This window comes from Dipteris shenzhenensis, chromosome 7 (assembly GCF_047967505.1).
Source record: "Dipteris shenzhenensis isolate YYH24624 ecotype China chromosome 7, Dip_SZ_1.0, whole genome shotgun sequence".
Lineage (NCBI taxonomy): Eukaryota > Viridiplantae > Streptophyta > Polypodiopsida > Gleicheniales > Dipteridaceae > Dipteris > Dipteris shenzhenensis.
The window spans coordinates 3,894,031-3,966,119 of NC_141602.1; the positions used below are offsets into that span (position 1 = coordinate 3,894,031).

At 41.3% G+C, this 72,089-nt stretch overlaps 2 protein-coding genes and 2 pseudogenes across 2 annotated transcripts; 3 read left to right on the forward strand and 1 right to left on the reverse strand.

The window, feature by feature from the left end:
- Positions 1 to 5,052: 5,052 nt before the first annotated feature.
- LOC147899833 (uncharacterized) lies at positions 5,053 to 5,976 on the forward strand (annotated as a pseudogene).
- Positions 5,977 to 6,286: 310 nt separating this feature from the next.
- LOC147899834 (uncharacterized) lies at positions 6,287 to 6,925 on the forward strand (annotated as a pseudogene).
- A 10,603-nt stretch (positions 6,926 to 17,528) lies between these two features.
- On the reverse strand, positions 17,529 to 47,172 carry LOC147899835 (uncharacterized). Its single transcript, XM_087377115.1, has 4 exons — positions 46,640 to 47,172; positions 46,349 to 46,545; positions 45,839 to 46,222; positions 17,529 to 19,303 (listed from the first exon to the last, which is right to left on the reverse strand). Exons 1-4 carry the CDS (start codon positions 47,170 to 47,172, stop codon positions 17,529 to 17,531), a joined length of 2,889 nt encoding a protein of 962 aa, XP_087233241.1.
- Positions 47,173 to 60,042: 12,870 nt separating this feature from the next.
- On the forward strand, positions 60,043 to 63,138 carry LOC147899836 (putative fucosyltransferase 8). The gene is made up of 2 exons (XM_087376544.1): positions 60,043 to 60,627; positions 60,808 to 63,138. The coding sequence occupies exons 1-2, from the start codon at positions 60,381 to 60,383 to the stop codon at positions 62,268 to 62,270; spliced, it is 1,710 nt and encodes a 569-aa protein (XP_087232670.1). The 5' UTR covers positions 60,043 to 60,380; the 3' UTR covers positions 62,271 to 63,138.
- The last annotated feature ends 8,951 nt before the right edge of the window (positions 63,139 to 72,089 follow it).

Below are 72,089 nucleotides of genomic sequence, written 5' to 3' on the forward strand. Positions count from 1 at the left end.
GAGTGTGTGTTGACTTGATTGTAGCCACTAAATCCATCAAGAAAAGAGTAGAGTTATTGACCAGCCACATTGTTAAGCATACTGTCAATGAACAAAAGTGAAAAATGGTCTTTCTTGGTTGTTGCATTTAACTTTTGATAATCCACACATATACTAATTTCATGATATTTCCTCAAGACTATGACAATTGGTGACACCGATTCACTATTGTCGATGGGATAGATGAATCCTGCATCCAATAGCTCGTTGATCTCTTGTTTGACCTTTAGGGAATACTTTGGATTAAGACAATAGGTTCTTTAATAGAAAAGTTTGGCATTGTCCTCCATAAATCCGATGTTGACACAACTTAGGAGGATTACCAGTCATATCCTTATACCACCAAGCAATAACATCCTTAAATTATTTGAATGGAGACATATATTAATCTAATATTGTAGATGTCAATAGAACACCAATGTTAATCATTTGTAGAGATTCTTTAGTACACAAATTCACTTCCTGAATAGGTGGATATTTGGAATAGTCGACTTCTAAGGGGTCATGATTGAGTTTCCCTTTTGCATATGCAAGACACTCAAGAAGTTTGACTGACTTCATTATATATTCTTAGTGGAATTTTGAATAGGTAGTGCGTTGATTTATCACTAGCTTGGTTTTAGGCTCTTTACTCATCTTTGGCTTGGTTGTTTCTCTAACTTGAACTCTACTTTAACCATGAGAGCTAACTTAGTGGGACTTACTTCCATATACCCGTGTTTAGTTGATACAAATGTAGGAGACATATCTTCCAAAAAATATTGGAACCAATCAGCTAGGCTACTCTCACTATCTGAATCACAATCAACCTCATATCCTAAACTTTTAGTTTCAAGCTTTTTGTGACGGAAGATGCTAAGCAAGATACAATGAGAAAGATTGTTTGTGCTAGGCATATCTCTTTGTGCACAAGTGGAAAATAAATTTGTCATGATCATTGTTTGTATCATCCTAAAAATGGAAAGAACCTTCGTAAGCACAAGACACACTGTTCTAAAAAAGAAAGGGGTTTTTTTAAAAAACTTTCTCTTCAAACTAAAAAAAGAGAAAAAACAAAGGAAAGGAGTACTACAACAATCTCTTTGTACATGAAAACATGTGATCAAACTTGATTTAACATGTCATAGAATGATCTTCTAGGAATTCCTCTGAAGCATCAAAGAATACTTCCTCCCGACTGTCTTCTTGACTCTATGGTTGGATTTGAGCATTTAAGTCTCCAAGACTTAAGATCACTCTTTTGAATGCTATAGGACCATTCATTAATTCAAAAGGTACCACATTATTCTCATTTAAAAGATTCCTAGTTGATATTCTCACCACTAGTTGGAAATCCTGTGAAACAATGAATTGGGAACATAGGAATGGTTTGCCTTGTCACTGCTGCACAATTGAAATATGCTTATGATGGTTTCAAGTGATTCACATGGATGTTATGGGTCCTTTGACTCAGTAAATCTTTGAAGATGAAGGGTGTGTATAGTACCTCTAAGTGTATCCCATTTTTCCACAATTATAACACCTTTTCGGTACCCATTCTTGTCTCTTTGATGTTTGTTCCACCTTTCTAAAAGGAGAAGAGGAACTTGGTGGTGTCTGTGTGGTTTTTGGAGCATATGTCATTATTTCAACCAAGGTATCACTATTGTAGCCTTGTGAAAGATTCTCACTAGAAGAAGGACAGAATGAGTTTACACTTTGACTCATGGTTGTACCACAAGTTCTTCTGAAGTGAGTCTTCTCAGTGTCCATTGTATGTGGTAGTCCTCTACTCCTAGCAAGTTTGCTTGAGTAGGGATGATTGGCAAATGAGATGTGATCTCATGATGTCATGGGATAATTGTCGAATCCTTTAATCGATGGTACACTAAATTGCTATATCCAAGGTAACTGGTTGTTGCTACAATACATGATGGCACATAGACACACTCCTTACCCTTTCGAGGAACCAATTGATAAAAAATTATTGGGAAGCCTTGTTGTCAAGTCTTCATGCCAAGGATCTATCTTGAAAGACATAATCATAGTGTTTAATCTTCCTGCATCTTCATATGAACAAGCCTTTCTAGAACATTATTCGAGCTTTGGGTTGAAAGTGAATCAAGGTTGTCACTGGTAGAGGCTAACAAAATGTTAGAAAAGTGGCATAGGCCAACTACATCTCATAGTGGAATTGTGGATGAGATTGCTATATGTAGAAGTATACATGAAAATGGCTTTTCTTTCTCAAGTGCTTCATGAAGACCTTGAAGGGCTTCATGAGGCAAAATGTAAGGTTCAAATACCGGTAGCATGGCTAAGGGTTTGTTGATACAAAAGTCACTTGTATATATTTTTGAATTTCTTCTCCAAGCTGATGGCTCTCTCTCACAACTATGGAGAAATAAAGAAGATGGAAGAATGACATCTATTGTGTCTCAAGGGGAAGAGCAGAGCAAAGCAATGGTTAGTGAGATGCTTAATAATCTTAACTACTATTGTTGACTTAATAGTGATGTTATAAAAACATGGGTGACAAGATATGTTGATGCAAAGGCAAGAAGATATTGTGAAAGAGCCCACTTTTGTACACATCATGGACCTCGTGCACCAGACACTTAGCATCTAAGAGCACTTCCAAGAATATGCATGTCGATTGGCTATATGAGGAAATGGAGAGAGCAAAGAGAGATGAGGGGATGCATATCACAAGTGAATTTTGGGAGTATGCATGAGGATACCAACCAAAAAAAGCATTTTCACACACAATGTCAGATTCATGATAAGAGACACATGCAAGATTGTGGTGTCATTACTAGCTTCAGGGGAGTGAATGGAGACATGGATAATTATTCTAGCATAATCCAATCTATTATTAAGCTTGACTCTTAGCTCTTCTTTGTGTGTGTTTTGGATGTCAAGTGGTTTAAGGACATGGTGGAAAGAGGCATTAATGCAACAGTGAGGGACCATGCTAGTGGCTTTGTAATTAATCACTCCAAGAAGGGCACACTAGTACTATTGCAACAATGTAACTAAAATCCTTATTCTGCATAAGATTTTAGTTATATTCCTTGACTTTCAAATGGCCACATTCTTGGGTAAAGTTCTTAACTTCGCAGATTCAAGATCAGGTAGAAAACCTAAAGGCCAGCAAGCAAAAGGCATGCAGGACAGGGGCGTGCCTATGCTTCTTGGCACAAAGGGGTAAAGAGCTACCCAACCAACTACCACTAGCAACCACAAATACGCTAGGAGAGCTCTTTGATGAGTCACCGATGCCCCATCCCACACAACATCCCAACAAATGGAAGCCACTGTGCAATAGCAACAGCTGCCACAGCCTCAGCCATCACGTCTGCAGTGGCCTTCTGAACCAAGTAAAGAGAAAGGTAAGAATCCAGCCATGGAAGAGGAAGTCAAAGCAAGTGGTTTATCCAAATACTTCCAAGTCAGTCAAAAGACAGTATGCTGAGCCCTTGCCTTGAAAAGCACTTGTCTCATTCTCCACTCCCACTCTCCCTACTATGGTGTCTGCTTTGCTCTATACTATAGGTGGAGTCATGACAAGGGAACTGTGTATGTGATTGTGGATGTGACAACATGACAGTGGCTGTGAGGTGGTATGTGACAAGTGGTTGTGAGGTGTGATGTGATAGTGCTTGGAAGAGGTTGCATGAGTGTGTATGGGAGGGAGTATGTCTCCTTGATGGTGTTGGGAGGGGAGATTCCTACCATCTTACCAGATTCATAGGCATAGAAGGAAGTGGAGTGAGATGGGCACTCGTGACCATATCAAAAAATCTGGGAGGGGCATGGGCATACATATATTCTATAAGCTTAGCTAGGCCAGGGTGGCACCCAAAATGAGCTAGCATCTCCATCATCCAAGTGCCGTATGCAAATGGATCAGATGAAGAACTTGGATCTATGGTTATCTACAAAAGGAATAGCATTTGTGTGCATCATGCATCATGAAGTCATATTTTATAACGCTAACTAGACTTGAGTACATCCTAATTATCACACATCTCTTTTTTGACTACATCACATATTAGTACAAAGTGGAATCACAAGATGCGTATATACATTCATGCAAAAACACGTGTATACACTTGTGATCTAATTGATGAGGACATTCCAACTATCTTCTCATGTTCTAGGGACCATGGACCAATGAGTTCCAAAATACTAAATAGAAACCATTGAAAAATGAAAAAGAGTATGCTGAGAGTTATCTTTTGTGGATCCTTTGTTGGAGTGTTATGTGTGTGGCATTTACTATGAGGATGTTAAAAATTCAACAAGCAAAAACACATGTATACACTCATGCAGAACCACGTGTATGGTTAACCTCGTGAAAAAATGTGTGTATAATTGCATGAAGTCTCTATGCAAATAATTCAAACACAGATATACACATGCTTGTACACGTGATTTTGCAAAAATAAATGTTTTGTGAAAATGGCCACCTGACCGACCAACTATCCATAAAAGAGACCTCAATTATTGTTTTTCTTACCAGTGTTCAAAAAAGTAGATTGCACAAACTTCAAGCAAGGATAGAGATAGTTACATAAACAAAAGGAAGGGGAGAGAAAGGACAAAGTGACTCACCTCTTGATAAGTGAGTCTCCTTTTTTACTTTTGTGTGTATGCTTTTTCCACTCATGTGTATGGTCCTTCCAATTGTGTGTACTCTTGTAGTTGTGGTCCCTTGTATGTTGGAAGTGAAAACGATAGAAGAAGATGCTTGGTGGCAAGGAGGATGAAAGTGATAGCATTTTGGGGGTATGAGGAATAGACAGATGCTTTTCTTTTAGGTATGAGATAGACTATCGTGTGTATAAACATGTGTATTAGTGTGCGTAAGTTCACAGTTGTTATGCAAATACACGCATTTTAACACAATGTAGATGTGATCATACAAATGTTATAACATAGTGTAGATGCACATATACACACGATACAAAGATGTTTTATACTTTAATTAAAAACTATTTATGTGTATGTGTTTGCTCTTATGTACACAGGATGTCATCAACCTTCTTGAGTAGCTTTGATGAAGATGAGTCAATGCATCACCGCAGCCACGATATGTGGTTGGGACAAAGGATCAAGTGTATGTGTAATTGATGTCAAGGATGCATTGTATGAGCGCGTCGAATTATGTTGAATCACATCTCCATGTATGAAGACTGGAATCAAACAGGTTTAGAGGTGAGTAAAAGTAAATTTTATCTAAATGACTCATAATGTCCAAATTACTGGAGTTATAATATATACTCTAAATGAAGTAGGATGTAGTACCACATCCTAACATAGTGCCCGATGCTCAGTGTGAGCATGCAAAGCATCAACGAGATGATGTGGGAGCTTCGGGATCTATTGTCAAAGATGAGTAGGAAGGGGATGACAATAGCCCTTCACCGCATGAAGTCGTGAAAGAGGAAGTGTTTGAAGATATGGTGTAGCATCTTTTTAGGGATGATGATCCCAAAAGGATGGACGGCGATAATATGGAACAAGATCATCTTTACAATGCTTCATCGATGGCAGTATTTGAAGCGTGCACATTCTTTATTTTACGTACTTCACTTGAACTAGTCAATCTACAAATAGTTTATGGATGGAGCAATGCAAGTCTTAACACATTACTGAAGTAAGCATTCTAACTTTCAAATTAGATTTAGTGGTTTTTAAACTCGCAATGAATAAATCTCAACATGTTTTGACCATTGATGATATTGGATGCAGGCTATTATCACACATGCTTCAAAGAGGAATAGACTACCAACCTCAAGAGACATAGTGAGGCACTATGTGGCATCTCTTAAAGGATTGGATTATGATTGCATATGTGCATGCGTCAATGATTGCATTCTCTTTTGTGGGATGCGTAAGGCAGATCGACATTGTCCCACTTATGGTGAGACAAGGTATAGAACAAATGTCTAGTTTTGATGTACCTCGTAAAGTCTTGTGACACTTTCCTATAATTCCTTGCATCAAATACATGTTCAAGTGCAAATCCATAGCAGAGCTCATGTGATGGCATTGCTCATATCAATCAGATGATGGCATGTGGAGAATTCCTGCAGACACTCTTGCTTGAAGCATATTGAGGATGAGTGGCCCAGCTTTAAGACAGAGCCTAGGAACTTGAGACTTGGGACTAGGTATGGATGGAGTAAATACATTTGGTTTCAAAAGAACCGTATACAACGTGTGGCTATTTGTGTTGGTGAATTACAACCTTCCGCCATCAATGGCGATCAAGAAGGGACATCTTATGTTATCCCTTCTAATTCTAGGGAAACATAAAGTAAAGCACATGGATGTTTATCTCAAACCGTTGATGGATGAGTTGGAGGAACTATGGAAAGATGTTGCGGTCATTGACATTAGTAGGCCTCTCTCATCTCGACACTTCGACTTGAAAGCGATGTTGATGTGGATAATGCATAACTTTCTAGGATACATCGATTGTTCTGGTAATAATTTTAATTACCTCTCTACTCCAATACTTTTTGTTATATTAATTATAACTATTGACTTTATTATTCTTATTGTATTTATATTTTACAGGTTTGAAAACATCTAGTAAACATGCATGTCTTGTTTGTGGTCCTTCGTTAGTACATGAAAATGCTGATAGGCTGTGTCAGACCATATTCGATAATCATCATCAATTTCTCCCATCAGATCATCCTAAATATGTTGCTAGTAAGAATAATATTTCTCCACAAACACTTCGTGCAAAAGATTGGAAGCGCATTTGGGAGTCTACAATTGTTCTTCCTCTAGATGGCATGAATATGTACAGTAATATTTTTCAAACTTTTTCTGTGTAGTCTCTTGGATTAAAGATCACATAGAGCAATCTTGTTCCACATCTCTTGTGTAGGTACTCCATTTTTTTCGACTACCATATTGGACCCAACCATCTTCTTGATCCCATGCTCATCTTCAAGAATGTAACATCTAGTATTTAGGAACACGTTATTGGTAAACAAGATAATGCCATTGTACAAGAGGACTTGCGGGTCACACGATGGATGCATCAAGCTTGGCCACAAGAGGAGGGTGGGTGTGTTCATCTTCCGCATGCACCATAAATTATATCAAAGTAGGAGGAGAAGTGAAGCATGCCATCACTACTTTGTGTACTCCCATTGGATGCATGAGATCATTGAAGGGAGCATTTACAACCACTAAGAAAAGAGGTGTTGGGCAACTATACAGATTGAAGTCCCACAATTGGTACAAGATGCACCAAGTAAGTGTTTTTCAAGTCTTGTATATTCAAATTAAATTTTGGAAGGCCTCAAACCATATAAACATGTGCTCTTATGTGCATAGTTCATACTACCTACTAGCATCGACCATTGTGCAAAAAAGAGTTTGAAAAAATGTATTTATAAGATGGGTGAGCTTGTGAGGTACATATTTCCCATGCACTACATCCTTCATTATACCTTGCACTTTCATTTGATAGTCTTTCAAAATGAATGTGAGGTATAATGCACTATTCATTTGTTTTTCAAATATGTTATCTCCAAACCAATAGATCCTACCACGTTGGATGGTGCATGCATTATCGCAGTGGAGGTGATTTGTTTGGTGGAGGAAACCTTTCCATGAACCATTCTCATGAGACAACTACATCTCATTGTGCATTTAGTGGACAAGATTACTTTAGGTGGCACTGTGCATGCATGTTGGATATTCTTCCTATAGAGCTTGATGAAGACCCTTAAAGACTTTTTAAGGCAAACTGTAAGGCCTAGAGGAAGCATGGCTGAGGGTTGGTTGATACAAAAGTCTCTTATATATATTTCAGAATTTCTTGTCCAAGTGGACAGCTCTTTGTCATGACTATGGAGCAATGAAGAGGACTTGAGTATTGAGATATCAAGCTCCACTCTTGATGTATATCTTGGGTGACTATCATTTATGTCACTGTCTTGTGTTCGGTATACTTGTGGCATAGTTAGATAGCCATGTATGTTTGGATTGTGTTCACATATGAACCATGTATTCTAAGGTTACACGTATAGTGTATACCCATCTTTCATTGTATTGTTGTTGTGTGCTAAAGTGAAGATAGGATTTAGCCTCCAACCTTGTGTCCTCTCTCTTTTGTGAGCTATGAAGAAAGCTACAAACGAATCTTCTACCTCTCTTCCTACTTCTTTACATGGTATTAGAGCTTGGTTCATGGTGAGGAGCACAGGTAGCAAGCAGAGACAAGTGGAGATCGTAAAACCCTGGTAAGAGGATTAGCATCTCCTTTCTTTTGAGCTTTTGGGAGCATACTGGTGCAGGTACACAGTCGTGAGTGCAAAGTGCAAAATCTCAGATTGAGGCAGCCTTTGTTGTGGACACGAGAGCATTACGTGGAAAAATTCAACTCTGTTATGAAAATTTCCATTCCAAGACTATTTCGGTCTTTGTTTTGGCATCGTGAAGTTTTAGCAGGCACTTAGGAAAAGTGGCTGTTTTTGACTATGTATGTCCATTTTTCGCCGTTGAGTGAAGTTGCGACAAAAAGTTTGATGTGTGCCCCATTGCAAAGATTCTAAAAAATGCAAGCCAATTTTAGGTTACTGTGTTTATACATTTTCGTCACTTGGTATGACTCATGGTTGCCTACCACTGCTCTTGCGAGGCAAAATTTTTGGTGCTGCAAAATTGTTGCTATTTGCCCTTGTGAGGCAGAACTCTATTCTTTTCTCTTACAGTCACAGTTTTGACTTTGCAAAATGTCGAAGAATCTGTCAACTATTGTTAGTGAGAAACTTGAGAAGGACAACTTCCAAGCATGGAAGTTCAAGATGACAAACTTCCTTATGGGAAAGGGAGTATGGCCATTTATTAAGGGTGATGAGTAGGAACCAGTTTTGGGTGTTGCTCCTATTGTTACATATTTGAAGAGCTTTAAAGAGTGGCATGAAAAGGCCAAGAAGGTCATGTATTGGTTGTCAATCAGTGTTTCAGACTCAATGATTGTGCATATGCAGGATGCAGAAATGCCAAAGGAGACATGGAATACATTGGTGAAGATGTACAGCACCAACACCACTGCGTGGAAGATGCAACTCAAACAAGAGTTGCATAACGTGCAAAGGAATAAACAAAGCATAAACGAGTATTCCATGAAGGTTAAAGGCCTTGTAGATTCTCTTGGCTCAATTGGAGCACCTATTGATGATGAAGATTTAGTGTCTGTGACCCTGAATGGTCTTGGGAGAGAATATGCACAATTTCAGACATCCATTGGAGTCTATGAGACCTTTTTTAATTTTAGGAACTTGTTGCTCTCTTGATGAGTGAAGAGAAAAGGAATGGTGGTTCAACTATAGGAAGCTCTCAAGAGTTTGCATTCTACTCAAATTAGGATAAAGGCTGAGGTAGAGGAAGAGCCCATTTTGGTGGCCATTCAAGAAGTGAGAACCAATAGCAACAACAGGAAAACTTTAGAGGCAAGGGGGGCCAAAGAGGATGAGGTTCATGGCAAAGGAGTGTGGGGGTTAAAGGTCACTGTGCCTTCACCCCAGTTATGTACAATACTCAAACACATATATAAATGAATGAAAAAGAAGATTAGGGTGGTTTTGCACCCACCAAACTTGTGTGTCTCTCTGTCTCTCTCTCTCCTTCCATTCTTGCTTCCGTTGAGAGCACTCTCAACTGGTATCAGAGCCCGGGTGATGTAGCTGAGCGTGCGTGAATGCTTGTAGCTCAGCAGCTCTGTGGGAGGAAGGAGAAGCTTTGTGGGAAGCTTTGTGGGCGACTTTACTTGCATGCGAGTGTGCAGAGACCTTGGAGGAACATTTGGAAAAGTCACTTTGGCTTTGCGAAGTGGTTTTGAGAAAATGTTAAGAGCTTTCAAAGAAAAAGTCATTTTTTGAGCTTTTCCCTGTTCCGTTCGATGATAGAGACTCCGTATTGACTTGTAGAGGCAACTATTGCTTGCTTTTGGTGTCCACATTACTTCAAGAGCCTGGAAACACCTTTATTCTTGAATCCGGGATCATTTCATTGGATTTCTGACTCACTGTGTCAGTTTCTGCGTTTTTTGCCCGGGTGTTGGAACTCAAGTTTGGAGCGACCATTTGCAGATCTGTCAGTTCCGGTGGACTTAGGAGGTCCTAAAACTTCTATGTTGCTCATCATTCGCACTCCGGTGGAGTTTACAGATAGCTCTGTTTCCAAAAACGTTTTTCAGTCCGTGTGTTGAACCCAATGATTGAGACCACAGTTTCCAAAACCATCTGTCCCATTGCGTTCCAGACGCCCAAAAACCCCTACCTATCAGTTCTTGCGCGATTCGGTGAAGGATTTTCAGAGTTATAAATCTCTGTGTATTCGATTTCGTCTCTCTGTTATGCATTTTTCATACTAAGGTTTTGAAACCTTAGATTTATGCCACATGGTAGTGGATAAGTGTTGACTCCCATTTCTCACTCATCGGTTGGGATTTTGGAGTTTTGGCAGAAGAGAGATATTTGCAGATTTTCTTGCTGAGTCCGATTATGCAATGGCGCCCATGTTTTGAAGCATCTCAGGTTCTATTTTCAGTAGCGCTCATTACCGTGGGACTATGATTTCTTGAGCATACCTTATGCAGATCGCTCTGGTTGCAATTTGAGCAGTGCGCGCACACTCGTGGTATGCATTGGGTTGCAATGGATGATTTATAGGCCATTTGGATGCATTGTGGTCCTTATTGGATGCGCTGATAGGCTCAAATTGCCTTGTGGGATGCTATTTTTTATGGACGCTTTGCACATGGATGCTATTTTATGCTAAGGGACAGCTTTGAAACATTGCAGGTGATGCACTGATAGTGCTATGCTCTCTTGGATGAGACATTATTGGTGCATATGCCAGTGGACAGTGTTTATGCTTGAGTCATTTGGCACTTATTGGCATTTTCTTTTGGGCCAGATTTGCTCATATGGATGCATAGTATATGCACATGAGTCAGATGGATCTTCTGATGCTTTGAGCTTTGAGTTTTGGTGATATTCCACACTATTGTGGCATACACATTTGGGTGCACCTGGTATTTGGTGTGATTCTCTCTTGCAAGCACTAGCATTTGGCATTTTGTTTCATTTGTATCATGGCATCCTCTTCCATGTTTGAAAAGGAGTTTTTTAGCATTAAAAAGTTTGATGGGACAAACTTTTCTTTGTGGAAAGAACAAATAAGAGATGTGCTTATTCAAAAGAAGTAGATTAAACCCTTGGCAGGTATTGAAGCTAAGCCTGCAGATATGTCTGAGGATGATTGGAATGAGTTGGATGCATTAGCAAAGTCTACTATTAGACTTCATCTTGCAGAGTCAGTTTATTTCACAGTAGTAAATGAGCAGACTACGGAAGATTTGTGGAAGAAACTGTGTGCCACTTATGAAAAGGAAACTGCCTCTAATAAAGTTTACCTCATGAAGAGGTTGTTTGAGCTGCAGATGAAGGAAGGGGTCTCCATTGCTTCTCATTTGAATGAATTCAATATTATTTTCAGCACATGATAGTGACAATGATGTTCTCTTCATGTCTACTTTATCTACAGAGTTGCTTACCACTTCAGATGATGCATATTCCTAGGATTGGATTTTGGATTCTGGTGCTTCATTCCATGTTACTCCCCATAGGGAATGGTTCTCCACTTATGATAGTGGAAAGACAGGTTATGTGCATCTTGGAAATGACTATGCATGTGACATAGTGGGAGCAGGTGACATAAAGTTTTCTTTTGCAAATGGGTCTGCATTTGTTTTGAAACATGTGAGACATGTGCCTAAGTTGACTAAGAGTCTTATTTCAGTGGGTCAGCTAGATGATGCTGGTTTTCACACCACTTTTGGCTTTCAAAGTTGGAAAATTCAAAAGGGCTCTATGCTTTTGGCTAGGGGTGCCAAGTGTGGGACTTTGTATCCCTTACATGTATCAGGGGTATTTGATCATGTTGTTGCAATAACCGAGCAACCAAGCACTTCTTTGTGGCATTGCAGGTTGGGGCACATGAGCCAGAATGGAATGAAACTCTTATGCCATTTGGGTTATGTACCGCATTTGAGTTTCTCTGATTTTGAATTTTGTGAGCACTGTATCTATGGGAAGCAGATTAAATCAGCCCATAAAAGAAGGGGAAAGAAAGAGTTTGAAATGCTTGATTTAGTGCATTCAGACGTATGTGGTCCCATGCCTACACGGTCATTAGGCGGGGCCGAATACTATGTGACATTCATTGATGATGCAACTAGGAAAGTGTGGGCTTATGCTATAGCTCGGAAGAGTGATGTGTTCCAGGTATTTCAGAAATGGCTGGCCTTGGTTGAGAATCAGTCAGGTAGAATGCTTAAATGCCTACGGACTGACAATGGTGGAGAGTATCTCTCTCATGACTTTCAGCATTTCTGTGATACTCGTGGGATTAAGAGGGAGCTTACATCCCCTCGTACTCCAGAGCAAAATCCAGTTGCAGAAAAGATGAACCGTACCATTCAAGAAAGGTTGCAATGCATGCTTTCCAATGCAAGTCTTTCTGGTGGTTTTTGGGCTGAGGCAATGAAGACTGCAGTGCATGTGATCAATAGATCACCTAGTAAGAGTTTGGATGGTGGTATTCCTGAGGAGGCATGGAGTGGCAAGAAGCCCTCTTACTCTCATTTGCGTATATTTGGGTGTGAGGCATATGCACATGTGCCAAAAGAGCTTCGAAAGAAGCTAGATCCTAAGTCTAGGAAATGCATCTTTCTAGGTTATGGTGAAAGTGGAGAGATGGGCTATCGTCTCTGGGATCCAGAAGCAAAGATCATACGCAGCCATGATGTGGTCTTCAAGATGCATAAGGCACCCATGAGGGATGTGGAAATGAGGAGAATCACTTTCCAGGATGTGAATCCACCTGCATATGTTGATAGACAGCAAGCTGTCCATGCACCAAATGTGCAAGAAATGGTACAACCAAGTACTCCCACAGGTATACAATCAAGGGTAGATGATGGATCATCTATTGGTGGAAATGATGAGCCAAATGTGGCTGATATGCAAGTGGGACAGCAAGCTGAAATGCCCTTGAGAAGATCATCTAGAGTGTCTAGACCGCCTGATAGGTTTGTTCCAGGGGTAGACTATGTGATGCTTACTGATTGCGAGGAGCCTTCTTGCTACAGAGAGGCTATGATGCGTGAGGATAAATGCAAGTGGGAGTATGCTATGCAATCAGAGATGAGTTCACTTATGAAGAATAAGACTTGGGACTTGGTTTCTTTGCCACATGGAAAGAAAGCATTGCCATGTAAATGGGTCTACAAAATGAAGGTCACAGGTGATGATGTGCCTAGGTACAAGGCCCGTTTGGTTGCTAAAGGGTTCAAGCAAGAGAAGGGTGTGGACTTTGATGAGATATTCTCTCCAGTTGTGAAGATGACCACACTTAGATGCATGCTTGGACTAGTGGCATCAGAGGATATGGAGCTTATGCAAATGAATGTCAAGACAGCTTTCTTGCATGGGGATTTGCATGAGGAAAATTTACATGGTGCAGCCGGAAGGCTTTGAAGAAAAGGGCAAAGAGCATTTAGTTTGCAAGCTAAAGAAGAGTGTCTATGGTCTTAAGCAAGCACCTAGAGAATGGTATCAGAAGTTTGATGCTTTCATTCAGTCCCAAGGTTTTAGAAGGAGTGAAATTGATCACTGCCTCTACACTAAAAGGGCTAAGGATAATAGCCTGATAATCCTGGCACTATATGTGGATGATATGCTATTGGCTAGCAAGAATACTTATGAGCTAGATGCATTAAAGTCCAAGTTGCATGAGGCCTTTGATATGAAGGATTTGGGACTTGCAGGTCATATTCTTGGTATGCGCATCACGGAGTAGGAAACTCCTTTGGCTTTCACAAAAAGAGTATGTTACAAAAGTATTGCAGCGTTTCAATACGGAGGGGGGGAAGGCAGTGAGTACTCCATTGCCTCCATATGTGAAACTGAGTCATACAGATAGTCCCAAATCAGATGAGGAGAGGGCCATGATGGCCAAGGTTCCTTATGCATCAACAGTTGGGAGTCTTATGTATGCTATGATAGCTACTAGACCAGACATTGCATTTGCAGTGGGAGTTGTTAGCCGGTATATGGCTAATCCAGGAAAGAGGCATTGGGAGGCAGTTAAGTGCATCATGAGGTACATGAAGGGTACCAAGGAGATGTGCATTTGCTTTGGTAAAGGAGACATGCGTGTACTTGGGTACACAGATTCAGACTATGCAGGGCATGTGGATAGTAGGAGATCCACTTCTGGTTATGTGTTCACCTTTGCAGGTGGTGCAGTGTCGTGGATGTCTCGCGCACAGAAGTGCGTTGCTTTGTCTACCACAGAGGCTGAGTATGTTGCAGCCATAGAGGGTTGCAAGGAGGCTATATGGCTTGATCGGCTAGTGGGAGATTTGGGGATTCATATAGGTGTACCGACATTGCATAGTGATTCCATGAGTGCTATTCAGCTAGCACGGAATCCGGTCTTTCATGCAAAGACCAAACACATTGAGGTTAGGTACCATTATAACCCTGCAGATATGCTGACGAAGAGTCTACCTAGTCAGCGAGTATTGTCGTGTATTGATGGGCATTGGATAGTATGCTCACTAGTTGTTCTCTCTTAAAGGCACATTGTCCTTTAAGTGGGAGGTTGTGGGGGTTAAAGGTCACTGTGCCTTCACCCCAGTTATGTACAATACTCAAACACATATATAAATGAATGAAAAAGAAGATTAGGGTGGTTCTGCACCCACCAAACTTGTGTGGCTCTCTATCTCTCTCTCTCCTTCTTCCATTCTTGCTTCCGTTGAGAGCACTCTCAAGGAGTCAACAAGTAGATAGCAACACAAAGTGCTATTATTATGGGAAGCCTAGACATAAAGAGAAGACCTGTTATAAAAATCAAAATGACATAAAAAATGGAAAGTTACAGCAAAGCAATTATGCATCATCAATTGGGCATGGTGATGACAGAAATGAGCACATTTTTGTGATGCATCACATGGTTAACTCCATGACAGAAAATGCTACAGATTGTAAAAATGTATGGTTTGTTGATTCAGGTGCTTCTAACCACATGACCAGTCATGGTGAGTGGTTCAATGATGTTAAAATACTAGAAAAGCTAGGTTATGTTGAAACAAGTGATGATACTGCTCATCCAATTGCACAGGTTGGTAAGGTGCCATTGGCTATGCAGAATGGAAGAACAAAGTACTTGTCAGATGTACTTCATGTTCTAAACATCACCAAGAACTTGGTCTCAGTTGGTCAAATGGTAGAGCAGGGTTTGTAGGTCAGATTTAACCTTAATGGGTGCTTTATTGAGGATTTGAAAACTTAGTGCTGCTTGGTTGCAAAAGGCAAAAGAAATGGCAGAATGTTTACCTTGGATGCTGATATCCCAGAGGTGCAAGCTACTATGTTTGCACATGGAAGAGGTGTCATTGCAGATATTGAAATATGGCACAAACGCATTAGACACATGAATATACAAAGGCTGAAATCTATGCAAACACAAAGTATTGTTGCAGGTTTGCCAAAATTCAGAGTGGATGGAATACAAAAGGTATGTGAAGCATGCCAAATGGGCAAGCAGGCCAGACATACATTTCCACGCAATGCTGAAGTAAGCAATAGGGCTTTGGAAGTGATCCACTTAGATGTGTGGACAACCAAAGTTGCTTTTCTTGGTGGGTGCCATTATTATGTGAGCTTCATTGATGATTACACAAGGAAGGTATGGGTCTATTTTATGAAGCATAAAAGTGCATATCCAAATACACACACACATGTATACACACTGGCACATACATGCATATGCACACATGTTTACAAACACACATAGTCACATGTGTACACTCACATAGACACAGATATGTGTACACATGCATATATGTAAACAAGCACAAGGCACACACATGTGCCCACACATACATAGGTAAGGGGTCCATACACATACACACCCACACACATGTACATGCACACACGAGTGTGCAAACACACATAGTCAGACTTGCTAATAGACATGCGCACACACATACACATATGTCTACACATGCACGTAGGTACACATAGGCATAGGGTCCATACACACACCCCACACATACATATGCAAGGGGTTCATACACAAATGCACCCACACACATGTACATGCACACATGAGTGTGTGAACACACATAATCAAACTTGCAAATAGATGTGCGCACACATGCATGGATGTACATAAATACACATTAATTCGCACGCATACATAGGCAAAGGGTGCACACATAGAGACATGCATATGCAAACAAATAGTCGCACATATACACACTTGCACATACAGACACATGCACAGACACATGCAAACAAACATTCTCAGATATACGCACTCATACATACACATATACATGTATACATGAAAATGGGTACACATAGGCACATCGTGCACACACATACACTTACATGCGTGGAGATCAAACAAAGACCCAAGTGATGCATACCTGTCGTGGGCGGGTCATGCTACTCATATTATATAATGAGCAGGATTGCAATTCACCAGACAAATGGAATTATCGGTGACAACTGAAGCTCCACCTCGCCCAGAAATAGTAGTTGCATTCACAATCTTCTTGGGCTGTGTGGCTGAGCCTGTTGGAGAAAGCCTGTGTGTGATGATAATCTGTCCTTGCTGCAGCTGCCGTCTTTGGACATCACCAAAGATCATCCAATTTAGGGCCTCAAATGCATGAGAGCCTCGATTGATGCTACGAGTGGCAAGCGCTTCAAATATGACGTCCAAACCCCAACATTCCTCAATCAATGCATGGGTCGAGTACGTGGCACACATGTTCACCAATGCAGACCCCGCATAGTCAGCCAATAACTCGTCCTTCGCCTCCCTTATGCACCTTAGTAGAATTGGCAATGCCCCATTTGTGATCACAGTATGCCTTGTCTCATCTGAGTTCACCTTCGTGTAAATCATCCGCACTGCTAGCTTCATTCTATGGCTCTCAAACGCCTCCGTCTTTGATAGAAAAATCATCCTCGCAAGCCCATGTGCCTCTCTTCTCTTTGCCTTGTCTGACGGATCAAACATCGGATACAGTCCCCACCGCTTAGACTTGTAGTCGGTGTCATCATTCCCCTTAACCTGTTTCTTCATATATTGCATGGCTCGGGTTAGCTCTGTGTCTTCCGTCTTTTCCACATCGTGCTCTGGAAGATGCACTTGCGTTTCTTCTCCTAGCTCTCTCAAACGTGGTGGTAGAGTTTGTGGGTCTATCCGTGTGTTGTAGATGCTAAAGTCATTGAGCTTCTCTTTAATAAGCAGGTTATCCAGTTCGTCAGGAACATAATGCAAGCGCATGCAGTTGTTCAAAACCATGCTCCTCAGATTAGTTAATTCTCCCAGCTCTACGGGAAGAGCCTCCATGCTGTTGCCTTTCAAGCTCAAGAACTCTAGCTTCCTCAGCTTCCCAAGCTCTTTAGGAAGCGTTTCGAAAAACAGAAGGTCGCATCGTAGCTGCTCCAGATTGCACAGATCTCTCTGAGCTCCTTGCAATCACTAAGAGTAAGGTCCTTGAGTAACACATCTGCCAATCTCAGCTGGCAATTCTCTGATACCGAGCTGATACCAGCACTGTGCAAATTCAGCTCCACCAGTTCTCCAAGATCGCCGATGCTCGGAGGGAGGCAGCTGAGCTCAACACAACCAGCCAGATCCAGCTTCTGTAACTTTCTCAAGCGTCCGATTTCTCCCGGTAGATACGTGAGCGCCAGGCACCAGCTTAGATCAAGCTTCTCAAGCATTGCAAGATGGCATATGGTGGGGGGCAGTTCCACCAGATAATTAAGATTGGACGATATCGCCAATACTCTCAACGATTGGAGACGTTGCAGAAACGGCAGTGCTTCCTCTGGGAATTTGGAGAACTCACTTTTCACTAAAACCATCTTCTCAGCCGCATAGGATTCCTGCCGCTGCGTTTCTTGGACACCTAAGATGAGGTCATAACAGCCAAGCAGAAACCATGGAATGAGTTTGCGCAAATACAGCACGAAAGGACGTTGATTTGATTCCGTTACCGCAGTGAGCCAATCGGAAGGCAAAGTGTCCTGGTTATTCCCCACAAACAAGCGCTGCCGCTTTGATAACGGAAGCTCGTCTATAATTTGACCGGCCAGACGCCTCGTTATGTCGTACATATAGCACCAGTAGCCCGACACGTTTATCAAACATCTGCCCTGCAGCTTCTTTAAGAACCAATATGCCGGATCCTCGTCCACGCTCGGAGTTGTCCACAAGTCAAGAATTTGAGAAATCTCAATCTCCCCCTGTTCCGGAAATGCTGCGAAATCCAAAAACCTGCCCTTCAAATCATCATCTGGATCATCTGGCAAGGACTCGTACGAAACCCTCAAACTCTCTATTGCACACTCGTACTTATCTACGTGCAGCTTCTTTGCATTCTTCAATCTGTGCGTGACCACCTTCCAATCTGCTAATTCTCTCTTCCCAGATCTTTCAGCTCCGATAGTTTCCAGCAAAATCGGGAGCTTTCCACAGGCGTTGATAGTTTCTTTAACAATGGGAACAAGCTCCCCGCTGAGGCGTTTTGGGATTTCCGGGGAGTTGAAGGCATGTATACAAAACAGTTTGAGGCTGTCAGAATCGTTTAGCAGGTCTAGTTCCACCGTCTGCGCCTTCAACAGTTGTAGCTCTTGGGGAATTCGACTGGTGATCAAGCACTTACTTCCGGGGGGGATGACCTCTGTTAATGGATCGCCGAGAATTTTATCGACCACTGTTTTGGACCACACATCGTCAAGTACCAACGGGAAACGGGGCAATTTTTGCAAATTCTGCTGAACCTTCATCCTCAAAATTTCTTCATCGTCCGACTCGGGAGGAGTTTCATGGCAAAATTCAAACACCAGCGCCTTTTGTCTGTCTATGATCTTTGGGTTTTTCTTGACATTGAGCCAATACACGTGCCCACCAAAATGCTCCTGGACATCCCTATCATTGAATGGAGTTTTCGCTAGAGTAGTCTTTCCGATCCCTCCCATGCCATAAACACCAAAAACTGCATCACCTGTGATGCCCAATGTTTTCTGCTCCGGGGACAGCAACTGCGACTTTAAGTTGTGGAAATATTCACTTTGTCCAAACACGTTGGCCACAACAACTTGCTTCTTTGGGTTCAAACTTCCAGATTCTTCTGCTGGAAACCTGCCATACGCTGAAAACGAAAACCGATGCCAGAGTCAAATCACAAAACGAAGCACACCATGCTAGTTTCAGTCACGATTCATAAAGAGAATCGAAGTAAAACTCAGAGATAAACCAGCTTTTCAACGTCAAGTGGACTGATCAGGCATACCTCAAAACTTAGGTTACCGTTAGTTTATTGTGTCTTGATGCCCCTCCTAAGAATCCACTCGAACTGGGTTATAAATATTTTCGTCGCGCTGATTAATCCTTTGTTAGCACTGCCTCGAAGGTAGGTTTGATTCAATTTTTGTCCCTTTTTTGTGGATAAACAAACAGAAAAACCACCTTTTACGAGCGAGCTTGCCGGAGTGAGGCTCTTGCATGAGAAGCCACGACAACTACGAATGCAGAGTTGTATATAGGGTTTGGCAAATTGCTTCTCTTTTAAGAACTACTAGTGTGGAACCTCTGGGCGCCACGGAATAATATAAAGTTGGAAACCAACCATAAAAGAATCGATCGAAATATACCCAACTTTTCCATTTGCTATGGTGGGGTGAAGTTTAGAGTCATCACTTAGACGTAAACATTTGGCCGTGTAAGTTTCTTGAAACATCTCGTGAGATGTCAATAGATGGTGAAATTATGAGTGGTTTATTAGCTTTCATCATCGTCAATAGGAGAATTCATCAACACAACAATTACTCTATTCTACGGTACAATTTTTTTTTGACACTCAAATGAAATTATGTCATGAACTAGGCAGCAATTACTTCGTCCCTAGATTTTCAAAAAACATTTTGACTTGTATATTCTTAAATACAATATGTACCAAACGTGCTAATTTTCAAGATCTTTTGTTCGTTTTCTCTAAGGTGTACTCATAATTTCAAAAGGGATCTGCAAACTTTGATTTCTGAAAATGTGTCCACGTGTGAACGATTTGTATTGCAAGAATTGATCTTTTAAATCATGAGGAAATATACAACCACATCTGTGGGCTTATGGGCACAAATGTCGGTATGACCCATAATGCTAGGCTTTGCTATAAATATATATCAGGGAAGACGACCAATAGAACAACCCACTGCATCACACTTACATGGTGAAATTGCAAGCTTGGAATATAGAAAGAAAATTCACAATACATGTTCAAATGGATATATCCCATGGGTCACAGCTTGAAATTACTTCCGTGATCTAATTAGGTCTTTGATTGCTCTAAATCATCATATATTAGGTCATATCATGTTGTATAAACTACAAACTCAGGCAACTTAAGAAATATGTTATTGATCTCGATTCTCACATTTTCGATCTGACAAGGCTATTTTTTCTCTTGCACCACTACGTTAATGTATAAAATGTTTGGTTTTGTTTCAACTGCAAATGTGTATTCCAAACAATGGGCCACAGATTTGGAGAGTTTGGAAAATTTCTCACGTATCAAGATTTTTGCTACATTTATTGGGTTTTCTGTGCTATCGAGTTATTGCATAAACAATCATTGATATGGGTGAAGAAAGATTGATTTTTATGAGGACACACAAAATACCTCACACTGATTGAAATTTGTCTAGCGTTGGGATGGTGAAACTTGCATCTATGAGATCAAGCCAAACTTATGGTCCCTCTAGTGATACCCAAGACATGTTTGAATTCATCAACACATTAGCTTACGTGATTGCAACAATCCTATTTGCATGCTTAATCCTCATGCTTCAAGGGTTCAATCATTTTGTTTCCTTTATCTTGTCCTAATCATAGCGTGAATTTAATCACACCCTTAGTAGTCATGGATGTTAACAATAATTTTGGTAGCATGAAAGTCATGATGAGCCTTTGTGAGTGGAGCATCTATAACGATTCTATATTAGATTAGGCTATCTAATGTTTTATCGAAAATACTAAGTACTCAAACAACTTCAGCTTACTCATGGGCAAGCTAATTGTAAGATTGAAAGCTAAAGGAGCAGCAAAATTGATCACAATGAATCCGTTTCATGAGGTGATTCAGCCATACATTGATCTCTATATAGCATACAATTCATACATAAATTACGTCTTATATATTTCTATGCAGATGGAGTGCCCAATATGATTTAATCCACTGGCATGATTGACAAGCAGAATTTGATACATGGAATAATGATTTAAGCTTAAAGCAAATTAGTGAAAATGAGCGCTTGCCTTAAAGATTCGGAGACACAGGATGTTGCAATTGAATGGTTACGAGCTTCACAACTTCACAGGCATGTGAGGCTCAAAGGCGGCGCATCTCCACAAAATTATGGCATATATCTGAGTTCCTTATCAAGAGCGTAGCACATGGAGCAAGTGTGTTCTAAACCTAGAGGTCTTTTCTCTACTCCTATGGATCTACCAATTCCAACGCATTACTTGAATACTTTATAATCTTTGTAAAGTTTTCACGTTTGAGTTCCTGACATTTGAGTTTGGACATGAAAGTTTGAACATTTGGACCTTTGAATTCTTGGTTTTTCAAATTCAATGCATCCAATGATCGATAATCCTTTTGAGGATCTAGCATACCAAAACTCTCCCATCGTCCTCCCTTGAGTAACCAAAACCCGTGCTTAATAGAGATAAGATATGGGTAGTTTTGTTCCAAACAGTATAGCTTTGATTGGGTAGAACATTGATCCTTCAGCAGTGTCTTGCAAGCTTTGCAGACTTTGCTTTGTGTAAAAGGTTAGATACATTTCGTTCACATGCATGACACCTTTGCAAAGACTCAAAAATTCACCCAAGCACAACATGGATGGAGACAATGATTAGTACTACACTACAAAGGTATTGTACTATGGAGGAGAACCGCTTAGCTCTGATTGAGACAACTCACCATGCAAGTGGAACTACACTCCGAGACATTCGAAAAGATATGAAGAGTCGTGAGATTTCTATAGGGGTTTGTTTCTCGTGATCGAATTTTTAGTTCTTTTGTGATCATACTCTATGCAAAAGCTCCACTTTTCGTGTAGGTATATTTCAAAATGCTCTTGCCAAATCTACGACTGATATTCATTTTCATTGGACATATGTTAATCAAGATATAGACAATCCACATTGAAATTTTCATTTCAAGTGTCTATTGGAAAATTTGCCATTTGAAGCTATACAACTCTTTTTAGTCCAACCTAGACCCTGCCATCACACCTCACCTTCCTCCCATTCATCACCTACACAAAGTGGCAGGCGTGCTTGCTGAATCTGATGATTGGTCAACCTAATCGTTCCTTGGTCATGCTCATCTTACTTGGTAGAATCCTTTGCAACTTGCTCAATATGTTTGCAACACATCTGAATTGCCTACATTTTGCATTAACTTGTGTGAGTCATAGTAACTTGTTCGGGACCTACGTGTGACCTGAACATTAGCGTGCTGCAATCGTGAGCATAACTATGCGAGCTGCCTTCGAGCCATTGTCTAACAATGGTCATCTGTCTTATGGCCTATGTGTCTATCCCACAAGGGCTACCTGCGTGACCAACAGATCAAGGGCATGTGATGGTGATATTCGTGTCTAAGTGCAGCTTGCTAACTACTCATAGCAACTGATACATTGGCTCCAAGTAGGATCTCTAGCACAATTGTCACCTCTTCTCGCTCCACCCTTCTTCAAACCTAGACTCCACTACCTTCTTCCAGCCTCCCTCTATCAGTGGTAGTCATTCCTCTCTTCAGGTGTTCTTGTAGTTTTTCTTTGTGGTATGGCAGCCCCTTCCCTAGATTTGGAGGCCCAAATGGACCCCCCCCTCTTCCACAGCCTACCATGTTATGTTGACAGAGCAGTAAGTGTCCCTGGTGAAATGAGCTACCATAAACTTTGACGGTACTTTTGTGTATGGGCGAGTCATAGGATATTCTCCCTCATGGATGGATATTAGGGACTGGCTTCAAGATAGTTTGGTCCTCGAGGACAATCACATCAAGGAGGTGGCCCTCATGGGCCGGGGAATATTTTGGCTCAAGCTCTCTTTGGCGAGGGCTACGAGTGACATGCTTAGATGCTTTCTAGTCACACTTGATGGGAAGATCATCATCCTCATTCCTTAGTATAAAGGATTTAGTGTGGTGGATGTTGATGCTTGTTTTAGTATACCGTGCCACCCAGTCACTCTTTAGTTCCCTAGCCTCATTGTAGAGCTTTGACCCATCATCAAAGACCTGGGTGCCCACTTTGGCTGGGTAATGCAGGACACATTTGTTGATGTAGTGGCTATTGCAAGAGTTCCCAGGGTCCAACTAGTAGTATTAGATCGAACCACCCTTCCATCTAAGCTAGAGATAGTGACAGATGCAAGCATCGTCACCTAGAGCCTAGAGGTCACAGGTCTTCCTAATCAATGCTTGTGATGTCATGACTTTAGACATCAGGGCAAGTTGTGCCCTCACTTTACTAGGTTCTCCTACCACAAGTGGGATATGGCTCTTGTAGAGGCAGTATGGATTGGACATGCTGTCCAAATATGGGATGACAGGCTGTAAGCCTATTTCAGTTCCTTTGGAGCAAAATGTGAAGCTGAGCACAGATGCAGGTGAGCTTCTGGAAGACCCTACTATGTACAGACACATAGTAGGAAGTTTGATTTATATGACTATTACTAGGCCAGATTTGAACTATGCTGTTGGTTTGGTAAGTCAATTTATGCAGGCTCCAAGGAAACTGCATTTGGATGCGGCTAGACGCATACCGAGGTATGTGAAGTCCACATTGCAGTATGGACTATTTTATGAGACTGGGGTTCAGATACAGTTGCGTGGATACACTGATGCTGATTGGGCTGGTAATATTTCTATAGACAAAATACAAGTGGATATATGTTCTCTTTTGGGAGTGTTGCAATCACTTGGAGTAGCAAGAAACAACCTACAGTTGCCTTGTCGAGCACAGAGGCTAAGTATAGGGGTGCACCAATGGCTGCATGTGAGGTAGCTTGGTTGCATAAGCTACTTTATGATATGCATCAGTCTACAGATGGGCTAGTTGTCATTTATTGTGACAACGTGAGCAGTATATACTTGGCAAATAACCCAGTCTATCATGCTAGAACATACCACATTGAGGTGCATTGTCACTATGTGCAGGAGAAGGTTCTAGTAGATTTTATTGATCTAGTTATTTCAGCATACAAGATTAGGTAGCTAACATATTCATGAAGGCATTGGGTATAGAGAAGCTGCGCAAGTTCAAAGACCTGCTTGGTGTTTAGGAATTGGGATTGAGCTCAAGGGGGAGTGTTGAGATATCGAGTGCCACTTGTGATATGCTAGGGTGACCGTTGTGCATTTATGTCACCGACTTGTTAGCTGTAGATGCAGTTAGTACACCGCCCATGAATAATAGCTGGATGACAGCTATCTTTATGTACTCTAGTTAGTGGCTCTGTTAGTATGCCACCTTAGCTAGCTGAGTTTGGTTTAAGACCAACATATAGGGTTCACCTATTCTTTTGTACTTAGAGTGCTTTTGGCTTTCATAGCTAAGAAGAGGAAAACTATTTTCAGCCTCCACCTTTGTGTGTATTCCACCATTGTGTATGTGAGAAAGCTACAGGTGAGACTCCTTCCTTCTCTCCCACTCTCTTCACATGATATGGTGGTGGATTATTAATGTATGTTTATGTCAATCATGGATGATTTTTTCGCATTAGTTTCATTAATAAGCGACAGTTTTATATGGCTTGTGAAAGTTTATATGCTTTTATAAAAATAAGAGCTTAGTATATTCGCCAGAATTTGAAACTAAAATTAAAAAAAGAGCTAGGTTTAGCCTTTAAGATTATAAAATTATAAATAAAGCCCATGAAAATTCGCCAAAGTTTTATATAATAGATAAATATATTTGGAAACTTTCGCCAACATATTATATATACAATTTAAACATTTGGGTAGATCTATAGAATTAAGCACCAAAAGAAGACTTGTGCATCAAGTATAATCTAGTGTTAACATTTAATGTTTGCTAGAATGATAATAATGTAGAGGTTTTATCTATTTGAACATGAAGCCGTTTGATATTGCATAAAATGTAAATGCAATCCGTAATCTAAAATACATGATTAATGAGCTCCCATGGTATATGTGATTTTAAACTTGCATTTGAGTCTTTAGATACTTTCCCTATATATATACACTTATATAGTGATTATTTTCCTTTAGTTGCTTTCTTCTTAATTTCCTATGGTTGTTTACCATGTAACTTTTTAATTTATCGTTGTACCTTCTTACTCATTTGGACTCAGTGCAAATGAAAGGTGCTATCTATCTCCACATGCACCTTCAGTTACACACAACACCCACTAAACCACACCCCCTAACCGTTATACACTGCCATCTTGGAGTCATTATGCACCGTTATGCACTGCCACCTTCTAGCTCTTATCCTTACATCCTCGCACTTGCACCTCACCTTTGTAACCCCTTTTTTTTGGTGCACTGAGCACTCCATCCTACTCTTTGCCTCCTTGTTTGAAATTCCTGCATCTCTATTAAGCTCCCGACTCCTTTGGTTATGCTTCACTACATCCCAACTTCATCAACCGACTTGCTCTCCTCCTCCTCCTTCTTACCATCTCAAGTGCCTTCCCTACGATGCCTCCTTCAAACAGGCTCTCTCCTTCTACAAACAACCCATCCCTTCATTCAAGCCTCTATTTGTGTCCACTTGTAGCTCAGCTATCAGCGTGCCAACTTCCTGTGGGCTTTATTTTCTATGTTGCAGCCTTATCTCCTCTGCAATTCTACTACTTACTCCACATTCAAGGTCGTTACTCAACTCACAAGGTCTCGTTCTTCCCTCTCTTGCGACTGCTAGCACTATGGCTCTCATAGGCAGCTAGGCTATCCACTAGTACCTTGGTGCTGCTGTCCCTTTTCTATGTGTTGATATAGTAGCTACAGCTTTCCGTTGGAGCTTTTTGTCGTAACAACTCCTCTTTTACTTTTAGCTTCTCTTCTGTCTCTTTTTGCTCACTAATTCCTCGCTAACTGTGGTGTCCTGTTACTTCCATTTTCACATTGAGCAACCCTTCCATTATTTGCAGGCTGCTATGCATAGAGCATGTTCAGAAGAAGAGCGAGCTGCTTCTGAACCTTGTATTTGAATACATGGACACAGATTTGAAGAAGTACATGGATCTTCATGGATAGAGTAGTAACGGCACCCGGAATCCATTGCCAGTGAAACTGATTCGGGTCCATTCAATTGTATTACAGAAGCTCATAAATTCGAACTACGTAACGATTTATACTTGACAATTCTGAAAAACAAGTAGTTGCAAAGCTGTGGAATTATATATATAATATGAGACCATGGTGGCTTGCCATGAGCTACCCACTAGATCTTAAAGGAGACCATCTATGGGATCAAATTCTAGAGGTGGGGAGGAGGGCATTCCTTTTTCTAAGGTGTATTAATTGATTTGATTATTTTAATTTGTTTATTTTTAGAGGAATGGGTTAAAGCAGATGGCGCTGCCACTTAGGTGGTCATAATGTAGGCCGTTGTGAGATATTAGGTTGTGCCAGAGTGTAGTATGCTTGGCCTTTGCTCTCATAGATTGCCTTCGTCTCGTCTCCCATGCTTGACACCTTGTTCTTGGATCCTTGAGTTGGGACAAACAGCTATCGTGACGCTTCGCCTTGCTATCATGACGCTTCACCATTTTGTGTAAGTTGGAGGTGGTTTTATGAGTCTCATTACTCGTAGTGTTCTATGTCATTGTGATTCGTGAATACTTGTGATTCGATTAAAATATGGGTGTGATCACGATTCACGTTAGTAGTTACGTTGTGTGCCGGAAGTTCGCAGATGCTAGAAGTTCGCTCATCTGCTTAGTGCTCATCTCTTTGTTGCTGTTTCTCTTGAGCCAATTGATGACTGCTCTACATATTTCTTCAGTGGGCTGTGATTTATAGCATCTGGCTTCTCATCTCTCTCTCTCTCTCTCAGTTGTTGTGGAGATGTTTGCATTGCCAACCATGAGGATGGCCTTTCCTACCTGGATGTTATCGAAACTGCTATTATTCGAGGGTGTTATGCTTCCCCTCTGCAATTATTTCCTGCAGTAAGCACTGAGGGATTTCTCAAACTGCCTTCGTTGGGTGCACTGCTCCCTGCGTCACTGTGTGTCGAGACCGAAACTTAATCATTGTTGGCATCTCCTTTTGTGGATTACGTTATATGTCAATAATACGACATCGAGGTTTCCAAATTCCCTATGGCATTAGCTTGATCGCGCATCACCTTTCATTGACACCACCTTTGATTGAGAGCACAATCGGCACTGCGCAGAGCTTTTCTTTTTGATATAATAATATATCCACACAATCGACTCCCTCCATCGACCATCCACTGCTGATCACCACCCCGTTGATCGATGCAGCCCGAATCTTGCTCTCAGCAGAAGGGCTGGTACCTTTCTTCTCTCTCTCTCGTGATCCAGTAGTGATGATCTTTTCTGCATCTTTCGATTGGCAGCATCACAATTTCTCGTATGTGAGTGTCCCACTCAGGCATCTCTCCCTCTAATTTTAGACGTGTAGTTTTCTCGTTCGATTCGTATTTTTTTTTGAGCTAGTTCTTTGATTCTTTGAGTTGTTAATTCATTGTATAATCCAAGTGTTGGGGCTGCTATGTTTCTATGTGGTAGTGTATGTAAAGTTGCTTGGTAGTCTCCAAAGTACTGATCAGTGCATTGAAGATGTATTCAGATACATAAATCTGAATTTGTGGCTGCCAATAGGTCGAGCTTTGAGGGAGATTAGGGGCTGTTGACGTGTTGAAATCAGCTACTGTTGGTTGTTGGTTGTGCCAAGCAAAATCTGGTGAGAACTCAGATCATTGCCTCTTTCTTGGTTCATTCTACAAGCTCACGGATGCCCTTAGCGATTGAAGTTTTTTCTCTACCCTCCAATGATGACGTTCTCTATTAATTTGCATATTTGTAGAGACACATTGACAAAATTCTCTCTTAATCTACGTTGTAGCTTGGTGATGTTCTCTCTTCATCTGCATAGTTGTAGGCTGCTTGTAGAAATACAAACTCATTATGCATAAAAGAAATACAAACTCTTTTGTACATACTACGGAACATTGTCAGACATATGAAGGGGGTAATACACAATAACATTCATGTCATTCCTTGGAAAGAATGGGCATTATCCTTCCTTAAGAAATAGGTGTGTGAGCCATGGCAAAGCTTAACGATCAAGCAGGAAGCTTGCCAGATGTGATTCTTAAAATCTGGAGTAGAAGGCAATGAATGTGACTGTGAACATGGAATGATGGGTCGGATTTTTGACATTCATTTTTCTTCAAAAGATATGTTGGTTTCTTTTGGCAAGATTGTAGTCCATACGTCTTGCACCTATTGTGATGGGGTAAGGTGGACCACAATTGAGTCAGAAGAATCTAAGAGAGGAAAAATGTGAAAGATGTTGGAAATCTCTTGAACAATATAAATGAAAACACTTTTATTATCAAGCAACCTTCTACATAAAATGACATGCAAACTTCTACAACTGATGACTGCAAAAGACTAGGACTTGTCATGCAACTTGATTGGGTTTCTAGTGAACTACAAGGATTCAAGAACTAGTCACACAAACTGAAATTGAGTGTAGGGGTGGAAATGCTACTATCAAGCCAAAAGAGAATTATAATGGTGCAAGCTAGAAGGCATAATCATCATCGAGATAACCATCTTCTTCCAAGTTGATCACATGAGAACTACCTTCACGTAACAACCCGGCTACCTCGTTCATACCATTTTCTTTGAGTAGGCAAGCCTTAGAACTCATCCCATGCTTACCATTATATCATGCTTCTCCTCATGACCTTCTTTCCCATAGTATTTGCAATTGACCATTGGCTTCTCCCATTGCTCTTTTTCTCCTTAGTTGTGCTACAAAAGCTTGCTCACTATAGCCAACTGATTGCATCTCTGCTCATCTTTCTTCACTCAAGAGAATAGAAACCACCTCTTGAAATGTTAACACATCTGAATTTAAACAAATAATAGTAACTAATTCATCATACCTCGGGAGGGAGACTAATAAGTGTAGTAATGCTTTAGCATCATCATCATCGATTCGAACTGAGAGATCCTACAACTGCTTCATGATAGATTGCATTTTATTGAGGTGAGCTGCTCTAGTAAATCACCATCTCCCATCTGCAAGCCAAATAATTCTTGTTTGAGCATGATCTTTGAGTTCTTGACTCTAGATCCAAAAAGTGTTTCTAACAAGGTCCGGTTTTGATGTGCTGTCTTTGCAACATCCACATGGTGGAAGTACTCTAGTCCAAGAGCTCTCCCCATTAGTTTGAGAGCTTTCTCATTTTTGGTGTCCCATGCTTGCATCTTTTCGAGACCCTGGTTATTAGTTGGCTTCTTTATAGAGCCAGATACAACTCCCCATAGGCCTCTCTCCATGAACAATAATCTTATAAACAATTGCTAGGATGGAAAGTTATGGTCGTTGAGCCTCATGTGACTGATGTATCAAGGAGCCCTCTAGCTGCCTTTGACAATGAATCCATTGTTTATATTCACAAAGTAGCAACTACCCACACAAGCTTGCGAGGATGTCTAGAGCAAAATTTTTCCTTCTACGTTAGCTCCTAGGTCTCCTGAAAGCACTAGGAACCTTGACAATTCAAACCATTGTGACCTCCTTCATATTCTTCTTTGTATGTTGACAAGGTACTAGTGGGTAGGATAATTGGTAGGAAAGTTGGCCTCACACCCACAAGGCGATAGGTGAGAGATTGGATCCAAGTGAGCCTAGCACTAGAAAGTGATCACATTTAGGAGGTCACCCTCTTAGCTTGACGATTTCTCCTCTCTCAACCAAGACCTCAGAGGCTCTCAGAAAGGTGGCTACAATACGTGTAGGATCCCATAGGATCGAATAGATGCATCTTGTAAGAGGTGTGAGAGCACAATGAAAGCAATATGGTAGATCTCTATTATGATTGTGAGAGAGAGGACTCTCTCTTATAGAAAGGGGGAGAAGGTAATACCTTCCCTACATAGTGGTAAGTAGCCCCTACATCAGTGGGAATCAATCCCTACATCAGTGGGATTGCCTTTGTCTTACAATCATCACTTAGGTCACACACTAGACACACCATAGCACTTGATGTGCCTTTACAACACACACAAACACACATGTGACTCCCCTAGATGCACACATGCACCATAGAGCAAGCCCTTGATTATACTTACCCCAACAAACCCCCCCTTAAGGAATTGCCTCTTTCAGTGTTAAGGATACATCTAGTCTCATAGTTTCTCATGCCATCTCATGGTGGTCAAGGATTAATCTATCGCTAGGATCTCATGCTAGCAAGGTTTCCCAAGGGTGTGAGGTTTATAGAAATGGGATAGTCAAAACACATATCACATGGTCTACATCATATGGTGACCAGAGGTGATTTACATATTCTTTTTGGAGTACTACTCCAAGCAGAGAACCTCAAAATTTTGACCAAGTGATGATAAACTGGAGACTCATCAAATGAAAGTAGATTGGCGATTTCTAACTTTGTAGTTTCTTCCTTTTTGGCTTTACAATACTTCTCATGGTGATTGTTTTTGCCATAACGTTTGCATGGATTGATCTTGAAGCAATCTTTTGAGAGGTGATTTGTCTTCCGACAATGTTTGCAAGGTGATAACTTGCCCCTTTGAATTTTTATGGCATAGGCTGTGTCATTGCCTCTCCAAAGTTCCATGTGCCTTTCTTCTTCTTGAAGAGCAGAAATAAGACCTTCAAGATTAGGATTAGGATGATTTTTCAAAGTCGTAACAACATGATCATAATCTTCAGGCATACTTTTGAGCAATACTACCACTACATCATCTATAGTGATTGGAGAGTTGATAGAAGCAAGTTGAGTCATGAGACTCCGCATGTAATTGACATGGGCAGCCAAGGGAGTGCCACTAACCATCTTCAATTCAAAGAAAGCAATCTTAAGTGACAATTTTGAGATGTGAGAGCTAGCACCAAAAATAATGTCAAGCTTCTGCTAAGCTTCAAAAGGAGACTCTAAATCAGAGATGTGATGAATATAGACATCTCCTAAGCCAAGAGCAATGATGCCATAGGCTTTCTCCTCTCTAGCAGGATCTCTTGCCGGGCATGTCGGAGCTGAGGATTCTCCAGCATTAGAGACTGTTGAAGAAGAAGTTGAAGCCGGTTTGACAAGCCCCCAGAGGTTTTCCCTCATCAATGCAAACTTAATCTTCATCTGCCATGTGTGAAAGCCTTTACTATTGAACTTATCCATATTCAAGATGGTAGCCATAAGAGGTCTAACCCAAAATGGGAAGTGTCTACTCTCTTACAAGGCTAGAAAGAGTTGAAGAGCTTCAAAATACAAGCATTTAGAGTAGCAAAGGCTTGCAACCAAATTCCATACTACAAAACATAATGGAAATGATGCTTTCACTTGCATGCTTCATAGAGGTGGCTAAATGAAAGCATTTCAAGCAAATCCAGGTGTAGCAACTTAAAGCAAAGTTGTAGGCATAGTTGTACTGAAGCTATTCAACACTTTAAAACATCAAAAATGCTAGAGTAGCATCTAATGTAGCATCAAACTCACAACATTGTCAAAACTATCCAAATCAGAGATCAGAACTTGGAGGGTGCAATTCTCATAGCTCATAGCTTTATTCAAGGGGATTTTTATGTAGGAAGAAGGGCCTTATACCAAAGAAGGGCTACCAGCAAGGAGGGGCACAATGTTGTGTCAGGTCACCATAGCCAAGCTTGAGAAAACCTACTGGTTTTTCGTCTGTTGCGCCTCCATTCCTTGTCCAAATGAGCTCAAATTTTAGCAACAGCTTGCCCTTAATGTCGTCCAGCACGAGCTCAGAGGAATTTGCAGATAGGTAGGTACAGAGATGGAATTGCATGAAAGTTCATCGAGGAGTGTGAGTGTTGGCATTGCGCATACAGATGAAATTTCCCTAAATGCTTGTAGCTGGAAGTTTGCCTATATGTAAGGAGTTTGCAGCTCAAAGGGTTTGGGCAATGGTTGTTTGTAGCCAGAGAACAGAGCTCTCAAAGATTTGGGGAAAAAGGAGGAAAATGAAGAAGATGAAGAAACTTGTAGTTTATGCTAGAGATAGCATCTAATGCTAGGCTAGGCTAGATCTAGAACCTAGAGCTTTGATACCAATTGTAGGATCCTATAGGATAGAATAGATGCATCTTGCAAGAGGTGTGAGAGCACAATGAAAGCAATATGGTAGATCTCTATTATGATTGTGAGAGAGAGGACTCTCTCTTATAGAAAGGGGGAGAAGGTAATACCTTCCCTACATAGTGGCAATCAGCCCCTACATCACTGGGAATTGATCCCTACATTAGTGGGATTGCCTTTGTCTTACATCATCACTTAGGTCACACACTAGACACATCATAGCACTTGAGGTGCCTTTACAACACACACAAACACACATGTGACTCCCCTAGATGCACACATGCACCATAGAGCAAGCCCTTGATTATACTTACCCCATTAATTGGAGAGCTTTCTCATTTTTGGTGTCCCATGCTTGCATCTTTTCGAGACCCAGGTTATTAGTTGGCTTCTTTATAGAGCCAGATACAACTCCCCATAGGCCTCTCTCCATGAACAATAATCGTATAAACAATTGCTAGGATGGAAAGTTACGGTCGTTGAGCTTCATGTGACTGATGTATCAGGGAGCCCTCTGGTTGCCTTTGACAATGAATCCATTGTTTATATTCACGAAGTAGCAACTACCCACACAAGCTTTCAAGGATGTCTAGAGCAAAATTTTTCCTCCTACGTTAGCTCCTAGGTCTCCTGAAAGCACTAGGAACCTTGACAATTCAAACCGTTGTGACCTCCTTCATATTGTTCTTTGTATGTTGACTCCTTGAGCTCTCAAATGTATGAGCTTTCTACCTCTTGGCTAGACCATTTCTCCTCTCTCAACCAAGACCTCAGAGGCTCTTAGAAAGGTCGCTACGATACCCCTTGTTGGAAATCTCGTGGAACAACATAGATGAAAACACTTTTATTATCAAGCAACCTTCTACATTAAATGATGTGCAAGGTTCTACAACTGAGGAGTGCAAAAGACTAGGACATGTCATTCAACCTGATTGGGTTTGTAGTGACTTATAAGGACTTAAGAACCAGTAGCATGGACTGGTGACTAAAGCAAGAAGAAACTGAGATGAGGGCTAACATAGCCCAACTTTGCTCACGGGATATTACTACAAGACATGCAGCGACCACTAGATAGAAAATCTCCTCTCACACTATGAAGTGACCACAGAGCTGTATAGCTAGGGGAGAAATTGCCATATATGTAAACTGGCTAACCACCATGATGAGTTGAAGGAGAGGCACCTTGCCAGTAGCAAGCACCTATCATGTGAGGTCTCTAGCACCACCAAATAATGGAGAACCATCGTTACGACTCATAAGGCATCAAGAGGCAAGTGATCATTCAGATCTCCCTCTTTGTACCAATACAAAGCATAAAGCCACGGAAGTAGAAGCTGGCAACCACCTTCTAGAACCATTTCTACAAGATTCATGTCTAAGTTTGCATGCAATAATGCCATGTGTCAATTCAGTGCCACTTGGGATCAACTATAACCCTACAAAGTTTATCACATCAAGATGCACTAATGCTAATAACAAGAGAATTAATGTTTGGTGTGCTTGTAGCAGAGTTTGCAATTATAAGTTCTCAATTTCTCCAATATCTTACAAAATGTGTAATGTTGTTTCCTTTGAGTGATGCATGGATTGCGTTATAATTGAATTATATAATGTACACAAATGCATGAATAATATGTTATGCCTCATTGAATGATTCATGGATGCAGATGAGTAAATTTCAATATTTGTGTGCTTGTTTGAATGATGCATAGATGAAAATTATTTTGTACATAGTTATTCATGATAGAGAAACCAATTGAGGCATAAAGCAATGTCTATATAGCATACACTCAAAGTCATTTGGTTTACATTTTACATGTCATATAATAGTGTCCATCTAGATATAAATTACAAAGCCCTAAAATCCTATATATCACATGCTACAGAGTAATGGACATTTTGATACTTTTACTAAACCCCACTTATTATCATTCTCAGGGATTACCAGTGATATTGTGGTGACTTCCAATGATGATTGGCCTAGTACTGGTGGTATTAAGACTATTTCCAATGGTACTTAGACTTTTTATTGGTCATAAGTGGTCTATTGCTAGTGGGAGTACCCTTGCTTACTAGCGTTAGGTAAGGCCATTACCGGTGGTAGTCCATTGATTTCTAGGTAATTTGTAACTAGAAGGTTTTCATCATTACTAAGCATGGCGTTTCATGAAAAAGGCATTTCACATACGTAAATCACGCAAAAAGTCACGTAACTACATAAACATGCAATCCTTGGCAAGCACATTTCATTCAACAAGATTGTAGTCCATGGATCTTGTACCTAGCAAGCACGGGTAAGGTGTACCACAGTCAAGTCATGAGAATTAAAGAGAGGGAGAGGTTGAGAAAGTGAGAGTTTATGACTACTCCAATGTCTTGCATGTTGGAGTAAGGGTTTACCAGAACAAATACATTCATGAATGTTGCATGATGGGTGAGGTTTTCAACATTTTCCCCCCTTAAGAAGATGGATTGGATTCTTTTTGGAAAGTTTGTAAGTTTGTATAACTCCTGTACCTAGTGTACTGGGGTGAGGTGGACCACAATTGAGTTTTAAGAATCCACAAGAGGAATTATGCAAAGAGAGAGTGCTCATTGTCTTGGAAAAGCCATCAACTACTCCAATATCTTGCAAAAAAATTATATTAATTTTTTTTGTTTGGTTTGATAATGAATGGTCTATGCAATAGATTTAATTGCATAGCTATGGATTTGATATCTGTGGTGAACACTATGAGTAAGGTTTAGTAATATCTTAAGATGTTGGATCGTAACTCCTTGTGTGTGTGTGCACTTGTGCGTGCATGTACATGCATGTATCGCCATCTACCTTCTACCTTCATCTTGTGCAATTTTGTTCACATGAACCGCATACACAATTGATTTTAAATTTTTTGGTTTAATCAAGTGCTATATTTCAACAAGTCCATCTTTTTTTTTTTGGAGGTAGAAAATATTTTTGTATTATACGTTCACATGAATCCATCATTTTCATGTTTAATATTGTGCAAATGATTATTTTTCATGGTATTAATGCAATTTTGTATTGCTTAGCTGAATGTCATGTTTGAATGCTTAATGTTTGTTTGTATGATGCATGGATACAATTGTAGTCTAATCGGATTCTATAATGTATAAAAAAGCATGAATACTATGTCATGCCCCATTGAATGATGTGTTATGCCTCATTGAATGATGTGTTACTACCCCCATTTAATAATGCATTATGCCTCATGAAATGATTCATCGACGAAAATGGGAAAATTTGAATGGTGTTGTGTTTCTTTGAATGATACATAGATGCAAATGCTTGTTTACATAGTTATCATCATAGAGAAACCAATTGATTCATAAGGCACTGTATTTATAACGTATGCTTAAAGCACTTTGCTTACATTTTACATGTCATACAATAGTGTCCATCTAGACATAAATCCCCAAGTCCTAAGACCATAGAGTAATGGACATCTGGATACTAACCCCAACACCCAAAGCCATATGCAACCTCTTAGCACCTTAAGGATTACCAACGGTAGTGTGGTGGCTATCAATAGTAATTGGCCTACTATCAATGGTAGAATGCTTAGTGGTAATGGTAAACAACAATTCATTTGTAGTAATTAGCCTATTACTAGCACTATATCCACAACTATGAATAGTAGTCAGACCATTATCGATGGTAGCCCATCATTTCTATGTAATTGTAGCCAAAGGTGCACATGCATGATTGCACCCATCATTATGTGAGAATGTCACTCACGTTCATAATTCATGTAGAAATGGCACATAATTACATAAGTATTAAATCCCTATCCAAATCTCATAAGTCCCTACTTGGAAAACTCTTAGAGATAGAGATAGGGTTATGACAAAGGAACCAACTGACCAAAGGAACGCAGGAAGTGAGATGACAATAAGGGCACGAATGAAGGATTGAATATGCAAAGCAAGAGGTGATCTTTTCATGCAAGTCAACATAATATTTGCCGAACCAAACTTGAGATAGTTGTTGCTACATTGTACCCAACTCTAGTCAATGAGGTCACGAATGTAAGAGATTCATTGCCTACTATAGGAGTGTGTCAAAGTACTTTCGTGTGAAGGTTGATGGTGCCTACCCTTTTGTTGATGGTGCCTACCCTTTTGATGGATAGGTGCAAAAAAATGTAAATTATGGTGGGTAGTATCCACCATGCCTTATCAGAGGGATTGTATGTAGGAGAGTAGATGTTACGATGTGAGGGTCTTCTTGTTGCCTAGAAGACAAGTGTGCATAGAGTTTGGCTGAAGAGTTGGTTATATCTTTCATTGCCTTAATGGGATAGGTAATAAAAAAGTATTTCTCTCATTCCCTTGAGTACCTTATCCTTCCAGATTTTCCCTTTATTTCATCTATTTCTAAGTAACACATTTACCATTGCACTTGATATTTTTCTCCTTCATTGCAAGGGAATGAAGCATGCCTAGGACCATCATGATTTAGACATAGCAATTTCGAAATCCTACTAGGAAACAAAGTGGTTTGCACTAGAGAAGCTAGTGATGGGAATTGTGTGAATCAACTCACAGTGAATGTCAAAGATAATAGGCACAATAACTCAATGCTAAAAAGGATAGCAATATCAAAGAAGTAAGTGGATGGTGGAAGGTGGATAAGAAGAGAGAAAACATAGGGAATTGACTAGATCGAGTAGTTCACTAGATACGACCCAAAGATGGACTTCTTAAAGGGCTTCACCCAAAATGAAAGGGAAAAATATCAATCCAAGAACAAATGGACTATTGGTTCAATTGGATCAACATGATAGCATTCATCAAGGAAATCAATCTAGAATCATGGGAAGAATAATCTTGATCCAAATTAACAAAGAATTTCCCAATGAATTCCTCCAAGAACTCTTTCTAGAGTACAAGGATTTCTTTGTAGGGGAATACACAAACTTGAAGGGGAGACCATCAAATTTGATTTAACACCAAATTTCCCTAATTTTGCATGTAAAGCCAATTTGTCAGCAAAGGGATCGAATGCACCCCAAATAATCAAGTACATTTGTAATGTCCTTCGAATATGCGATGCTACATGTGGAGCCTGATCCTTTTTTTAGAGGTTGTTTTTAGTTGTGCTTTGGACCCATGCATGTTTATACCCACTCTATCAAGGGGGGATGTAGGGGGGTAACTGCCCCCCTACTACTTATTGTTGGGGGGTTCCAAGGGGGCTGGCAAGAGCTATTTAGGGCCCCCTTGGTAGGTTTCAAGGGCAAACCACCCCCAAGCTAAAGATACATGGAAATTGGTACATGAGTTGTGGGCCACTCGGTAGATGCACACCTAAGAATCCCTATGTATCACCTATGTTCAAGGGGTATTTATAAACCCCTCAACCAAAACTTTCCCCCCAATAAAAACACCCCACTTTACTTATAAAAACTAAATGATTTTTTTCTGCTTGTATCTTGTTTCTTCTCGCTGCTGGTTGGATAAGAAAAATGTAAGAACTGCCTACTTCTCCATGGATATAGCCCAGATTGGGTGAACAATGTATATTAGTGTCTCTCTTTCTCTTCTGTTGTGTGTGCTTTTTGTATTGTGTATTTTACACATTTTGCTTTTGGCATTGCTGCTTCATTATCATGTTCCTCCTAGCAGATCCAAGTCTAAAGGGAACCTAGAGTTCTGGCATTGTGGGAAGAAAGGCCACTTGAAGAAAAACTATTGGTTGTGTGAAAGAAAAAAGAAGGACATGGACAAGAAGGGAATATGCCTATAGCAAATGTAGCAAGTACTGTGCTGCAAGGTGCCTTAATTATTTCATTGGATAATATTACTAATGTGTGGGGAGTAGACTTAGGGGCTTATTTCATGCTGGAACTCATAGGAAATATTTTCAATACTATTTCAAAGGTGATTTTAGAGAAGTTAATTTAGAAGGGAAGGTGTTGATAAAATTGCAGAATGGAAACCATGGTTGTTGAAGGAGGTAAGGCATGTTCTTGATTTAAGAAGAAACTTGATTTTAGCATGATAATTGGAACATGAACATTGCATAATCACATTTACAAGAAATTTTTGGGAAGGTCACTAAAGGATCAATGGTAATAGCAAAAGGAACCAAGGTAGGTATGTTATATTTATGTACCATAATGGCTACTTATCTATTGCTTTAGCTCCTACAAGAGCAGATACAACTTTGTGGCATCATAGGCCTGGATACATTAGTGAGAAGGAGATGCAGATTCTTCACTCAAGAAATTTGTTGCCAAATTTAAAGCAGTTGATTTGGATTTTTGTGAGATTTGTGTTTAGGGAAAACAAAAGAGAGTCTGATTTCTTAGAGTTGGAAACAAATAAAGAAAGAAAAGTTAGAGCTTGTGCATATAGATGTATGAGGTCATACTAATGTATCATCTCTTGGTGGTTCTCACTTTTATGTTACTTTTATTGGAATGAATGTTTAGATATGTAAGAAAGCTTGGTGGTTTGAACCTCAAACTCCTCCAAGTGCATTTAAAAGAACTATGAGGGTAAGTAGACCATCATTTGAGCAATTCTCTCCTTCTTTCAATTATGTTCTGTTGACTGATTTTAGTGAACCAAAAATGTACGAAGAAGCATTGCAGATAGAATTCGAAAAGGAGTAGGAGCAAGGCATGAAAGAGGAAATGGACTCCTTGCTACAAAACTAGACTTGGGATTTGGTTTGCTTGCCTATGGAAAAAATAGCATTGTAGAATAAATGGGTTTACAAGGTGGAGGAAGAAGGTGAAAGAAAATGGATGTACAAGGCAAGGCTTGTTGTAAAGGGGTTTGTAGAGAAGAAAGGTGTAAAATTTGATGAAATATTCTCTCCTTTTGTTAAAATGACTTCAATTAGAACTATTTTGAGTCTTGTGGCTATAGAAGACTTGCACTAGATAATTAGATGTGAAGATAGCTTTTCTCCATGGGGATTTAGAGGAAAAGATTTATATGTAGTAACCATAGGGATACAAAGTCAAAGGAAAGGAGGAATTGGTATGTAGGTTGAAGAAAAGTATGTATGGCTTAAACCAAGCTCCAAGGCAATGGTATTTGAAGTTTGACATGTTTGTGGTAGACCAAGATTGTGGCAGATGTCATTCAAACCACTATGTTTATTCTAAAAAATTAGACAATGGTGGATATGTGATCTTGTTATAGTATGTTGATGACAAGCTCTAATATGCAAGATATAAATGTGCTCAAGAGAAAGTTGGCAAATACATTTGTTATGAAGGATTTGGGTGCTACAAAGAAAATCCTTTGCATGAGAATAACAATAGATAGAAAAACTTACAAATTGACATTGTCTCAGAGTGAGTGCCTTAAAAAGGTATTAAAAGGTTTGAAATGCAAAATGCAAAACCTGTTTCTATATCTTTGGCTAATTATTTTCAGTTATGCAAGGATATGTGTCCCAAGACATAGGTGGAGTTTGAATATATATCAAGGGTTCCATATACACTAGTAATTGGTAGCTTGACGTATGAAATGGTTTGCACAAGGTTAGATATTGCACATGCAATGGGAGTTGTGAGAAGATTTATAAACAATCTAGGTAAAGAACATTAGATGGCTATAAAGTGGATGAACATCTGTAGCAACAGCAAGAAAAGACCATGAATCTAACCTTTGACTCCATGAATCCATTGCAACAGTGGCCCTAGCTTTCTTACACATCCAAACCTTCATTCTAATTAGGCTACATGGTAGATGGGACTGGTAAGGGTGTAGTCAATCTTAAGGTTTGGTTAGCCAGGCAATGATCAATGGAATGACACATGGCAGGTAGCCTTATCTTGCCACATCAACAAGACACATGGAATCATTTGCCATGTCAGAAAAACCACTTAAGCACATAGCTCCCTGCTAAGCATAGTTCTCTCTTTTGCATGTGACCTCCACTCCCACATCATCACTTGGACCCCTCTTCTTTCAGTCCAAGAAGTATTTGCCTGAGATCTAAAAAGGAAAAATGATAATCTTTTTGAGCCCTATGCAGTTGTAATACCAAAATTGTATATGCAATTAAAGACTTCCAATATGAAAGAAACCAATTGGTAAGACCCTTGCAACAAATGACAAAGCAAAACATGAATGCACGATTACTATTGTAAGCATGCCAAAAGCACAAGTGCATGAGATGAAGCACAAAACATGGAATCCACACATAAATAATTAAAGGTACATGAAGAAAAAAACATCATGCATCAAGCTACATCAAGCAAAGAGGATCACATCATTGACAAAATGTAGTAAGAAGCAAACCTTGCCACCTTTAGCCCATGTTTTGTAAAGGCCACCAAATGAGTAGACCTTGTTTTTAGGTACCAAACCCAACCACTTGAGAGTAGCTATGTAAGCACCCAAGGGAGGTATTGAACATGTTATAATATCACACTTGACCAACTTAAGTAGCAAGTATGCACTAAGGGGAGGTGATGGACTTTGTAAACTCACATCTGACCACCTTGCAATAGCTAATGGATCATGGCACCAAGGGGACATATTGAGAGAAATGGTGCCATATGAACATAATTAGAGGCAAAGGTATGAAGGTATGATGTTTTGTGAATTAAAGTAGCCATCTGAGAATGTGGACTACATGAGAAGATGATGTGGAGCAAGGGCTACCACTAGGTGAGATGTGGATCAAAGGATACCACATGGGTTGACTATGCTAAAGGGTCTCTCTATATAAGAAGCCTCTCTTGTATGGTTGACAAGTCCATTGTAATACATAGACTTGAGTGTCCCTATCTCTCTCTTGGAGTCCTATTGTACTTTGATCCTCCTTAGATTTGTATACTCATTGTGTGTACTAGGCTTGGCACAAAACTCCAAACTCTTGACACCCCCCTCACCCCCATTCTGCGTTCCTCACCTCTGTTCCTCACACAACATCCTCTTGCCCCCATTCCTCCTCCCTCCCCTCTCTTTATCACAACATCCCCTTGCTTGACTCTCTTCCTCCTCTCTTGCCTCTCTTCCTCACAACGGCCCCCCCTTGCCTCCCTTCCTCCTCCCTTGTCTCTCTTTCTCACAACATCCTCCCCTTGCCTCCCTTCATCCTCCCTCAACTCTCTTTCTCACAACATCCTCCCCTTGCCTCCCTTCCTTCTCCCTCAACTCTTTTTCTCCTAGCAGTAGCCCTGCCTCAGCTCCCTTCTCCTTCCTCACCTCTCTTTCTCACAATAGCCCCTTCCTCCTCCCTTGCCTCTCTTTCTCACAATAGTCCCTACTTGCCTCTCTTTCTCACCCCCTTGCCTCTCTCCCCCTTGCCTCTTTTCCTCACAATAGACCCCCCTTGCCTTCCTTCGTCCTTCCCCACCTCTATTTCTAACATCCCCTCCTCACTCCCTTCCTCCTCCCTTGCCTCTCTTCCTCTATTTTTCACAATATTCCCCGTAGCCTCCCTTCCTCACTTTGTCACAATAGCCCCTCCTCACCTTGCTTCACCCTCCCTCACCTCACCATTGTGTCTTTTCCTCCTTCCTCACCTCTCTTTGTAACAATAGTCCCCCCTTGTCTCTCATATTCACCCCCTCACCACTCTTTTCCTTGCCTCTCTTCATTACAATAGCTCCCCCTTCCTCTATTTAGGCCCACCTCTTTCTCAACAACTCCCCTTCCACACTTTATAGCCTTGGCCCTCTATACCCTTGGCATGAGTGGTCCAATGCTAAATAGGCATTAGAGAGACTGAGGCATTTAAAGAAGTTCATAGGGATGCTAGGAGTTTTGGGATGGTGGAGGGTGCAAAGGCTAAAGGAATGTAAAGAAACACTATGGGTAGTATCAGATGTGGCTATAATGCTAGCATTTGGCTTTGGTGCACATTCTAGTTGTGATTCTAGCATTCTACCCACAATGTTTCTATACAAGTTGCCTTGGCCCTCTATGTCATTTGCCATCCTAGATTCCAGGATAGAACTTCTAGCATCCGTACGAAGTTCTTTAGATGCATGCTCGCTCTGTATTATACCATGTTGTAATTTAAATGAAAAGCAATTAGTGTATTAACTTTTTTAAAGAGGGATACCATAATGATATTCAAACTCTGTGAGTACATGCTATGTTTCCCCCATCAATTTTATGCCTAAATTTGAGTTGTGTTTTAGCAGTAGTTAAGCAAGATTTCAGAGTCTAAATAGAAAAGCATTTTTTTGATGCCTTATCAATAGTTTTATCGATCAAATTGTTGACTTTGGCATTTTCTAGAGACGTTATTAATGGAAATATTGACAAAACAAAGCAGTAACACAAATTTTCACTGTTTAATCAAATTTATAGTACTATACTTACAAAATATAACTTAATAGACTATTGGTTAACTTTAAATCCATGGTGATGGGTTCCCTTCCCCTGACTCAAACAATAATTTTTAATCTTAGATGTCGCTATGACAAGACTTTGAAGTTCATATTGATTAATGGAGAAAGAAATTGTTTAATTAATAATTTCTTTCTCTTTTATAGACAAATTTATTAGTGTATGTATTAATGGTTATTTTCTAGCATATGTGTTAGAATTTGTTTAATGTTAGCATGCTTGTGTTAATGATTGTTTGCATGCTTACTTTAATGGATCACTTTGATGGGTTTGTTTCAAAGCTTGCTAATTATTTATGACCTGAGATTCACCTTAGTGTTTCGAGCCACTTCATCTAGCATTCATCTTATCAAAGTATTGGTTCCCCTAAAAACAAGCATCATCTTATCTAGCATTCATCTTATCAAGCATTGTTTCTCCTCAAAACAAGCTTTGTTTCCCCCACAAATTCTTTGGAGTTCCTCCTCCATAGTATTTCGTGCTCCCACCAATGCATTTGAGAGCATCTCTTATGTAATGGCGACATGTATTTGAAACCTCACACATTTACTGCTATAGGAAGAGAAGACAATAGGGTTCTTTCACAAAGTGCTAATATAATATCTATGTGAAGTACTATTAACATCCATTGAGCATGTTGATGGGTCTGGCCCATCCAAACCCTGTGGGTTTTGAGCCACAAATGTCTCAAAACGAGCTAGTCTCATAGGGATCACCAAAATTGGCAAGGATAACATACGAGCCATTTGAAGATAGAGGGAAGCTTGTGAGAATTAGCATATGCCTTGGCACCATATGGACCCAAGTGGTTGTAACAAAAGAGAGAGAATGGTACAAGGAATAGGATTGGCCCTCCCTTCAAAAGGTGACTTGTATAAAAGGCCAAGTAAGTGACTTTGGTCTTCATTGTTGTATGCAACCTTTGAGAAATACAAGCTCTCTTCTTGTTACAACAGGCAGCCTAGGGAGATGTTTGGGTTTTCTCACACCCCCTTTAGCCACGTGTCATGAATCTAAGCCCTTGATCTGGTTTCATCTTATGCCCTTGATTTTGTTTAATGTAAAAGCTAAGCTTTTGACTAAAGTACTAAAAGCATATAGGTGCTTTTCACAATAAAAAGACTATAGAAGTGTTTCAAACCTATTTGATTTGAAGAGCTGGTCTACTTGATTTGCAAGTTTGGGCTTATTGGCATGTGAAGCTTTGGAGAAATCTCACAAGCCTAAAAGCTCGACTTACTATAGTAATCAAACTCCCATTTTCCCAAAGTTGGAGAGGCACGTAATGCTGGCTAAGTGGAGAGTGAGAATGTTACCTACTCTATTTCGGACTTCCTCTAATGATAATTATATTTTTGTGCTGTCTAGAGTCTATTAAATGATCTCCAAATGTTGGAATCATCTTGCTCAAGGACACATGCAGATCCTCTCAAGGTCACATTGGTGAGTTTTTTGGATATCGTCTCTTTGTTCAACTACGATTACAACTATTGACATTCAAGTAATATGCTAATTTCTTATTCACTAGTGAGACTTATCCTTGGCGTTAATATTCTCGATGTTATCTCGGCACCCAAGGAAGGGCCCATTATAGAATGGGAGAGAGGGTGGCCTAAATCAATGGCACCTCTCCTAAATCAAAGGCAATAGCCCCTACATCAGTGGAACTGGCTAAATCAAAGGAACCTCCCATGTTGGGGCCTTTGTGCTTACATCATCACTTAGGTGATAGTCTAGACACCTCATAGCACTAGGTGTGCTTCTATACACACACACACACACACACATGTGACTCCCCTAGATGCACACATGCACCTTAGAGCAAGCCCTTACTTATCCCAACAGGCGGACTATTGTTGGATTAGAACTACATAAAAAACAATCATCTTCCATGAAACATACGTGCAATGCATGAATCAATATATCAAGAATGCACATGTTGGAGTAGTTACTAACTCCCGCATAACCTATGACTGACCAAATACTACTTATGACCATACTTAGCCTAGGGGCCTAATCAACCCTCAACACCTGGCACACCTTGTGGTTGACATTTTCTCAAAATGTTCAAGACTCGCATCCACCATATTATTTTTATGTTCAATTCTAATGGAATTTAGTAGACTCTCTTCATGATGCAACATCTCATCAATCCAAGACTATGCTGAAAAATAGAGAGAAGAGCTTGGTGCAATACCAAGGTTCCAACTACCTCCAAACACAGCTGCCATCTAAATTACAAAAGATTGAAATTATTGTGCAATAAACAAAAGATAAGACATAGTGCCTAATGTGCCATTATGCATAAATACAATGTAAGTGCATCAATGATTATAGTGCCACCATTTTAGGGCAACATTCTAGGGTTGGGAACCCATAATATATAATGCCATCCATGCTAGTTCATACAAAATAAACAAATGGAACCATGCATGAATCAACATATTCACATTCCACTGGCATGGAATGGATAAATTTCTCCGATAGGAACACGCCGATGAAGCTCTAACATCGGCAACATATGTCGGTGCAGAGTTCTCAAAGAAATCCTTCCTTTGTTTTTGAACCATCTGCATTTGCCTTTGATTAAACCATTGGAGTATTGAATTCTAAATTAGCTTTAATCCCTTGGCTGAATTCTACTTTTTGTCTAGAATCTTGATACTTTTAGAACTTCCCTTTACTGAAATTAGATTGAAAATCCATCTTTTGGACTTTTTCCAACGTTTGAAATGCATCTGACTTTTGTTAGACTGCCCAAAATTGTTGGACTGCTTCCTGATAACTTGTTGATTTTTATTTCTATTTTTTATTCTCCCAAGCTTTCATTTGCTGTGTACTTTGACCTTGAACACTTACTAAGAATCGAAATACTTTTGGTATGAAGTAGAGGTGATTAGGGAACTCCTCTGGGCTCTTTCGGCTCCATTTTGGGCTCTTTTGGCTCTGGGTTAAGCTACTCCATTTACCCTCATCTTTCATCCTTTGCATTGCATAACCATCAACATAAACATCATCATCATCTCTATTTGTATTTGTTTCTGAATTTTCAGTTTGTGCTTTTGCACTCAAGTCCTTCCAAACAATTGGAACTTTGCCAACACTAGAATTTGACTGTAAACCAAAATCTGATTGCATATTGTCATCATTTGCATCAAAGAACTCATCCTCAAACTTAGTCAACACATCATAAAATATTTTAGATTGATTATCCTTCAAATCTGAATTTTTTGTTTGTGAAACCACCTCAATGAGTGATTCTTCTGGAACGTCGTCCTCCTCCTTTTCTTTACCCAATGATTGAGTTAAATTCAATTGCATCTTGTAGTCTAAAATTCGAACTTCTATCAACACTATTGGTTGCATTTCATTTGATTTTCTTTAGACAATTGGACCCTTAAAGCCCTCAACATTTTTTGAAAACTGATAAGTAATCTGATTATGCTCAAAAGAAAGAGGAAACTTTAGTACCTCATTACCTTCATCATCAAACAATTGGTCTTTAGCCTTATTTGGATCTGACTTCTTTTCTTTATTGTCCTTTTCTTCATTGTTTTGAATTTGAACCATCTTTGTAGCCCTTTCATCATTGCTCATATCCTCATCACCACTTTCAGCCTTCATGCATTTTTGAACATTGGATATAGATGCTTGATCATCTAGAATAACTTCTTCACTGTGTAGAACTAATGTCAAACCATTTCCATTAATCGTGTGAATAGATTGGTTGTCTAATATAGCATTCTCATCCTTAATGGGAGAATAGGAACTGCTCAATGATAGCATCTTCTTCACATACATATTTGCCAACTTCAGTATCAACATCAAGAACATTGTGAGCTGAAATAGCATTTTCATAATTGGTATCAATATTTTGATTCATTGTTGTCAATGGTTGTATTGGATCCATTAGTACAAACCAAAAAGAAAAACCAGTTGGACTTGAGCTTTTAGCATAGTCCTCAAGATCTTCAGCACCCTCATCAAAAGTTGCAATCTTGAAATGAAGATTAAAAAAAACTTTGACTTCATTACTCTGACATAGTTTAGAATCATTGACTTGAATCGGATTAGGAATGTACCCCAAACCTTCCTTGTTGTAAGGGCTTCTGTAGTCAGGCTCCTCAAAGAATGCTTTTGGATTTACCTTATCTTGCTTCCACATGACATCAATTGCAAATGATGGTGCAAATGCATCATAGCATGCACAGTTATCAAATGATTCTTCATTATCTTGTATTGGAAAGTAATCATCTTTCAGCTCTTTATCATCATTTGATAAAGCATTCTCTTGTTGCTCCATTTGTCGATGAAGAAAACTAGAACTTATAGGCATAGGATAGTCTTTATACACACCTTCCTTGCTTCTAGACTGATTAGAATTGTTGTTTGACTATTTCATGTTGTCAGCAGGATTGCTATCTAGTTGAACTGCTGTTAAGGACTGCTATCTGATTGTTTGAATTGGATATCCAACTGGGTATGTTCTGAAACATTAGTTTGCTGATTATGGACAAAAATAACTGCATGATTATCACAATTCTTACCACCATCTTCAGGATCATATTCGAAATTGGAGTCAAAATTGAAATCATCATCCTCTTCATGCATGTATTTGTACTGCAACATCTGAACTCTTTGTTGAAGTTCTAAGTTATTAGCCACATACTAATGAGATTTCCAATCTCCTCTATGGAATTTAGTGTGCCAAGATTTTTCTTTCTCAAGCAAAATTGAATACTCCATGAGCTTATCCAATAACCTTCTGATCAGTCTTTGTCTCACAAATTGCTGATGATTGGGTTGTTGTGGCAATGCTTGCAAAAATTGAGACAACAATCCTTTTTCATGTGATCAAAATTTGTAGATATCACACAATGCATCCTCTATTGGGAAGTGGGAGAGAAGATGGACATCATGGAGAAGAGTGTGGGAACCAAATGGCAAAATGTTCCATTGAGTTGAGAGGAAGTCCTCTCTTTTATAGAATGGGAGAGAGGGTGGCCTAAATCAATGGGACCTCTCCTACATCAAAGGAGGTAACTCCTAAATCATAGGAACTCCATAATCATAGGCACCACCCCATGTGGGGGCCTTTGCATTAGAGACGACGATTACTCGCACTGGATTTGAGGCATGAGTATTCACAGATGCATGACTTTGGGAGCTGAGGCGTGCATACATAAAGGAGGCGAGGGAGGCAAAGATGGCAACGGTGGCTCATGCAGCATGCCCTCCTCTTCATCAGGATGAGGCTAGCCCATCTCATGTAGGAGATGAGGCTGGCCCATCTGATCCGGCTTTGCCTGAGGGCACATTGTTGGGGTAAAGGGCAGTGTGCCCACCCACTTGTACAGTGCCCATGTATACTCATATATATATATGATAGAGGAATAAGCTGGAGTAGCTTTTGCTCCACCACTTAAGGTGTCTCCTATCCCTTTGTGTGTGTGCTCTCCTCTTCCACAACTGTTATTGAGTACTCCATTGCCTGTATTGGCTCCATACTTGAAACACAGCAGGTTTGACGATCACAGATCAGTTGAAGTTATGGTTGATATGGCAGCCATAGTACTTCATGCATCCATGACTGTGTTGAGACTTGGTTCTCACATGTTTGCCATTGGGGCTACACTTCCAGTTCTTGCTTCTGTTGCAGTGGGAGTTGGTAGCATGATTATGGCAGTAGGGAAGCGGTTGGGGACATCAGGTCCTTATGCTTCCAGGAGCAGCATGCAGGTGATGCACGTTGGGTAGACCAGCAGAGGTCTATTGTAGGGCATGTGCTTATGGTCACAGGTGGTACAGAGACATTTTCTTTGCACAGTGACAGTTCGGGTGCTATGGACTTAGCACAGGAACACGTGGTGGTGAGAGTTCACTCTCCCAGTGAGATCTGGCATGAGATCTTGGTTGACAGGCATCTACAGCTTGTCATTTTCTATCCTGCAAACCTGATGTCTGCTAGCAGCTTATTCTCTATGCACTTTGGACATTATAAAGTGCCGATGGGCATAGGATGACGGTCTGGTCATCTTGTTTTTCAGCCTATGGCTGATTGTATTGTATGTGTACTATACTCCCTTAAAGACACACTGCCTTTAAGTGGGAGGTTGTTGGGGTAAAGGGCAGTGTGCCCACCCACTTGTACAGTGCCCATGTATACTCATATATATATATGATAGAGGAATAAACTGGAGTAGCTTTTGCTCCACCACTTAAGGTGTCTCCTATCCCTTTGTGTGTGTGCTCTCCTCTTCCACACACATAACAGACAGTTGGGCAATGGGTCATACAGGAGCCACATCAGAGGATGACTAGAGGATCATATGTGGAGTTATCAGATTTTGATTCAGGATGATTGTTTAGGCTTCACACATATCTTGTTTAGGGATGCACTTCTGCACGATGATGATGATGATGTACACATTCATTTTGGTACTTTCATGATATTGTTCTTACTTTTATGATGTATGAGCATTTTGGTACTTTCATGATGTTCTTCTTACTTTGTTTACCTCAGTTTATAGTTTGTTCAAATCTAACATAAACATTTCAAATTAGGAGTATGATTTTGAATTTCAGATATCTCAATTCACACATCTAATACATAAGGTATTTTAAAAATAATGCCATGTGAAGTAATTGTAAACATTAAGCATTGAAAAAGTGTTCAAGTATAAGGTCTCTCTCTCTCTCTCTCTCTCTCTCTCTCTCTCTCTCTCTCTCTCGTGCTATGAACTTTATCAGTTTGAATATCATATTGAATTTCATATATATTAATACTTGTAATTATTACACTAAACCTAAGAGCTGTGTGAAGTTTCATCCCTACATGCATATTTAAAATTAGGAGTATGATTTTGAATTTCAAATATCTCAATTCACACATCTAATACATAAGGTATTTTAAAAATAATTCCATGTGAAGTAATTGTAAACATTAAGCATTGAAAAGGTGTTTCAGATACCTTCCACATGGCACACACCAAATCAGTTGGAGACCAAATCTTGCGTGGATGTAGGTCTAGGGTAGCCTAAGAGTTGTGCAGAGTTTCATCCCCAACAGATAAGTCCACATGCATATTTGGTTAGTACATGCGCCATTTTTCATGCGTAGTCACTAGTAGGGATTGTAAAAATGTACGCATTATACCTTCCATGTGGCACATACCAAATCAGTTGGAGACCAAATCTTGCGTGGATGTAGGTCTAGGGTAGCCTAAGAGTCGTGTGAAGTTTCATCCCCAACAGATAAGTCCATGTGTGTATTTGGTCAGTATGTGCATCATTTTTCACGCGTAGTCACTAGTAGGGATTGTAAACATGTACGCATTATACCTTCCATGTGGCACATACCAAATCAGTGGAGACCAAATCTTGCATGGATGTAGGTCTAGGGTAACCTAAGAGTAGTGCGAAGTTTCATCCCCAACAGATAAGTCCACGTGCATATTTGGTTAGTACATGCACCATTTTTCATGCGTAGTCACTAGTAGGGATTGTAAAAATGTATGCATTATACCTTCCACGTGGCACATACCAAATCAGTTGGAGACCAAATCTTGCGTGGATGTAGGTCTAGGGTAGCCTAAGAGCCATGCAAAGTTTCATCCCCAACAGATAAGTCCACGTGCATATTTGGTTAGTATGTGCGCCATTTTTCATGCTTAGTCACTAGCAGGGATTGTAAAAATGTACGCATTATACCTTCCACGTGACACATACCAAATCAGTTGGAGACCAAATCTTACGTGGATGTAGGTCTAGGGTGGCCTAAGAGCCGTGCGAAGTTTCATCCCCAACAGATAAGTCCACGTGCGTATTTGGTTAGTACGTGTGCCATTTTTCATACGTAGTCACTAGTAGGGATTGTAAAAATGTATGCATTATACCTTCCACGTGGCACATACCAAATTAGTTGGAGACAAAATCTTGCATGGATCTAGATCTAGAGTAGCCTAAGAGCCATGTGAAGTTTCATCCCCAACAGATAAGTCCACATCCATATTTGGTAAGTACGTGTGCCATTTTTCATGCATAGTCACTAGTAGGGATTGTAAAAATGTACACATTATACCTTCCACATGGCACATACCAAATTAGTTGGAGACCAAATCTTGTTGGATGTAGGTCTAGGGTAGCCTAAGAGCCGTGCGAAGTTTCATCCCCAATAGATGAGTCCACATGCGTATTTGGTTAGTATGTGCACAGATTTCTCATGCATAGTCACTAGTAGGGATTGTAAAAATGTATTCATTATACCTTCCATGTGGCATGTATACCAAATCAGTTGGAGACTAAATCTTGCATGGATGTAAGTCTAGGGTAGCCTAAGAGCCATGCGAAGTTTCATCCCCAATAGATAAGTCCACGTGCGTATTTGGTTAGTACATGCACCATTTTTCATGCATAGTCACTAGTAGGGATTGTAAAAATGTACGCATTATACCTTCCGTGTGGCACATACCAAATCAGTTGGAGACCAAATCTTGTGTGGATGTAGGTCTAGGGTAGCCTAAGAGCTGTGCAAAGTTTGATCCCCAATAGATAAGTCCACGTGCGTATTTGGTTAGTACGTGAGCTATTTTTAATGCATAGTCACTAGTAGGGATTGTAAAAATGTACGCATTATACCTTCAACATGGCACATACCAAATCAGTTGGAGACCAAATCTTGCGTGGGTGTAGTCTAGGGTAGCCTAAGAGCCATGCAAAGTTTCATCCCCAATAGATAAGTCCACGTGCATATTTGGTTAGTACGTGCGCCATTTTTCATGCATAGTCACTAGTAGGGATTGTAAAAATGTATGCATTATACCTTCCACGTGGCACATACCAAATCAGTTGGAGACCAAATCTTGCATGGATGTAGGTCTAGGGTGGCCTAAGAGCCGTGCAAAGTTTCATCCCCAACAGATAAGTCCACGTGCGTATTTGGTAAGTACGTGTGCCATTTTTCATATGTAGTCACTAGTAGGGATTGTAAAAATGTACACATTATACCTTCCACATGGCACATACCAAATCAGTTGGAGACCAAATCTTGCATGGATCTAGGTCTAGGGTAGCCTAAGAGCCGTGCGAAGTTTCATCCCCAACATATAAGTCCACATGCATATTTGGTTAGTATGGGCACGAATTTTCTTAGTCACATTTTTAAAATGTCCTAAAGCACAAAACACAATTACAACATTACTACTAATAAACAATTTTTTATTTTACAAAAACAACAAATCCCATTGACAAGACAACGGACATCATGTATAAAATAAAATCTAATACAATGATGTGTATGAACATGTATAAAACCATCCTAGTGAAATACAAAATATGAGTCCATGAAAATTACAATGGTACGGTCACACAGTGAGCCTATAGATACATATATTGAATACAAAAATATGTAATCAACTAGTGATACCCAAAAAAAATCTATCTGATCAACTGATGATCCCAAAACTATGATATGTAATGTGCTACTCCTCAGGATCGGCTCTCATGCCAATAGTTGCAAGTACACTCTCATGATCCTCCACTACAAGGTGCCATCGTGGAGTGGATGTCGCCTTGCGAGTGCGAACACGACTCAAAGTAATCTTGATCGCAACAATAATATGAGAATAGATGTATGCCTCCCGATCCACCATGTACTCCTGGAACTCAATATAGTGACCACGCCTCTATATCTACTGAAAATAGTAGCCACCTATGATCATGCTATGAGCATTAAAGTGCATCCCATGCCCATCCGCTGTATCCTCATTCAGCACACTCTTCACCATAGAGCATCGCAACAAGTAATAATCCACACCCTCCTCATTGCCCTTCGAAGCAATGACCGCGAAGATATCACCAATACACAAAATATCTGTAAGCTGGTCATAATCTCTAGAGGAAATGAGTCTTGCATCCTGATCATCATGTACCTCCTCCCAAGGCTGGAAGGGAGAAAGCACTCACCGTGCCCATGGATCGGCCCATGGTATCATGGAGCACCCTCCCCAATCATCATCAATGCATGCAGAGCAAAAACATGCAAACTGTCGAGAAAAGATCATGGGGTGAGACTCACCTATGCTCCTGATGGAATGGAAATCAAGAGTGCTAGAAACTGAACGACAATCAAAAGGCCTAGACCGATCAAGACTCCCAATGTCCACGCACCAAAAATACCGGCTCACCACCCTATTGTCACGTGACTGAAAGGAGGACATAGCACTAGTGGATAAGTGCTGGTTGCACCACCACACCACATCATGTGCATCTTTGAAGCGATTAGCACTGTGACACAACTAGTATCGACACAAAGCACGCTTCACGCAAGCACTTGCATCATCGTGCTCTCCCTTACCATGCCCTGTCTCAAAGTAGCTCCATGTGATCAGAATGCCTGTCTCACGGTGCCATCTGCAGACCCAATAAAAGTGTCTAGTAGATTTGAGATGACCACCGTAGCTGTCTGACCAGAGCCAGTGCCGCTGCCATGTGACACCATGATCCCTCAAGAAACTATCATGCAAAGTGAAGCAATGCTGCACAAAATGGGCATCATGCGATCGATCATCACTAATGTAGAAGTGATACTCTCACACAATGAGGCGTGAGTTCGTGGTACTATCAATGCCATCCACATGAGCCTATGCATGACGATAGCTAATGTGCACAGATATAGCAACCTGCAATATGGCATTGAAAAAAAATATGACTATTGAAATAATTCAATATAATGAGGCCATAAAAAAACCAATAACTCAATCACACGTCACCTGTTCCGAGAAATAATACTCCGATTGGATCTCACGCTGTGGTGCAAAGTTATAATTCTCTGCAAAGTCCGCCACTGAGACAATCACCCCTATAGGTAATGTCCTCAAACATGCACGGAACTAACGATCCTCCCACTTCGCAATGTGCGAGTGGTGTATGTAGTAGTACAGCTTCCCTCGAAAACTATCAATGAATACAACATGTGGTGTCTCCTTCCCCACAAGCTGCAACCTCCTCAACTGTGCACCACCATCTAATGTCAGAGTATTGTACTCGTACTACTGCCAACGAACCATCTGCACATCACAAGTATCTAGTGCAACTCGTGGCACTCTAGCAAACTCACCACACAAAGTACACCTGCCTTCCACACAATCAAGGGAGTGGAATAAAGCATCGCCATCTCATGTACACAATATGGAATGAATGAAGTCGTGAGGGCTAGTAGGAACCACTCCCCTATGACCATCAAGGGAAAGGAATACGTCATACGTCAATCCAAAATCCACATGGTAATGACAACAGCATGTGTCATGCTCCTGAGAGCATCGCACAAACCATGGCCTGCATTGCTCAAATGACCTCTACCCAATCTTGAACTCTAGGTGCGCCTCTACAAACTGAGTGTACAACTCAGTCTGGGTACACTCCAAAAAACATGCACCATGCTCAATGTACACACCGCGTGACACCCTCTTCTGCAATGCCCTTCTTGAACACTGGGGATGCTCTGCAATGCTCCTCCCAAAACTATTATATGAAGGACCTAGTGGAATCATCCAACAATCTATCATTGCGAGGTGCACGACCACTCAAAGCCCAAAGAGCATCAGTCTCACTATCCTCTAGACTCTGCCTCCTAATCATGCCTGCTCACAATGTGCGTGGTGCAATCTGAAGAAGACGTGAAGCAGTACACACATGGCCTATCATATGACGTCTAGTAATGTTAGCCACAATAGCACGACATGCTGCCAAGGCATCACTGGAGTTCCTATACTTAATAGAAGCATAGGAACGTTGAACACTACTAAGGACCTCGCTACATACAACCCTATCTCTATGTGTACCAAGACCAGCAAGCCTCCTACACTCTACCAAGTCAGGGTGATCAATCAGGGATGTGAGAAGAGCAGACTGCAAAGCTGGCGTGAGGTCACTAAAAAAAGACTGCACGATCTTACTAGTATGATGATGGATAGTGGACTTCGGCAAGTCACATCGTGAAGCAACACTGCTACTGCAAGATGGGGCAAGGGGATCAATGGGAGATGGTAGGGTGGAAAGGGGAAGGGAGGCGCCAAGGGGAAGGGGGGGAGAGGGAGGGGGACGGGGACGGGGACGGGGGAGGGTGAAGGGGGAAGAGGTAGAGATGGAGGGCAAAATGTAGGTGGCCAAGGGAAGGGCAGAGGCTGGAGGTAGAGGAGCGAATGAGGATGTGGAGGGGGGACAATGGAGGTGGGGGTGGGGGTGGGGTAGGGGTGGAGGTGGAGGTGGGATGTAGAGGTGGAGATGGATCGGTGGTGGCAGCACGAGCTCTAGCTCTAGAGGCTCTCTTGCACTCACAAGCCTTCCACTTGCGCTCCTCGTCAATGAGATTTGGGGGGGGTTCCTACATCTTTCACATCTACTAGCTCTATAGCTTTGAGAACCCATTCTCAATGAAAGTAGGATGGAAGGTGTGACAAAGTGATGGGGAGGCAAGAATGGCTAAGAATGGGTGAAATGAACCAAAACATGGTGTCTTATAGAGAGCCTCAACTCATCCACTAGATTGCTCTTGATTATTATTGGTGGAGAAGGTGCTAAGATTGAAAATAATTGGCTACTAAATTACGTTGGATTTTGTTTTGAAACTAAAATTTGTGGTTAATCCAAATACCTCGATCGAGGTATTTTATGCTTCGAAGGGTCATACACCTCGATCGAGGTATTCTATGCTTCACTCATAAACCTCGATCGAGGTATTCTATGCCTCACGCACACCGTGGTCATAAACCTCGATCGAGGTATTCTATGCCTCATGCACTCAAATCACATGCATGTATAACTTACCATGCATGTTGATGATGTGGCTCACCATCATCATGATGTGTATACATGTGGCTGATGTGGTACCATGCATGGTGATGATGTGGCAATATGGTGTGGAATATATAAGCCTCTTCCATGATGTGGAAATACGATGTGGCATGATGAGTTGGCATTCATGAGGTGGTAGATTGACATGACAAATTAAGGTGGAGGGATTGGTGATGTGGCAATGTTGACGAGGTATGCCAAGGTGACAAGGTGTGATGACATGGCTCCAAGAGTCCCTATAATGTGGAATGATGAGGTGGCACATGTGGCTAATGTGGCAATACATGTGGCAATCTATGGTGACATGGCATGGAGTGATGTCACATCTCCTAGATGACATGGCACCATGCGGTCTAACAACGTGGCATGGCTGCAAAGGCAAAAATAGATGACTCAGCCTTCCACATGGGCAGGATGCACACTCCAATGGCTTGCCACTAGGATCGGTTATGCTCCTAGCCTACCTCACCAAGTCTAATACCAAGCCTACCTTGTCTTGGTATTAGGCTTGGGTGGCCCTTTTTCCCCTACAAAAGGGAGATTTCATTCTTGGAGGCCATATTGTACGGGTCCCTTACTCAAATTTAACCAAGTTTTTTTCCTCGTATTCATCATGCGAAGGACTAAAAATATTGACATTTTTGAAATGTTTGGTCATTTTCGAGAATTACTAGATTTATTTTTAATATTCTTTGTTGATCCTCTAAGGAGTAAAAGTAAAAATAAAACTTTAATATTCCTAAATCTAACCGTTGGATTTGGGATTTGATCATTGAACCACACACCCTTATGTGCCTACTAACCTTCCACCAAATTGGATTTGCTTAATTATTCAAAATACTAAAAAAATGTGGTGTGCTACTAAAATGCATGTATTTTATGACTTTATTTATTATAAATAATTATTTATAATTAGATAAATCATTCAAATAATTACCAATAAATCAAGTTAAGCTCTACATAATGTAAAGAGACCACCTACAAAGTTTCAATAACATTTAATCTAAAGTGAGTGAGAAATTTAGAATTTAATATGACACTCTCTATTTGTGACAAAGGTGTAACCACCCTGGAACCATGCCGTTGGGATACAAAGAAATTTTTTGTGTGTGCATCGAATTTTCGATCAGACTATACCATTGTGTGCACAATAGCATGTGATGTTGTGTCTAAAGACTTCAAAGACTAGATCCATAGGAAAGTACGTGAGATTTGCATTTTTGTGTGCTAAAAAGCTTGTTTTTCCACCTCGTAAGGATTGGGGAGTGAACAAAAAGTGGACACCCCTAGCTTACTACTTCCCCTTGCTTAATAACAACACCACATCCATCATGTTTACCCTTGCCATGGCTAGACCCAAAGAAATTCCACATCATGTCTAGAGCAGTCAGGGATTTGAACCTTGAGACAAAGTAGAATTCACGAGTTGATTTAAATTGAGAGGCAGCACCACTTGACCACACCCAATGTTGTTTTATATTTTTTGCATGGGGATTTTCCTTTTTCAACCATTCCCAATGCAGTAGAAAAGCATGCTGCACAAATAAGGTGTCATGTTCCCTATTATCTGAAATGTAGAAATGGTATGTGTGTAGCACTAGCCTGGACTCCTATGAGTCAGCAAGCAAATTGGCATTAGGCTTGGAAGAATCAAGCAAATGACTGTACGTGATATGCACAAGAATTGTTATTTGCTTGTTGTACTAGTGAGCACTTTGTATCTCATCTTGTTCTTGAAATGAATAATTTTCAACAAAATCTATGACAAAGACAATAGTGTCCCAGGAAAATTGATAAGACACATCATGAACTGCTTATCCTGTCAGCAGCTAGCTGTGAAATTGTGAAGCACATATTTTGGGATGGATTGAACCATGTGACCTATAAGCTCCCTTGGCTAAGTGCTCTTATATGACAATAGCCATCTCTTTCGATCAGATCCTTCAACATTGACATTTTCAAATCTCCTCCATTTTAGAGCAGCATGGTTGTCTTCCCTCATTTCATTTGGACTTCTTACAGAAGTCCTTTCTATTTGGAGAAACTCTGGTATTTTCATGCCAAAGCATCGTCTCTATACTCTCACTATAGAAATGACTTCCGCACTTAGATTGTCTCTCCTTTTCTTGCGTTTTGTTGAAGCCCACAGACTTCTCGGATCGGGATGATTGTGCATTGCTTTTGCTCTATGTTCAATCGTTAGAGCCATGTTGGTCCTTTTGATTGACAACATCTTCGACATTGTGTGCCTAAGTCATTTCTCCTTTGTTTTAGGGGATACCAACATAGCTAATGCTATCCTCTTTGTAGGTAGTTGATCTAAACTATGCACCCCTTTTACTTTCTGTAGGCCATTTCTCATGTTAGACAGCATTGCCTCTTGGGCGTGCATCTCTCGAGGTGTTGGTAGGGTTGTTACTCTATGAACTTTAGGGTGCAGGCTAATGCTTGTGAAGACTCGAGACTGGTAATCACCTAAATGGCCTGATGTTGCTGCCTTGAATGCTCCCACCAATTGTGATACCACAGCTCATGTTCTTCACTCCAATGGCAATGATCGAATGCGTGCATCTGCAACCGCTTCTTGCTGCTGCTCTATAAGGATTCTTCTTTCTTCTCATTATTTCTCCCTCCATAGATGTTGCAAAAGTGTCTTCCGTTGTCAATTCAATACCGTGCCAGTGCTTTTCTTGACCCGCACTCTGTTCCTTGTGCCTTGACCTAGCGTTTCAACTTTCTTATCTCACAGCCTCTCTCTACTTCTCTTGCAAGCCATGGCAAGCCGCATGTTGCCATTGAGATGCCATGGCCACGATCGGTCCAGAATAGACCCAGAGAACCTAGCTGGTGAGGCAAGTAAAGAATAAAAGACAACTTATCCGAAAGAAGACAATGGTAAACCAAAGTCCACGCAAGGTCATGTGGAGGTGCATGCGGGTTGCAGGGCGTTTGCAGGGGGGCAGGTTGCAGGTACTTTTTCTTCCAAGATTTGATGGGCGGGAGGTGTGAAAATTTAAAATTCGAAGGAGTAGCAAAATTTCAGCCGTCGATTTTTTCCCCTCCGGTGATACACGTCATTAGAATTGGATATCCCAAACAAGTGCAATGTGGCCTAAAAATGCTTCAAAATACAAATAGACCAAAGGGCACACTATCGGATTTGATGCTATATATTATTAAATGCAATGACCTTTGGTATGCTTATGAGCCATATAGCAAGCAAGTGCATGGAAAAAGAAATAATTCAAAAAGTTATATTTTCGTTTTGGAAAATCCTCACGGGGTTCACTATATGTAAATCCTCTATATCACATGCGTTCAGCCTAATTTAAAAGTTCCTTATTTGTGAATTTTTCATGATTAAAACAGACCCTTTATTCAATCTGTGAATACCCCCTTTAAATAGTGCAAATGTTTTTAATCCTAATTCTTCTCTTAGTTGCCCTTAAGTTCTATAAAAAATGCACCTATAAGTGTGTTTTTATTAAGAAACCTTCATTTTTTTAAATGAAGCACCTTTTAATGAATTTGCCGGTTATCTTGACTTCTATGGGGTGCCTCCCTTTGCATGCCAATGATAACTAGTCAATTGTGAGGCTCTTGCCTCCATGTTTGTTATGTAGGAGACTTGGAATAATTTGAAAGTTGTCATGGGAAATGGGATTGCATCGTGTTTGCAAGAGTTTTTAGAGCTTTGTTTATTAGAAAGGTAGGAGTGCTTGCCACCATCAAGAGAGAGATACTCCTAAAGTAAACATCGTGCAAATTGTTGTGTTTTGTGCGATCGTTTAGAGTGTTTTTCCACTCTTCGTGTTGTTGGGGTAGCTTTAACGAATGGTTTGTTGATTCACGTTACGAACATGTGAAGGGCAGAAATTGGTATACGCACATGCATACGTGTGGAGAGGGACACACGATCATATATATAATAAAGTACGTTAGAAAGGCGAGGCTGGGTGATGTCTGCTGAACAGTGAACACCAGAAATTTCCTTCTTCTTCTTTCATCAACCGTCCAGGTCCAGATGAGATGAGATGTGGCTTCCTTGATTCACTCATTCAAACTGTGATGAGAAAAGTCCCCCCCTTACCCCAGTAACGCCCACGCCCGATTTCGTCTTGACCCGTCGAGTTGCTGATAAATTCTAGGTAGTATACACATAATCCGACCGATACACCAAATTTTCTCCACAAATCGTTGTCATTCCCAAACCTTCATTTTCCTCCTTCCTTCCCCTTTCCCATTACACTCACGCCGCCCACCCAGCTCATGTGCAGCTACACGTCGTTTGATTCGGTCAAATGCTTGCATCCAAGCTGCTAAAAGCTCGCCTCTCTCATCCGACGTTTTGTTGCGCGTCATACTTTCCATGCAATCTGCTCCTTACGATTCGTCTGTTGAAGCGTCTCGTAATAGCCGGCTAGAGCGGTAGATCCATTATTGTGAGCGTGAACGGCTGCCATTGTAGATCCAGGACGAGCTGCAGCTGATATATTGCTAGATCCATGGCGAGTTCCTGACCAGGCAAACAAGCCCATCTCCAGCTCCGCCGTGGCCCTGCTTCAAGTTCTCCATCTCTCTCCTTTTGAGCAGATTTCTTCTTAGGTCGCTCCGTACGGGCTGCCTAATTATAAGCAAGAGGCTCGGACGATATACGCCATGATAGCATTTTGGCATCAGCGCGTCTTCAAAAGATTTCGCGGCTTCTTTGCTTCCGAATCCGGCATCGACGTTGATCACAAAGGCCGGTGGTTCTTTCCAACAAGAAGGCCATGGGCTTCTCTTGCTGCAATAGCCGCAACCTTCCTGCTCACATTTCTCATCATGTACCAAAGTGCTCTGCTTGGCCCAGAAGCGATCATCCAAGAGCTCAAAGACATGCGATTTGTGCACAGTCCCTCATACAGTAAGGAACATCTTGCCAGTCTTTTCGTCGAATCTGCATAGATTTGATCCGACTAGGACAGACGAAGAGATGAGGATTGAGTGGTTCTGGATAGCGGCAGACAGAAAAAGAGATCTAGTCTTGATTGGTGCTGCGGATTGTGTAGTTTCAGGTGGATTGCTGACCTCGTGTGTTTCTCAGATTGCAGCGACATTGGTCTGCACACACAATTGATCGTTGAAGAACAGCAATACCACATCTTCCCATCAAGTTCCGACATTAAAAAGTCCTGCCAGAGCAGATATCAGCAACATTGCTACCGGAAGAACTCCTCTCCCAAGTTCTTCCCGCCCCCTAAATTTCTGTCTGTGCTTCGCGACTACGAGGCTTACCACGAGCGATGCACGCGAGGCTACAACCTCACCGCCCTTGCTCTGGACGGCAAAGCTCCCCAGAATTGCACGTATCTTGTTTGGAAGGCCATGGACGGCATGGGTAATCAGCTCGTCTCTCTGGTCTCCTCTTTCATCTACGCGCTCCTAACGAAACGGGCTATGCTGATCGCCACTGACTCGCATATAGAGCAGCATCTGTGCAACCCCTTTCCGCTCTCGACCTGGGCGTTGCCGGAAGGATTTCCTGAGCCCGATCTACGTACCAAGGCCAAGCGGTTGAACGTATACTTGATAGAGGTTCTGCAGAAAGGATCTTGTTCTATCGCGGATAACCTTCCCAAATTGATCGCCGAAGCTCCCAAGCATTTGCAGGTCTTCATCATGTGTTGCGACGCCGGGCGTGATCATCAATTTTTCTGCCCCACAGCGCAAAAGCTCCTCACTGGCGTCAACTGGATTTTCTTCCATAGCCACGAATACACTCTTCCGGCCTTCTACTTCGTGCCGCAATTTCGACAAACGCTCAACGACTGGTTCCCCCAAAAGGATGCCTTCATGCACGGAGCAAGGTATTTGCTCAATCCTGAAAACAAACTCTGGGCTCGCATCACGCACTTGTACAAAACGTACATGGCAGGTGCAAGCCGGCAGATCGGCATCCAGCCCCGTTCTTGGACGGGGAACTACAACCCGACCGTGAGCAAGCAGATTTTGAGATGCGCCCTGGAGCAGAAATTGCTGCCGCGGCCTGAATCGGTTGTTGCGACTGAAACGGGGGCAACAGACGACTGGTCGCAGAAAATAGCAGTCATGGTAGCGTCGCTCCGGGCCGAGTATTTCAATAATTTGGCAGACGAATATGCAAAGCGTCCAAGCTCGAACGGCTCCCAGCTCATTAGCATCTTCACCGCCTCTAATGAAGGGTGGCAAAAAACCGGCGATCCAGACCATGACGAGAAGGCAATCATTGACATCTGGCTCCTTAGCTTCGTGCACGACTTGGTTATCACCCCTTTCTCAACATTTGGCAGCTCCGCGAGCGGGTTGGCAGGGATCATTCCCTTGCTTTTCAACAACTATGAGCAGAACAAGTTGGACGAACCGGCTTGCGCGAGAACTAATCTCGCAGGGCCTTGTTTCATCAAGTACCCCAGGAACCAGCCCTGCGACCTGGATCCACCGCGCTCGAGCATTTTTGACCCAGGCTTCATGCTGCCGGAAGTCAAGTATTGCGACTATAATCCTGGGCTTAGCGTGTATGCAGGATGATTATTAACGTTATTGCAAGCAATACAGCAGAGACGACAGTAATTGCATCTACGAGGAGGTAGAGCACTCGAACCTCTCGTGAAATTTTCATCCAACTATGATCTGTGCTGCAGTACGTAGATCGACTGAACTATCAGCATCATCCATCGGAATGATCGGGTGCCAGGGCCTGTAGATCATCACCGTTGAATCATTCTTCATTTCACAGCCCCCAATTGCGGTTGCATTGTAGCAACCCTGCAACTTGTCTAAGCCGTGTATATTATGATGTTGCGTTTTGAATCAGCGAGTGCTGCGAGTCATAGCGTCTGCGCTTGGTCACGTGATGTGTATTCTGGCAAGAGACTCATATTGTGTTGAGGCATTGATCACGTTGAGAGTGTGTTACAAAACTTCCCCGGGCATAGCAGGCAACTCTCAGAGCCCCATGGAGGGCTACGGCTGGCTGAGAATGCTCGGCTGGCATTGCAGCTCTAACCCAACATCCTGAAATTTCAAGATTCTAGCTCAGCCTTGCAATGCCCAAAGCTCCTCATTGACCCAAATAGTTTGATGGCCATGTAACAGCCTGCAAAAAGTGCACTGAGCTGCATTAAAGAAATGCTCACACCTTCATGGGGCCGCGTTTTTGGAAATGCTGGTTGGGCAAGAGCCTCTTGAGATTTCAGCACTCCCACCAACGCAAGGAGGTCCTCTTACGTGCGCGGATAGAATGACTAGTATGAAGGTACGGGAAAGGCTATCATTGAAGTCCAAAACAAAAGATGTACATATATCTAATAAGGTGGAGTCCCTGTGGACTCATTAGCTAGATGCGTATATATACTATATAGTCGTGACTTCCGAACACCCCACAACTGGCTTTGGATTGCAACGCTCATGGAGGCATTACTTACTCTATCTACATTGGAAGCTTACAACTAATTCTTTTGCATTTTAGGAGCTAGGATTCTCGCAAGATTCTTGCAAAAGGTCAAATCTCAGACTTTGAATTTGATAATAGATTTTTGCTACAAAATCTTGAACTCTTATGTTTACAACATTGTTACACCAAAATGGTCAACGATGATGAAGCTAGTTTGCAAACAGTTTTCTCATTCAGATGCAATATTACTTGACAAGATTGCGCAAGGAAGGTTCTAGAATCAGCTCGATGCACCCATTAATCAATTCACACATAGGTTAATTTTTTCCAACTGCAGCTCGAGGCGACTAAATGAATGAATAAAACTCACTGTGGTGGATTATTACTATAGACCACTAGGATTTTTGAGATGGAGGTATGTTGAAAATGCAAAACATATTGGAGCAAGAAATTTTGTAGGATTAAACTAAATTGAATAACCCAAAGATGCCTCACTTCTAGAGGATGGTGAGACCTTTAGCAACACCCCTCATGGCTCTAGAAATTGGGGTATGCTTCCACATGGGAGGCCCTTCAAAGAGTTTATGTTGTCTACTAGATGGGTGGCTTGGGAGCTGTGGACATTTGAAAAAGTGGGCTATTGAATGAAGAATCCTTTAGTAGCTTAATAACAAAAAATGTCTACAACTCATCAAACAATGTCCACCCTGTATGAAACAAATAGTGCCCAAAGGCTACAACATCCGAAGGATATTTGAACATTTTCAAGGAAACTGACATGATGGGGACTCTTACAGAGTGAAGCAATGCTCTAAGTTCATGAGATTTCTTATAGCTAGTACATTGTACCAAGGGAAATGAGTGTGTGTACTATTAACATAGGTACAACACACATGCATTATCAAGCTACTAGCTATCTCTCATACTTAACTAATAACTAGTGGCCATTCCTTATCGACTTCTACACCAATCTTGAGTACAAGCAAGGAGGTATTGGTCGATGTCCTCCAACGTATGTCTAGCTAATGCTTCAATCACTCACAGCTTAACACTAAATGCTTAACTAATACTGCTATAAAACTATATTTTACTGCCGACATACTAAAGAAATTACACTACTATTACCAAAAAACACAATGCATTTAGAGCCTAAGTCTACTAGAGAAGAATACAATATTTACTACTAAAAAGGTGCACAAAAAGTATGCCATAACTACATCAACAATCAACACAAGAGCCTACAACAAAGCTCCATCCAATTCCAATCCCAATAAAGCTTGAGTTTAGCAAAAGGCTAAGAGGCCAAAAATATTTCTTTCAATGCTTAGCCTAGCCTCTTTAACTTGACGAGTGATAGATTGAAGACCCAATTCAATGGACTAAATGCAAACTTTATGCCAAATTACTAATATTTTCTTAAGTATAAATCACCTCAAGGCTCAGAGAGGCCCCTTCAATCAAGGCTCAAGAATATGAGGTGGCCATCATTACAAAATAGACCATGATCATTGATAATATTTTCTTGTTTGTAACGATGGACTTGTGGCCTAGGAAATAACTTGAGAAAAGCGGGTTTAACACAAGATTTGCATCTCCCCTAGACTTGTTACTTCACATCACAAAGGGTTGATATTTATGGGATGGGGGTGCCTCAACTAGAGTCAAAGGCAATAAATAGGTATTTCATTGATATTGTATTGGTGTGCTCTCCAAAACTAAAGAAGGGAAATCTAGTGCATATGCATGATTGGGTGTAGCACATTTTTATGAAGCTCAAGGAATATATTCATATGGCTAACTTGCTTGATTTGTAACTTATGTATTTCACAATGAAATTTGGTAAACTTGGTGTCTAAATTAATATACACATCTTGAACTTGAATTTCAGAGTTCACAAAAAATGACACAATTGGCATCTTGAATGAGATCATTAAGCTAGTGCTTTTGGGCGCATACATTTGAGGACAAGCTCAATATCTTTTTCTCATTTGGTTAGAAAGGAAAACTCTTTGAAATATTGTACTCTAGACTTATGGAGTTAGTAAAGTTTGGAGCTAGTGCATGGTGATCTTAAAACTTTGATATTTGGTTAAGTTTTTGGCTTAGTTCATGCATAAATGGATGCACTAGGAAAAAGTAAATTCATATCTGTGCAATGTGCGACATGGCAGGGCGGAGGGGTGAGTGGGTTGGGAGGGAGGGTGGTGAAGATTAAGTATTACCGAACTAGTGACAAAAGATTAGGGGGGGAGGAGGTGCACTCAAAAAACCCTAATTTAAAAGAAAAACCCTAAAGTGCTTTAAAAAAGGCTATATAAAGCACTTCAAAACCCTAAAATCCCTCATTTTTATGGCACGAGTTAAACAAACTGTTAGACCCATTGGACACCGTTTAGACGCTACCTGTTGTCCTCCTCACAAGGCCATGGCCTCTGAACACACTACAAGTCCTAGTGGCCAAGAGGGCAATGATCAGTAGGGATTTGAAGGCAGTTCTCATCATCAGGAGTCCAAGCTATGCGAGTCCCCACCATCTAACTCTCATGGGGGATCCTAGGGATCTCAGCACCATGAAGAATCCCAGCACGATGAAGGATCCAAGCATGATCAGGGGTCCTCTTAGTCCTTCCACACAATAACCATGAAAGTAGAGAGTTAAACAAACTACTAGACCCACTGGACGCCGTTTAGATGCTACCTGTTGTCCTCCTCACAAGGCCATGCCCTCTGAACACATTGCAAGTCCCAGTGGCCAAGAGGGCAATGATCAGCAGGGATCTGAAGGAAGTTCTCATCATCAGGAGTCCAAGCAACGCAAGTCCCCACCATCCGACTCTCATGGGGGATCCCAGGGATCTCAGCACCATGAGGAATCCTAGCATGATGAAGGATCCAAGCACGATTAGGGGTCCTCTTAGTCCTTCCACACAACTAACCATGGAAGTAGAGAGGTCTCCCAAGATGGGCAAAATAGTCCAGTCAATCCTGATCAACTGCCCCTCCCTCCTCCATGGGGTCCTGGCGTGGAGCATCTAGACCAACAAGGGGAGCAAGAAAGGCAAAGAGAGGAGATGGAGAGATTACAAGGGCCACAACAAGAGGAAGTATTTGGCGGGCTCGCAGATATGATGAACCTTGGCCCCAATCCTCCAATCAAGTAGACCGCATGAAAGAGCATCATCAACCATCTGTGCCTCGATATTATCAGATATGAGGAGCCTCTAGTACGAGCTGAGCAAGAGCCTCAACCTGCTGTCTCACAGCCTCATGAAAAGGAAAAGAGACCAAGTACAAAGCAGACCCCTAGGCTTGATAAGCCACCTTGAAGCACCCACTAGACATAGGAAGAGGAGTCTGAAGAGGTGGTTACAAGGGAGGAGAGGCAAAAGAAGTTTAAAGCGGACAAGTGGCCATGGAGCCATGTCCAAAGGCCAGTGCAAGGTCCCCCAAATGAAGAGGCGCAAAAAATCAGGCGTGAAGGCACTTCAAGAGATCCGCAAGTTCCAAACCACTGTGGACAATCTCATTCCCCGTGCACCCTTCTAGTGTGTTGTACGTGAAATAGCACAGCATTACAAGAGTGATGTGCGTTTCACTTCAGGCGCTATGGGAGCAATTCAAGAGGCAACGGAGTAGATGATAGTTGGTCTTTTTGAAGATGCAAACTTGTGTGCTATCCATGCCAAAAGAATAATAGTGATGGACAAGGACCTTGCACTCACCAAGCACATCCGCTTCGATCCCTCCCTTAGGCCCTAGATGTTGTTTAGGTTCATTTGGTGTAACCTGAATCATTTTGTAAATCTTTTCCCTTTGAGGCCAATGAATAAAATATATTTTTATGTTCTATTATTGTTCCCATGTTATTATACATGTTACATGATGCTTTCCATCAGTTTATGCAAGTTCAGTGTGAATTTGAGTGGTCAAATAATGTTTTTTCACCTTGGTGTAGAAGGCAAATGTGTTCGACATCGCGCGGAGAGCCCAAAAATGCTAAAACCCACTATGGCATGTATGGGGCCTGTTTGACTTCTGCCGCATGATGAGAAGGTTGGGAGTCAATGGGGATAGTTTGGGGGGCCTCTTGGGAGGTGTTTGGGGGGTTGGGGACACTTTTGGAAAATTTTGATTTTTTGGAGGGAAAAAAACTCGTGATTTTGGGGGCCCACGGGGTGAGGGAGGATAGGGGGACCATGAAAAAGTCAAGGGGGGGAGTAAATGCCCCAGGAGGTGGTGGAGGAAAGAGGAGGCAAGTGGGAGCCTAGTGGGGACGAAGGGACGTCTCTCCACTAATGAGAGGCCAATATGGAATCCTCCATTCTTTTAATGCCTAAGCCTTCCCGTTGGCTAGTTTACTAATCACAAATCTTAAGGGACTAATCCAAGAGGCCCTTTTTGAGTCCAAAATTCCCCTAATGATGCATCCACTATGAGGCTTCTTTGAATGCGCCATCTCATAAAGGTAATGTGCATTCTCTTTCATAGCTTTATTTCTGTAGAGTCTCATGGGTGAATATCTATATGTGGCATCGCCTCTCTCCCAAACTCGGTCTATGTCTTTGTTGGTGACAATGGTTTTCATGTGGTCTCACTTCCAACCTACGGATGATAGTAGGGGCTGGCATTGGCAATTGTGTGTGCCTCTTGTCTCCTTGTTGATTGCAGGGTAGCATTAGCCACATCCATTATGTTTGATGGCTATCTTGCTGTCATTAGGGGAGAATTGGGGTCTCCAAAGGGCCCCCAATTAGTGTTTCCTAATTTCAAGGGATTAGTGAGGTATTTGAGGTGTACCAATGGGAGTGCTCCTTTTTGTAGGGCAATGCCATGTTGAGGTGGAGGGTGGGCAGACCTACAAATAGCCCCTATTGGCTACTCCTCTTACACCAGGGACCACTCAAACCATCCCCCCTCCCAACCCATGCTTGACCCTTCTCCCATATGCACCTCCCCTAAACAAACCTACAAGTCATTCAAGAGGCAGTGGGCCCTTCTGGGCGAATTTTCCCCCCCTCTCAGCTTGTTACAAGCCTGCCCCCTCCTCTTCTCTGGTCCAGCTCGATTCTCCCTCCATTTTTCAAATGTGGGAACTCATTTGGCATCTTCTCTGCCCCCTCCTGCTCTGGTCCACTGTGTTTCTCCCTCTCCAGCACCTCTTGTGACAACTGCTCATTCTCTCTCCATTCCTAGCCATAGCACATCCTATAGTAGTAGTTGCTCATCCCCCTCTGCTCTTTCTTCCTCCATTCCTAGCTATAGTACCTCCTGTAGTGGCTGCTCATCCCCCTCTGCTCTTTCTCCCTCCATTCCTAGCTACAACACCTCTTGGAGCAGCTGCTCATCCCCCTCTACTCTTTCTCCCTCCATTCCTAGCTACAACACCTCTTGGAGCTTCTCTCAACCTTCAGTTGCACCCTCTATACCTTCTTCCTCTCTCTGCCTCTATCAGAGGTGCTCTCTTTCTCCAAGCTGCACTTTCTAGTCCAGTATTGTTGTTGTGACCTCTGTACAAGCATGGTGAGGAGACCATACATGTACTCTATGTCCCACAGGAGCAAAAATGCACTGGGTGAATGGGTGCCTTGCACCTACAGCTTGAATGATTGGAAAGTCATGAGAGGATCTACCAAGGGTCCACATAAGCTTCCCAAGAGCAAAAGAGGTGATCTTTTGCATGAATGGAAGGGCCGCATCATGAAGTTCAAGCTTGGGAAGAAAGGATTGCTTGCAAAGGTGCAACACATCTACATGGGGCCTTAAGGACATGCGCCTTCCTCCATCAAGCAATCAATCGATAATACCATCGCATTGTAAGTCTGCATTTTGTGTAAGATTTTGAAGTGTAATGAGTCAGCTTGATATTGTATTTTGAAATAGAACCAGTGTAATGAGTTAGTTTGAAATTGTATTTTGAAATAGCACTTGTGCATAGCAGATGTATTTCCTTCTGACTTTGAGGAGTGGGAACCAGTCGAGTGCTTCTTAGGTAAGTTTACTACCATTCATGAGGATTTAGGAAGGCAAATGCATGCTGGAGAGAAGTCCTCTACTTTGAAACAGAGAAATATCTATTGGCATAATGCCAAGTACATTAGTCCAAGGACGGCATCACGCTATGGCCATCTTCAATGCATTGCAACACACAACTTAAAGACATGGATTGCAGCATGGTGGACATAAGAACAATGCAATCATACAAGGAAAATATTGCAAAGGATGTGGGCATGGCCATGAAGTTTACATTTAGCTCTAAATGGGTAAGGTTGTCTTGGTTTATGCCTCTGCACATTTTTGCTTCTTGTTTTCAGAATATCTAGATGCATAGAACAAAAACCATGTGGTCATGCAAGTGCCTACATGAGAATGCCCTTGAGGAATTGCTTGGGGTGAATTGGGGAAGCAGGTCAGGTGAACAAAAGGGTGATATGTTTCAATGCCATGTATGTAAGGACAATGTGGTTGTCAAGTACCACATCTCCCACCAAATGTTATATTTTGCTTTCCAATATAGGCCTTGGAAGAAAACAGGTGGCAATTAGCTCCCCTTTGACTCTAACGACAATGATAATACAGGGGTAAGTTTATGTATTGGTTCTCATTTAGGAGATGTCAAGAACGTGACTGTCACGTCATAGTGGACTCTTAGGGACATGCGGGAACACCTATTGGTCATGGAGGATGGCATGTCTGAGTCCTTTCACTTTACCTTAAATGGTGACAAGGTAGGAAAGCATGCAGAGAAGCTCATGCATAGTGCCACTTTTATCCCTCCTGCAATATTGAAGATTGTAAACAATGTGGGGTGGAATAATTGTGGATTTTGACATTTTCCAATTAATAGTGGTGCAATTAATTTTGATGTTTTGAATGGTTTTGTTTCATGTCAATGTCAAGTTTTTCCCAAAAATTTTATAATTCTTTTTATTTTTTATATTTAGAACATTTGGGTATATATAGGTTATAAAGTTACTTTAGTTTCAAAGTTTCACTATCATAGCCATAGTTCTCCTAGCTACCAAACTACCATGGATTTTGCTAGGTCTGCCTTCCACGATTTCATCTCCCATACTCCATTAATTGATAGAGAGGAGGAGTTATTTCCAGTCTTTGATAAGAGGATAGATGTTCTAGGCACCTACTTGGGAGCCCGAGATGATTTTGAAGACCTCATCAAGTACATGCAAGACTACATGACGAGTTTTGCATATCAACTTGATGAGTCTACAAAAAGATGGGTCCCAATTGATTATTTGAAGTACTTGTTTAATCAAGAACCTAGGTTCGTGAAGCATTTAGTTCTCTTTCGAGCTCAGCTCACACCCCTAGGGTTTAGGGAGTGGACATTGATGACCTCCTAGCATGTGCATGTTGAGAGTTCACGCTCAACATCATGTGATCATGTGTGCATAGCACCATCACGTGATCATATGTGCATAGCACTAACCTTATAGAGTGCTATAAAGAAAAGGGTTAGATCCCCTAACCCTAACCCTAAAAGGGTTTGTATATATTCTATTTTTTCAACTAATTCTAGTGTACAGTTAGTCATTTGTGGTGTGCTCTCTAGCTGTGCCCTCTCTCCTCATCTCCACTCTTCTCCTCTCCCCTCTTCATATTTTGTCATGGTATCAGAGCTCCCTTGTCTTTCGCTGAGACATTGCGATTCTTGAGAGAGTGAGAGTGATTGATTGATTGAGAGATTGAGAGTTTGTGTTCATTCTTTCACTTCCATAGAGTGATAGAAAATTCCGTTCAATGAGTGGAGAATTCTGTCCATTCTCTTCTCTTGAGAGTTTCGAGAGACATTTCCATTGAGAGATTTCAGTTATGTTTTTTTTGAGAGAGATTTCATGGTGAGAGAGAGCTTTTGTAAGTCCATTATCTGTCCAGAGAAAGAAGAAGAAGAGTTCTTAATCTTTATGAGACTCGGAAGAATAGGGATCGGACTTCCAGCGTCCTAGCTAAGGCTACTGCTTTTCTACAACTACTGCATAACCACCGGGACCAACGAGCTCCTTCATCCACAAAGGTCTTCTACGAGCATCAAAGCTACAGCCCACAGTCTTCTATAAGGCACCTCCAACGACACCAACAAACAAAGGCTTTCACTCGAGCACCCCAGCAGCTCCATCAGCCCGCACGCCCGGCTCCTCTATGACGGACGTCCCTGGCAGCTCCCTGGCAGCTCAAGCTTCTCTGACCTCTACAACAAGCCCTCAGCATACCAGCGATCTACAGTCTCAAACATTTGCAGGTCAGCGTCATCAATCAAGAAGGTCGACGTAACGTTGCTTAGCCCATGCTCTCGGCTGGCTCCACTCCAAGGATGATCTGCTTCTCCACAACGCTTCTCCAACGAGCTTCTCCACAACTGCTCCAACGAGCTTCCACCATGTCTGCAGCACGCCAAGCCTCTCTGTTGACTCAACCGACCTCTACGACCTCTTGCTAGCCTCTCCTCCACGGGCTCTGCCGACTCTAGAAAGCCAACTAGGTAAGAACGCCTGAGCTCCCGATCAAAGCATCCCGACTGACAGCCATGGCTCCAACGGCCCATGCTTCGTTAACGAGCTCAAGAGCTGTCGTCGTCTAAGACGAAACAGAAAGAGGTTAGCTCGCCAATCGTTGACCCAGAAGATGCGCTCGTCGTCCCACTCTCTGATCTCTCGCTCTTTCTTTCCCCCGTCGATTAGTTTTCTGCCTCCATCGCCATCGCTGGAGCCGCTTCCTGCTTTTATTCCGGCTTGTTGAGGTCTTTGCGCACATTACTCCCGCAGCTCATTCGCATTTTGGTTGTTGCGTGAAGTTGTGTCCTTCTATCAACACGTGGCATCTACCCTATCATAAGGGTCACCACACAGAGGTGTGGTCAATCAATTGACACGTGGACCTTATCCATTGTAACCATGGTAAGGTTCATTGAAGATAGGGTTGGTCAATGCAACCCCAGG

Coding starts and splice junctions, on each gene's coding strand:
- LOC147899835 (XM_087377115.1), bottom strand. CDS start 47,172: ATGGAGCAACAAGAGAATGCTTTATCAAATGATGATAAAGAGCTGAAA. Junction 46,546..46,639: donor GAAGATGCTATCATTGAGCA/GTTCCTATTCTC, acceptor AGTTCTACACAG/TGAAGAAGTTATTCTAGATG. Junction 19,304..45,838: donor GCAAAGGATGAAAGATGAGG/GTAAATGGAGTA, acceptor TTTCGTTTTCAG/CGTATGGCAGGTTTCCAGCA.
- LOC147899836 (XM_087376544.1), top strand. CDS start 60,381: ATGATAGCATTTTGGCATCAGCGCGTCTTCAAAAGATTTCGCGGCTTC. Junction 60,628..60,807: donor TGTGCACAGTCCCTCATACA/GTAAGGAACATC, acceptor TGTGTTTCTCAG/ATTGCAGCGACATTGGTCTG.